General features: G+C 38.1%; 2 protein-coding genes across 3 annotated transcripts; both read right to left on the bottom strand.

Moving 5' to 3' along the window:
• Positions 1 to 4271: 4271 nt before the first annotated feature.
• LOC143856570 (uncharacterized) lies at positions 4272 to 20819 on the bottom strand. Its single transcript, XM_077366834.1, has 4 exons — positions 19489 to 20819; positions 17494 to 17895; positions 16694 to 16896; positions 4272 to 4718 (listed from the first exon to the last, which is right to left on the bottom strand). The coding sequence occupies exons 1-4, from the start codon at positions 19877 to 19879 to the stop codon at positions 4473 to 4475; spliced, it is 1242 nt and encodes a 413-aa protein (XP_077222949.1). The 5' UTR covers positions 19880 to 20819; the 3' UTR covers positions 4272 to 4472.
• A 6813-nt stretch (positions 20820 to 27632) lies between these two features.
• LOC143856582 (uncharacterized) lies at positions 27633 to 65583 on the bottom strand. Of its 2 annotated transcripts, XM_077366849.1 has the most exons (6): positions 65424 to 65562; positions 62197 to 62617; positions 59372 to 59626; positions 39259 to 39407; positions 28074 to 28210; positions 27633 to 27993 (listed from the first exon to the last, which is right to left on the bottom strand). In XM_077366849.1, the coding sequence occupies exons 3-6, from the start codon at positions 59617 to 59619 to the stop codon at positions 27826 to 27828; spliced, it is 702 nt and encodes a 233-aa protein (XP_077222964.1). In that variant the 5' UTR covers positions 59620 to 59626; positions 62197 to 62617; positions 65424 to 65562; the 3' UTR covers positions 27633 to 27825. The 2 variants fall into 2 exon arrangements, with proteins under 2 accessions (XP_077222964.1, XP_077222963.1); XM_077366848.1 differs by lacking the exon at positions 62197 to 62617 and having other exon boundaries at positions 65424 to 65583.
• Positions 65584 to 72089: the final 6506 nt, after the last annotated feature.

Below are 72089 nucleotides of genomic sequence, written 5' to 3'. Positions count from 1 at the left end.
CTATGGTGCCAGCCATTACCTATTCAGGCATCAAACCCTTAAAAAATAGATTAGCATGACAAAATCACCATACTTTGCATTAGAAAAAAAAAAGCCATCTAACTAGATTAGCATGACAAAATCACCACCCTTAAAAAAGCCAAATGACCCGCGGGTGCCCGCGGGTTGACTCGACCCGACCTGTGTTTTTGCGGGTTGGGTCACCCGCGGGTCAGTTTTGACGGGTCACTAAAACTCAGACCCGTGCGTGCAAATTTGTGGGTGGGTCGGTCAACCAGCGGGCACGGGTCGCGTTTGCCTGGTCTAGGAAGGAGTCATGTCGTAATTTTGTACATAATCAACGTTCTCAATTGCACATATGCATCCCCAACTGGGACCCCAAATATCAGAGAAGCAACATGAATAAGAATGCTAATCGACGAAAGAAAGGGAGAACAACAATAAAATTTCCCTTCTGAAACCAAGGTTCAGCCCTATTAAAAGAATCAATCATCAAGGACTCGAAACCACTGGCCCTGATATTACATTAGTGCTCTCACCGCTTAGCTCGTTGTGAGTATACGTTCACCACTGAATATAAAATGGTATTGTCAATTGAGAAATTATATGATGCCCGACCGTCAAAATAAAGGGCGGAAAGAGACAAACCCTCTCTCATTTGATTTTTAATCCAAGGGAAAGCACAGTTTTTTACTTTTCCTTGGTTCTAAAACCAACGCAGTAGGTTTTGTCTCCTTACGCCCTTTACATTTTGACGGCGGGCATCATATAATTTCTCTTGTCAATTTAGTTTCTCTCCGATGTGGGATTAATCTGGCTGGTCACTCGCATTATCATCGTGAAAAGCAATAAATACGGGCACTGCTAGGAAAATGGGAGTTCGTTTTGTGAAAAAAAAAAAAAAAACGGGCATCATTCAATGGTGCCACGTACACTAAATGACAAAATAAATAGCTCAAATCCCCATAAAAGCGATTCAAATCGACAGCCACTGAATAGACCAGCATGTTGCCTCGTGGACATGACTGGAATCTTTGATGCAGTCCATTGCCCTTAGCTGCCCGCACCTTGATGGGATGATCATAGCCCTTGTTTAAGGTTCCTCCAAGATACTAAAAGCATTGGTTTTAGTCAAGGTTTAAAATTTCGGTTTCGGTACCAGTTTCGGACCCTGAAATTTCGAAATTTCGGTCGAAATCTGGTACAAAACCCAAATTCAATATTTTATTCAATATTAAATTTCGGCCGAAATTTTGGTGAAATATTAAATTAATATTTAAAAAAACAGATTTTTGGGTCAAATTTCAGAAAAACCGAAATTTCGGTCGAAATAAATGACAGTTTCGGTTTTGGGTTATTTCGGTCGAAATTTAAAACCATGGTTTTAGTAAGCCTTAATTAAACGGATGGGATGTTCGTTTGACATGGGATCATGATTATCTACAAGATCAAGGGCTCTGATTAAACCCACATGTCCTTCAAACCATACGGGTTTAATTTAATCCCGAGCATTTACCCTAAAACCAAGCTCACAACTGATTCTAAACATATGTTCAGATGACCAAATTCATACTAGTGTTCTTTTTAGTTATCTGGCAGTCAGATATGGAAATTAACTTCAATATTAAGTAGATTTAGGTAATATTTCCTCTTTCCTTTAGGCCCTGCTTGTATTGCAACAAAAACATTTCTGATGAAAAAAAAAATTCTTAGGAAGTTTTTTTCTTTCCACAATTTAGAGGGAATTGATATAATAAAGATTAATTTAGAGTAATTTCATCACAAATTGAAGGTCTTTGTAAATAGAAATTGAATAGGGTTGGTTCAAGTTTATCTTTTTCTTGTTTAAAAAGTAAAAAATTTTATAAATATTTTTCCTTTCCAAACTTTTCTAGAAAATTCCAGCAATCCAAACAGTGCCTTATTGTGCAGCAACAAAAATAGACCAACCTTAAGCAACTTGGATTTTCATATCTCTCTAAAAATCAAATGTACATCATACTCTTCATAGCTAAACTAAATAAATTTCTGAATTAAGGTGGGTGAAATAGAGAAGAGGGTGGCTCAGACCTGAGAGAGAGAGAGAGTTAAAAAATAAAAATGTAGAACATCCTAGGGGAACCCACACAATCTTTGTCCGGGGTGCCAACCCTAAGATATAAGACTACAAAATCAACAGTTTATCTTTCTTGGTAAAACCCTAAACGAGGCTAGAATGATCCGATTAAGAAGATCATGATCGTTGGCAGCCCAATGGGTACAGGTCAGATGCCGAACAGAGATCTCAGTCGTAGATTGAAGTATTCAGAAATCAACGGTCTAAAAACAACTTCAAGATGGCATGATCAAATGATGTAAGCTCTTTGATCAAGGGTCATTTAGATTTCTGCCAAGAATGACCCCTGCTATTTGCACTACCACATTTTGATAATTTCACCAACACACCTTGTCTTTAACTATATAACTAACTGGAAAAGGTCCTCAGAATTTTCAAAAACTTTTACTTTGAAAAAGAAAATACAAAGTGAGTTAGTGCAATTATTAAAACATGATAGTGCAAATCTCAGTAGCCACATCTAAATTGTTGATTTTTGTAATACTTTATCTTAGACAGGAGTCATCTGATAATTTTGTCCAAAATCAACGTTCTCAGTTGCACCTATCGATCCCCAAGTGGGACCCAAAATGTGAGAGGAGTAACATGAATAAGACAAAATCTGCTGGCAGAAAAGGACAAAAAGATCCTACTGAATCCAAGGCTGAGGAGGGAGGGGAAGCTGAGATTTTCGCCCTAGTCAGAGGAGTCGACTCGTGACTTGGAACGGGCGGTTCAGTTAGCAAGACTCGGCCCAACCCTGGTGTTACACAGTAGTGCTCGTGCCACTGAGCTCGTTATCAGGAATCGTTCAACACTGAATATAAAATAGTATTTTGCATTTAGTTTCTCTCCGATGTGGGACCAATCTGCTAGAGACAAAATATTGGTTTTCATTGGCATTATCGTCTTGAAAAGCAATAAATAAGGGCACTGCTACGAAAACGGGAATTCGTTTTGTAAAAGTCAAATCAACGGTCACAACAGTCCCGTTTTTATTTTCTACACGGAATCCCGTTTTGAAAGTGTTTTCAGTTATCTTTTTCGGAGAATTTATATGATGGGTGGCCGTGAAAACACGTGAAGTTTAAAAAAAGTGGGTATGATCCAAACCGTCATCTGTTTGAGCACAACGTAAATAGGTTGTGCCCCAAAAATCATTTCCATAGGCTTAGCCGATCGCTAACAGACTTAACTGACTAAAAAGTGAAGGACGCAAGGTAGTAAACGACTGAAATGACTTCAAAGAAAGAGAAAGAAATGTTGCTTTTTTTTTGCATAACTGGGGTCTGGAATAAGTTTAGTATAGAGAAGGTGTTTCTCTCTTCCGTCTTCGATCCCTTAATCCCGCTAGATTGATCTGCATCTTGCCGATCTTTAGAAGATTCCGTAAATGATTTTTCGGGCACTACATATTCAGATCAGTTCAGATCAGAGGGTTAGAATCAACCCATTTACATTGTGCCCAAACAGTTGAACTGTTTGGATCATATAAAAAAAAGTGGGCCGTACCTACTTTTTTGGACTTCACATGTTTTCACGGCCACCCATCATATAAATTCTCTCTTTTTAGAACCGTGTAGAAAGTAGACCAGCATTTTGCCACGTGGAAATGACTGGAATCTTTGATGCAGCCCATTGCCTTTAGCTGCCCCCACCTTGATGGGTTGATCATAGCCCTTGTTTAGGGTCCTTCCAAGATACTAAAAGCATTGGTTTTACTAGTATGCCTTAATTAAACGGATGGGATGTTCGTTTAACATGGGATCATGATCGTCTACAAGATCAATGGCTCTGATTAAACCCCACATGTCCCTCAAACTGTATATATGGGTTTAATTTGATCCTTATTAATTTGGATTGCAAGAAAAGCATTTCAGATGAGAAACTTTTTTCTTTCCACAATTTAGAGTGAATTGATTAAGATTAATTTAGAGTAATATCATCACAAACTGAAGGTCCTTGTAAATAAAAATTGAATAGGGTTGGTTCAAGTTACCTTTTTTCTTGTTTAAAAGGTTAGAAATTTTATAAATATGTTTCCTTTCCAAACTTTTCTAGAAAATTCCTGCAATCCAAAACAGTGCCTTCTATAGTACAGCAACTAAAATAGACCAAACTTAAGCAAGTTATCCTCTCTCTCTCTCTCTCTCTCTCTCTCAAAATCAAATGTACATACTCTTCAAAGCTACACTAAATAAATGTCTGAATTAAGGTGGGTGAAATAGCAGACATCCACAAAATTGTCCCACTATCTGCCATTAACATGGATTGGTGTGAACAATATGTATATGTATCTATCTAAAAACATCTACCTATATAATGATTACTCTATTTTAAGAGGAAGATATCCTTACTAAAAGGCAGTGATTACCATTCAACATGGGAACAGGACTGGGGACCCATCTCTCTGCAGCTTTTTCTCAGATATATTGAGCTTGCTCATCTTCTCTTCACACCAGAGTAACTGCTCTTTATTAATCCTCGCCATTCTCAGAACCCTCATCACCACTTTAATGTCAATGAGGCCAAATAGCAGCTCAATTTCCTCTGGAGTTGAAGGCCACGATTTCTTCTTCCACCCTTTCTTCTTTCTACACAGTTCCTTCAGTTTGATCTCTTTCTGTTGTTCAAAACACAGGAGATTCCCAATTTCCCATCAATGATAATTAAACATAAAACTGATACATATATAGACCTGCTCATGAAAACATGGACATATGCTGACATGCATGTATTTGTTAAGTGCTAAGTGCATATATACCTTCCTTTTTTCTATTATTTTATGGGTAAGCTTGACGTTGAAAGGGATGCCGACGTGATTTAGAAACTAACAAAACATAAGGTTTTACACTCGTATATATTTTGCCATCCTCAATAATTTCAATAATAGGAGATTAGCTTCCAATAAGATGGCATCCCTATTGGAAGTCCCCCCCTGAAGCCTCAAGCATTTCAAAGACACCAAAGGGCAGTTCCAGTTTAGATAGAGCACATTCTTCTTTGCCAAATTCCCCCAATGAGAATCCCTGGCAAATTGTTTCAAAAAAAAGAAAGGAAAAACCCACCCATCCACAAACTCAACTCCTGGAATAAGACCCCCCCCCCTTTTAAGGGTCTCATTCCAGGATAGTCTTGGGCGGTGTTGGGTTGGGATATTCCCCCTTGTTTTGGTTGGGTCAGTTTGGTGCTTGATTCCTCTGTTGCTATGTTGCCGCCCTTCTTCTTTTTTGTTCTCTCCCTTGTTGAAGACTCTTTGGGAGCTGTTTTTTCTTTGCTTCTTATTTGCTTTGTGTTTTTGAGCTATCTTGCTCTTGATTTGCCCTCTGTTTTGGATCAGGGGCTGGTCCTTCGCTCTTAATGTTGTATCCTTATCTTATTTTAATATATCTGGTAGGGGTCTGCCTAACCCCAGCTTACCCATAAAAAAAAAATAAGATGGCATCCCTAACATCTTTACCCTGAATGGACATGTGCAATGTAGTGCGGCCATCAGTACGTAAGTGATGACAGTACCAATGCAGGCATGTATCTCTAGCCGAATAAAATGGTGAATGATAAACCCTTTGCTATTTTCTTGAAGACATTCTATTGAAGCAAACCTATTACCAAATATTTTCCTTGTGCTTAAACCAGGGAAAACAAAAGAGGGGTGCAACCTGAGGAATTCTTAAGAGGTCACCCATTTAAGTACTATTCTAGATAAATATATGCAACTATCGATATATGAACAAATCTACATAAATATATAAAATTAAAAGTTTAGAACTACATAAATAACAAGTGGAGAGTTTTACATTGGACATGTAACTATGTGCGTTTAACATACAAGTTCCCAATGAACATCCTGACACAAAAATATTTTATGGCATAAAATGTCCTAATAACATACAATTGATAAATCATATACTTCGTATATTATAAGGAATTAAAGCTGCCCCTAAAAAAAGCCAAATTGTTTTCATATGCCTCAAAGAACCTCTGCGGACTAAATTATTCACTACCGTCCTTTTTTCTTTTTTGTATGATGATGAATATAATAGAGAGAACAACATAATCAACGAGGTTATTAAGAAAAAAATAACGTAAAAAAGGGTGCTTAATAGCGGGCATAGTCAGGCATCTCCAAAGGCAAGGAATCTGAAATGATCAAAGCCACTCTAGTCACCAAAACAACCCTAGATTGAAATGGTGGAATAGATCCCATTGTCAAATCCACCTGTGATATCCAGTAGACCCGGACACCATTTCAACATATCACTACCCAAGAAGCATCTACCAGCGAAATCGAGATCAACACCTACTTGTTTTCGACTGGCCACATCTTTATCCTTTGCTCCAGGTTCCAGCCCCTTTGTAACCATCCTTCAAGAACCTACACCGGATTTGAAACTCATTGAGGTATGTATGGTATTTTATTGGCTGAGTAATTAAAGGAATTGAAGTACTACCCCAAGTGGAGGAGTCTGGGACGATGCCCCGGCTGAGGGTCATCGAGGGTAGCAGCCCCGGTTTGGAGTTTGAATGCAGAGCCCTCAACCAATAGGTTTACCCTGTTATAGGTGGTACTTCCGAAATGTACGGGACGTTTAGTTTTTCTGAGGAGCTTGATTATTTGAAACAGTTACAATTTTGGATTCTGACTGATGAGGCGGAGAAAAGCATGCAACCTTAAATCTCAAAGGTAGTGGAAATATTCCCACCTCGGTAGAGTTTGGCACACGGGCGAACCACATGGATCTTATTTTGTTATGTATTTCTGCTTTATTTTTTATGTTGCATTTGTGGTTTGATCTAGGTTTGCATCCATAATCTGGAATCACCATAGGTATCCCCCATCTCTCTCACCTAGACCAAGAAAGAAACTACCTCTGGCATCCTCTCGCATAGGACAGGCGAGGATGCCTCCCGACCTCAATCCGCAACTCACCCCGGGCTACACATTTGAAGGCCTTATAAAAAAGATCAAACAACAGTATAGAACTTCCCAGGCTCAGATCTATGGCCAGTTGAAGATGCCACTCATTCACAATCCCCTACTGACCTGCATTTCCCACAAGATCTGCAAATAGATTGATATTTGAAGTGATGTGATTCAAATGAAGTAAAAGTGATGACTCTTTTATGGTTTCAAAAAGAGAACTCTCTTCCTAGACTGAGCTTCCGGTAAGTTCTCCGGCGTGTTCTTTCTCTGGCGAAATCTAGTTGGGGCTTCGTGTTAAGATTTAATCCGAGGAAGAATCAGTGGATAAATCTATAAATGCCATGGGATTTGGTGGCCGCGGTGATCTTCTTCTCTGGCGATTGATGGGTGGCTGGTAAGCGCTTCGGAGAGATTCGGAGTTGGGTGGATTTGGAGTGGGAGTCCTTCTCAGGCTAGCCGTAGTAGCTTGGTCACCTTCCCTAGTTCTCTCCATTTCAGTCTCGAACTCTTCCCTCTCCGATCCTGTTACTGAAGTTTCTGATGTAGAGGTTTCTACGTTGTACACGTAGGGCTCATCGTATTCTTCATCTGTTTTTTCTGCTTCTTCTACTTCCGTATCTTCAGTTTCGGTGTCATTTTCCATTTCTGTGTCATCGTGGGTATCGGAATCGGAGTCTGGTGGATTAATCCTGTCTAGTGACCTGCACATTTTTCTGAAATGAGGAGGTTTTTGTGAGGCTTGTTCTCTATGAGTGGAGCCAATAGAGTCCCTCTGGGGGCCTCAATCGGTGTAAGTGGAGCAGTGGGTGTTCGACCTCGATGGGCTAGTGGGGCAAACTTGACTCCTCTAGGGGATTGAAGGAGTTTTGCAGAAGGAGGAAACTCTGTAGCTTCAGGAGCCAATATGATACCGCTTGGCCCTGTATCTGATACTGGGATGGGAAATAGGTCCCAACAAGATGAGGGGGCAGATTGGTTTCCAGTGAAAAGCAAATCTGGGAGAAGAGTTGAAAGTGTTTCCAAAAGAAGAAAGGATGGGGCTCTGGGAGACTGGAGGTGTTGTAAATGTGCTTTCAGAAACTTCAGAAAGAGGGTCAGATGCTGGAAATGTAACTAGTTTTGGTCGAGTTTGGATTTCAATTTCCCAGTGCAATCAGAAGTGATGATGAGAAGGGTGCCTGTTTCTATTCCAATAGAGGTTGATGTAGGGAGATCTAGAGTGGAGAAAATCCTTCCTGCTACTTCGGAAGGTATAGCATTCAGTATCGAAGTGGTTCCTTTGAAGTCTATTAGCAATGCAGATCTAGGTTTATGGGGGAAGATGAGGGAGGGATGGGACGGCAATTTGGAGGCGATGGAGGCCTGGCTTTCTCGAAATAGTAGTTTTGGGTAGAGGTAGTGGTTTATAAAATTGCAACGCTGGAAATTCAAATCTCCATTTCCTCGGGCATTAACAGGTTTCAATTAATTAGGGATTGGAACCTTGCAGTTAATTCTCCTCTTGAGGAACTTTTGTTGTGGGATGCAAAATTTCCTAAGGCAGGGAATCCATACTGGTGGAAGATAGAAGGAGTTCCGCCCGAAGCTTGGTGCGCAGACAACTTTCGTCGAATAGAGGGAAAAATAGGTAAGGTGATGGAGGTTGACTCGTCTTGCTTCGCAGGAAATGGTTATGAGGCGGGGCGAATGCTGATTTTGTCCGAAGGCATTCCTGGTAAAGAGCTCTCCATTCACAGTTCTATTGATGGGGCTCTCAGGTGGATTCTAGCTTCAAGAGAAAGAGATGAAGAAGAAGAGTGCTATAAAAGTCTCTGAAATTTCTGCGGCTGAAAGATTGGCTAGGAATGACGAGAGGTGGGTCTCCTTTAAATCTGATATTGAAGGGGTTTATGCAGATGAAGCAGGTGAAAATCCTTTTAATATGGATAACGAAGTATTCAATGCCAGTCAAGAAGAATCTCCCTCGACGGTTGAGCCGGAGATCACCGATAGGGAGGAAGGGGAGGTGGAACCGGCGGACATTACGAATCAAGACTACCGTGCGCTGCATGGGGCGCAGGATAGTGGTGCTACAGTTGGCGGAAGTTTTGAAATTCAAAAATCCGGATCCCCAGAAGGCTACAGATGGAGGAGTATGTGTGGTCCTGTCAGTGACGTCTCATCAGGAGAGGGGCCCACTTTTCTGGTAAACAGCTTTTATGATATTATCTCTGCCTTATCCGCAACGACTAGTCGGGATGCATCTCGAGGCTCGGTTTTTGAGGTGTCATTAGTGGGCCCTCTAGATATTCCTGGAAGAGAAGATATTTCACCAGTAGGCCCTCTAGATATTTCATCTGTGGGCCCTAAAAGTCCAGAGGAGCCTAAGGCCTCTTTTTCTTCAGTCGATTTTGATAGGCCTTGCGCATGGTCTCATCCGGAGTGTGCAAGTGGGCCTAATATTCTCTCATTTTACCTTAGAAAAAGGTTCGAGCCCTTCCCAGTCTATTATTCTCGATAGAATCCGGGATCGAACCTATGGATCTCCAGCAGAACATTTGCAGCTAGCCGTCTGTGGGGAGGATTTCTCATATGGTTCTCCTTCTTCCTTGAAGGGATCCATGGCTCAGAGGTGTTTTCATGAATTAACTCTAGCGGGTGTTTTTCGAACTAGATTGAACTTCGAGATAGAAGAGGCGCTTGAGGGGGAAGGACTGAGGCGGAGTAGTCTGGTGGAGAATCGATGCGAGCTCAGGGTTTCAAATTTTATTCTTCCTGTTGGCAGTACATTCCTTCTTTGCTTTTTGGGTTACAAAAAGGTGTTGATTGATTACAGTGGTCTTGGAGGGCTGGTGAATTGTTTCTCTGGCTGCGCTAGGGAGCATCCTCTTCGATTCCTCGTAAGGGTATCGCTCGGAAGATTCTCTCATCTCTCTTCTACGAGGTGGTGTAGCAAGGCGGTGTCCTTTTTACTGCTATCGTTTCAGAGCTTTCTCCTGTTTTGTCTGAGAACGTTTTTGGGTCTGGCTCTCATAAGGATGTTGTTGATCTGATGGTTGATCACACTTTGCAAATTAGTAATAATCTGGGCTTAGTTTTTACGGGACTTGAAGAGGAATACAGATCTAGTATCAAGGAGGCTAAGCTCAGGGAGGTTGGGGGTGTTACAAGTTCAAATACCCATTCTGAAGCAAATTTGAAAAGGAAGGAAAGAGAGCTGGTAAGATTAAAATCTAATATCAATTATGATTCAGGGTCGCTCAGTAAAGGCCCTAACACAAAGAAAAAAGGGAGAGCCTTCGGTGTGAGGGCGGGGAAGATTACCTCTGTTTAAGGTTTTTAATGAAGATCTTATCTTGGAATATTAATGGTTTGGGTTCCCAGAAGAAAAGAATCCAAATTAAAGAATTACTTAAAATTTGGAGGCCTGAAGTTGTGTGCCTTCAGGAAACCAAGTTGGCGCACATTAGCAGAATAGACATGAGAAGCATGGGGTTCAAAAATGAGTGGCACTTTGCTTTCTTAGCTTCTAAAGGAGCTTCGGGGGGCATTCTGGTGGCTTGGGACAAGGTTAAATGGGTCATTAAGGATGTATGGTGTGGAGTTTTTTCTCTCAGTAGCTCTCCGAAAGACGAATGACAATTCTGATTGGTTATTCTCTGGAGTCTACGGTCCTACATTATCAGCTGACAAGTCTTTTTTGGGAGGTATTGGCAAAGATGAGAAATCTCTGCTCTTACCCATGGTGCATCGGGGGAGATTTCAATGAAATTTTAGAAATAGGGGATCGGTTAGGGTGCCAGCGAGTCAATACAGGCTATGAAGCACGGGTGCGGGTACGGGGTGCGGGTACGACACGACACGGGTACGTAGGTACGTGATTTGCCAAAAAAACCGGGTGCGGGTACGTTCGGGTACGCCGAATATAATAATATATTTTAATATTTTATTATATATTTATAAAAATTAAAATAATAATAATTGTAGAGCAATCAAATAACAATAACATCACCAAAATGGAAAATTCTAATATTACTCTTCATTTCATAAGTGATTAAGTTCCATATTTCATAACATGAGGCATCAATACATCATTCATTAGAAAAAAAAGTCTGTGACCAATGTGTTGACCAGTGCCTGACAAGATGAATAATTTTTAGAGACCAAATTATGAGATTTTTTTTACCGGACTTTTGGGATTTAATAATGTTTGGACAAAATAGATTTTATGAATTTTTAAAATTTGAAAAATACCCCACCATTTGGAAGTTAAGAAAGTTAAAATTTTGACCCGACCATTTTTCTTTGAATTTTGTACTAAAACTAGAGAGTTGACTTTTTTTCCTTTTAGATTTGGGTGTTGAAACTATTTTTAATAAATCCAAAAGGGGGGTATTCCGTTATTTACATGTAAATCTTAAGTAAATGGACAATAAAATAGTAAAGACATTTACTTAACAGGAGAGGAAAGAGAAGCAGCAGGAAGAAGCAGGACGTGTCGAGTACGCGTGGTGCGCACTCGACACGCACCCAACCACCAAAACTGGGTTTTTTTTTAAAAAAAAGATGGGGTACGTACCCGGGGCGTACCCGGACGTACCCGCACCCCATACGTGTCAGGTGCGGGTGCAGGAGCCCCGGGAGAGTACCCATGCTTCCTAGAATACAGGTATGAGAGATTTTTCTGACTTTATCACGATCAATGAGCTGGTGGATCTGCCGTTGGGCGGTGCATCTTTCACTTGGGCCAGAGGATCGATCAGGAGCAAGCTCGACAGATTCTTACTTTCGGGAGAATGGTTGGCAATAATTCCGGAGGTCTATCAGAAAGTTCTAGCTCATTAGCTCATTCAGTTTCTGATCATTGCCCTATTCTCTTAGATCCTAAAATGGAGTCATGGGGTCCGGCTCCTTTTAGATTTGAGTTAGCATGGTTGGAAGATTCCCTTATGGAGGCACGATTAGTAAGATGGTGGTCTGATTGTGTCTTTGAAGGTCCAGCTGATGTAATCATTGGCAAAAAATTAAGATTCCTTAAGACAAAATTGAAACAGTGGGCTAAGGAGAAGAAAGAGCTTGACCATGGCAGGAAGCGGATCCTGGAGCTAAATGCCCTAGAAGAGTGTGGACTGGCGTCGGAAGAAGACTATGAGGAACGAGGAAGGTTAAGCCAAGAACATAAAGGGCTGCTGCTGCTCGAAGAAATTTCTTGGCGTCAAAAATCTCGAGTCAAGTGGTTGTGTGAGGGCAACAAAAACACAGCCTACTTCCATGCCATGGCTAGCGCCCGCAGGAGAAGAAACAGGATTGAATCTTTAGTGGTGGAGGGGGTCTGTGTGTCGGACAAGGAAAAGATTAGTGTGGAAATTATTGATTTTTACAGGTCTTTGTACTCAGCCGATGGGATGCTTTGTCCAATTCCTCAAGAGATTCCATTTGATAGTTTAAGCTTGGAGGAATCTACTAGGCTGGAAATTCCTTTCTCTGAGGAGGAAATTATGAAAGCATTATTCTCTTTAGCGAAAGATAAAGCTCCTGGACCAGATGGGTTCTGTTGGGCCTTTTTTCAACTATGTTGGGAAGCTGTAAAATCTGACTTACTAAAATTTTTTCATGAATTTTTTGCGGGAGCAGTTCTCGACAAAGGGACAGGTGCTACTTTTATTTTCCTAATTCCAAAGATCGAAGGGGCGTCAAAAGTTTCGGATTTTCGTCCGATTAGTTTGGTGTGTAGCCTGTACAAAGTTCTTGCCAAGGTTTTGGCGGATCACCTCAAAGTGGTTTTACCATCAATAAGCGCTTTCATAAGTAACAGACAAATTATTGATTGCTCATTGATTGCTAATGAAGCTATCGATTATTATAAAAGGAATGGGGAAGGAGGGATTCTATGCAAGCTTGATATGGAGAAGGCCTATGACAGGGTGGACTGGGGAGCTTTAGATTACCTGCTGGATCGAATGGGCTTTGGTGGCCGATGGAGATGGTAGATCAGAAATTGTTTAGTGTCCGCTTGGTTCTCTGTTTTGATTAACAGCTCTGCTAAAGGTTTTTTCAAATCGACTAGAGGTTTGAGGCAGGGGGACCCATTGTCTCCTTTTCGTTTTGTGATTGTAGCAGAATCCCTTTGCAGATTGATGAAGAAAGGAAGTGAGTTGGGTCTCTTTGAAGGGTTTCTAATAGGGCATCAATAGGGTAGAAGTATCGATTCTTCAATTTGCGGACGATACTCTCCTGTTTTGCCCTCCGGTTGTCTCCCAGATTCTAAATCTTAAAGCAATCTTAAGGTGTTATGAGATAGTCTCGGGCCAAAGATCTAATTTTGCGAAATCCAGGCTGTATGCGATCAACGTTCCCGAGTGTGACGCTTCCTCCTTTGCAGGTATCCTGGGTTGTGCCTTAGATTTTCTACCAGCCTCTTATCTTGGCCTTCCGCTAGGAGTGGGAAGACCAAACAAAAATTTATGGATCCCCATTATTCACAGAATTGAGCGGAGATTGGACACCTGGAAGCATAACTTGGTATCCAAAGGTGGTAGGCTGGTTCTAATAAAGGCAGTTTTATCAAATATTCCGATATATTTTCTTTCTCTTTTTAAATGTCCTGTAAGTGTAGCTCAGAGAATTGAGCAAATCCAGAGAAGATTTTTGTGGGGAGGATCGAGTTCTTCAAAAGGGATTCCTTTGGTTAAATGGAGTGCGGTTTGTCTCCCTATAAAAAATGGAGGATTGGGTCTTAGGAGGGTTCAAGGTTTTTTTTTTTTTGAAATGATAATATATTAAAAGGTGGGCCGAGATGGACCACCCGAGATAACAACAGAAATACATAATAATAATAAAACAAAACAACAGAAATACATCAAAATATCGCACACTTCTCACGGAGGAAGGAAATCGAACCACTTCAACCCTTCTTTTAGAACTCCAGATCTAGCGAGGGAGTCCGCTTCCCCATTTGCTTCGCGACGAACATGCTTACATACCATGGATGATTCTGCAATAATATCATGAATTTCCTCAAAGTAATTTAAGAATCTCCACGGAGGAACCACTTTCCCCGATAACCAACCGATGACATTTGAAGAGTCTCCTTCCACAATTGTCCTATCATAAGAATCAAAACTGAGACGCTTAATCCCCTGATATGCTGCCCTTACTTCCGCTTCAGCCGAATCAGAAATTCCAAATGGACCAGCAAAAGGAGGGATCAAGGTTTTAACAATGCTCTATTGGGAAAGTGGCTTTGGAGGTTTGGCGAAGAACAGTCTTCTTTGTGGGTTAGAGTTATTGGAAGTATGGGTTTACGAAAGGAAACTGGTGCTCTACTGACAATTATAAATTCAAAGGTGTATCGGTGTGAAGGGATATTTTGAAGGTGGAGGTTTTTTTTACGAAAGGCATTCGTTTCAAGGTCTATGTGGGGGATAGGATTCGTTTTTGGCTGGATCCTTGGTGCTCGGCTGTGCCTCTCAAGGAGCTTTTTCCAGAGTAATTTATAGTGTCGTCTCAGAAAGGGGCATGGGTCAAGGACTGCTTAGAAAGAGTGAATGCGAAAGTGGTTTGGACTCCCAAGTTTAGAAGAGCCTTTTTTGATAGAGAATTAAATTATCTTCAAGGATTCCTGTCTCTAATAGAAGCTTGTTACTTCAAGAAATCGGGAGCAGATAGTCGAGTATGGATTTGGAGCCCTTCGGCTTATTTTCAGTTAAATCTTTTTACCATCACATGATTTTTAGTATAGCTGAGCCTCTGTCTTCCTCAATATGGAAGTTCTTTTGTTCGCCGAGAGTTGCTTTCTTTAGGTGGTCTGTTTGCAGTGGTCGTATTCAGACCACAGTTACCGGATTCACCATCCGCCCTCCGATCTGCGATCTGGGGTCGCACAATCCGAAACATGGTTCCCTAACGATCCGGATCACCAAAAATAATGAATCGCGGCGACCCGCGGGAGAGAAAGAGAGAGAGATGCATATAGACTAGAAGAGAGATGGAGAGAGCTACAAATTTTATATATTTTGGGTTGAATTGGAACTAGATCTTTATTTTGAAAAAAATATGTAGGGTATACATGAGGTTTTTTTTATTTTTTTATTAAATGGATGTAGTATGGACTATGGAAGGATATTCATATATTCCAACGGGAACTTTCTTTTTGAAAAAATAAGTATGACATACACGAGGTTTTTATATTTTGTGTATTAAATGTGTGGTGTGTACTATGGAATGACATTCTTGTAGAAATATATGAAATTATATATATATATATATATACCCTCATCGTACCGCGTACCGGACTACCATCGTACCCCGTACCCGTACCCGTACCGCATACCGGAACGAACCGCGTTCCAGGTAACCTTGATTCAGCAATGGATATTTTGAGGAAGCGTGGAATGTGGCTGGTGGATCACTGTCCTCTCTGCTTATCTGATGGCGAAACAATAGATCACCTTTTCATCCATTGCAAGGTAGCTAGAGACATTTGGGGTCTCATTTTCGTTCGCTTTGGGTTTGTTGGGTTCCAAAACTATGGCTGACTTCATTAGGAGTTGGGAGTGGAATCCTTGGAGAAAGAAAGGCAGGACTCTCTGGAAGATGTGCCTTGTGGCTACTTGGTGGTTCTTGTGGAAAGAGAGGAATGCGCGAGTTTTTGAAGGAGAGGCTAGGTCACCCTATTGGATTTATGTAAAGCTGATAGCTGCTGTTATATCGTGGGCTAGGAGCCTCCCTTTGTTTCGTTTTGTTTCAGCTTTTGACCTTTGAGAAGGATGGGCAATCATCTGTAAGGAAGGGGTCAGCAAAGTGAAAATCATCCAATCTTGGCATCCTCCTTCAGATGGGCTAATGAAGCTTAACTTCGGTGGTTCGTCTCTTGGTAATCCTGGAGAAGCAGGAATTGGGGGTTTATGTAGAAATGACAAGGGGGAAGTTCTTTGGGCTTACTCGGGACCTATCGGAGTACCGGACTCAAATGAAGCAGAGGTCAGAGCTGTTCATAGCGGGATCAAGTATTTGGATAGATCGGCTTTTGACAAAATCATAGTGGAAGGGGATTCCTTAAATGTAATTCGCTGGCTTTCGGGTGAGGCGATCCCTCATTGGAGATTTTTGCCTTTTTTCGAGGAGATTGAGGACCTGGTTCAGGGTTCTTCTATTGTGTTTGATCATGTAAGGATAACAGCCAATATTGAAGCAGATTCTCTAGCTAGGGGAGGAGTTTTTAGGGCAGATTTAGAGTGGTTTGATTATCTTCCTCCTTGACTTATTGTAATTTTTTCTCTTCTCTTTGTTCAGGACCATCTCGGTTCTGTTTTTTATATAAATCTGCCTTATTCAAAAAAAAAGATTGTTATTTGAAGTACTTAAACTTGCATCTGGAACAGAACTAGTCACCCAACTTGTTCCTTGCTCAATAGACAGACACTCTCTCAACCCTTTGGTCTCCTTTCAAGTGCATCTCCTTCCATACATCTTTAGCTCGCTCTTCAATTCGTCTAGATCAATTTCATCCCCTGAGGAACCGAGAATCTTCTTCCAACGACGAAGATTAGTTTAAGAGTAATGTTGTTTCCATGGTTTGAAAATACTCATTAGCATATTTATCCTCATTTCTAAATTAAAGAGTGACTTAGCAAATTGACAGCTGAAATTAAGAGGAGAGGTTTATGCTAGTGCGATAACTTGGTTGAATGTACCTTGTCAAGGGAGGTCTGAACCTGCTGAAGATAGCTTGAAGCCTGGTTGCCTCCAAATAAATGCAGAATGCTACCTGTTTTCTTCTTGTCAATCTTAAGAAAAAGGTGGAACGTCAATATTGAGCTCTCAATTATCCGGATTAGGTCGGCTGCAAGGACTGGATTGTCCGAATCTTCTTCTTCCTTTTCCTTCTGGTCCAGACCTGACAGAGTTCATAATGACGAAATAAAATACGGAATCTGACATGCTTCTTCAGAAAATATTTCTCTGATCGCCCAACTGACATAAAAAGTGTGGCGACTTTAATAAGTAGCGAAGTGATATTGAACAAACAGCGAAAGGACAAACATTTTCAAAATGTATTTTAAATCGGTATTAAAAACTATCCATTGCTCTGGATGGGGATTCAAATACATGGATGATTGAGAAACACAACTCCATAACAGTAGGCCTAGGCACCCAATTCGGAAAATATTCCTATTTACCAATATATATCATACAGCACCAAGCATATAAGTAGATAGGGTAAAATATGAATGGAGGACTTGATCTTATTGCAGCATTTCAAATAACGGATAGAAGTGTTCAAAACCAGCTAAATAACCCAAAATGCAGATCCGCATGACGTTCTTATGTCGAGTGCAAATATCTAGAAGATTTTCGGTTCAGCTACTTAAGGCCAAAATTAGCCCCCGACTGTTAGTCTGTCACTGGAGCATTTAAATGTTCAGAAATTAGAAAAAAAATATTCACAAATCACAAAGAAGTTACATGATCTCTTGGGCGTTATTGCATTTACCTTGAATACTCGGAACCTGAAGTAACTTGGGCAAGGAATTTCTAGTTCGAGCATAAATCTCCCCCCTATTTCCAAGCTCAAAGGGCTCACTTTCGATGAACCTCTGCAGTAAAACCTGGAACTGCTGAAACTGCTCAGCAGCATGGCTGTAGCAAGTGGGGTTTTCAGGTTGGGCGGAGATTTTTTGGCTCAACTGTGTATACTGGCAGTGGAGTGCTTCCCAAGTTAAGGAAATCTGTGCCACATAGGCGGTTTCAAGATCATGGTAGGGTTCATCCTGCGGGTGGAGAGGCTCATGAACATCCTGTGGTTCTTCTCGCTTCTTAAAAGAGAGGCTGCGGAGGGTTGATGCAAGTTTCTTGGATGCAGATTTTGGTGATGGGGTTGAAGGATTCCATGAGCCTATAAATAAGAGAAAATCTTAAGTTACCAAGAGATACAAACATGGACAAAAATCTTCAGTTACCAAGAGATACAAACATGGACCTGTTGAGTGGGGAAAATGGCAAACTTTGGTCAGAATTACATGATTACAGGAACCGGGAAATTTAAAAAAAAAAAAAAACAATTCACTCAAGCCCTGTTTAGATTGCTGGAATTTTGTGGAAAAGTATGGAAAGAAAATATTTGTAAAATCCCCTTACCTTTTTACCCATGATGAAAAGTTACTTGAACAGACTCTATTCAATTCTTATTTAGAGGGACCTTCAGTTAATAATGATATTCCTCCAAATTAACCATAATGATATTATTTCCCACTAAAATATGGGAAGAAAAAAATCAGAAATGTTTTTTTTTTGCAATCTAAACAGGGCCTCAAGGAAAGAAAAAGTATATGAATGATGGAAAATTGTCCAACCTCATTATTATTATTATTGGCTCAAACAATTCAGAGATGTTTTTTCAAGCAAACTTTGGTAAGCATTACATGATTGCACAAACCAGGAAATCAGAAACCAAATTCACTCAAGGAAAGAACAACCTTCTGAAGGAATGGCTGAAATATATGAACGACGAAAATTTTCCAACCTCATTACTATTCTCGGTTCAAAGTTCAAACAATTCAGAGAAGTTTTTTCAACAAAACTGTGGCCAAGAAAATGAGCAATTCAAAACAAGTGGCAGTTCCTATAATGGCCCGTTTGGATGCCGAGAAGATTTTGATTTGGATTTCTCACATTTGGCAGCCCTTTTTGCATTGTAATTTGGATGGGATCAAATTCTTGGATTTCTAATTCAGCAGCTGACAGTGAAAAAAATCAGATTTCTAAATTTGCCGTGGAAATAAGAAATTGGAAATCCACAGATGTGGCAGTTTCCTTCACCCTCTTTGCTCCTCAACCTCTCCCCTCCACTAGGAAGTACCCCCTTCCCTCTCTGTCTCCCTCTACATGAGCTGCCGGGTCTATTCTATTTGTATTCAAAACTCAATTCCAAAGCCAAATACAAAATGGGAGGTATCCAAACGGGCCATAAAGGTATTGCCGACTACATTCTAATGAAAACTAACATAATACCGACTACATTCTAATGAAAATTAACATAATACCATTTGCGTCTAATGAAAATTAACATAATACCATCTGGGAAGAACAGCAAATTATCCTTTCTGACGAGGTGAAACCAGCAAATTAACAATTGATGACAAATCATACAGATAAAATTTGAAAAATGGAAAAATGTCACTGATTGCTGACTACATTATGATAAAAAATAGCAAAACATCATTTGCGGAGAACTGAAAGTTATCATTTCTGATGAGGCAAAACCAATAAATTAACAATTGATGACAAATCCTACAGAAACAACTTGAAAAATGGAAAAATGCCATGATTGCCGAGTACGCTATGATGAAAATCAACACAATATCATTTAGGGAGAACTGCAAACTATCATTTCTGATGAGGTGAAACCAGCAAATTAACAATTGATGACAAATCCTACAGATACGATTTGAAAAATGGAAAAATGCCACGTAAACTAAACATATTTTACCAGATTCTTCCAACAACTGAGCACTCATCTTGTCAAAGAACAACATCCTTTCAATGTACTTATCATACACACTTTCAAATCCACACCCCAAATACCCATCTTCCACTTCTGATTCCCTCCACTCACTCGAACTCGTTTCCTCCTCGGGATACGATTCTTCAGGAATCAACACCATGAAACTTTTGTTCCTCAGCTCTTTAAATCTCCTCTTTACCTCCTTGGTTATGAAATCATCATCATCTTCCTCAAATTCCCCCACAGAATCAGTAGTAATTATTTTTGGCAAAGCATCTCTGTTCTCATTTTTGGGTTCCTCGGCCGGGTTAGATTCTACCTCTTTTTCCCCATTCAAATTATGACCAGGGTTCCTGAACATTCTCAAGAACTCCATCTGAAATTCTGATCAGCAAATAATTTTTTATCCAGAAAAATCAATCACAGCTCTAATATTCAAAAAGTATCTAGAGCAAGTCAATCAATTGCTTTTTACCAATAAGAACAAGCACCATTTTTCAGAAATAAATCCATGAGATCTTAATAGAGTTATAGGTACAAAAACAACTCCCTTGAATATCATAAACCACAAAGAAACCTCAGATTTTTGCCTATCTAGGGAGATCAAAACAAAGCTCTTTAAAATCCCAGTGAGCTAAAATTTCTTATATGACAATACTCCTCCAAACAATGCATGTTTTCTACAGAAATATCAGATCTCTAAAACCCTAGAAACCCTACCACTCCAATAAGTATATATTCATCCTTCAAGTACACATCCTGCCTAACAAATTGAGATTTCTGAAACCAAAGAAAGTTTTCAATCAATGTTCATTAAAAAAAACCCTAAAAAAGCACAAACCAAGAAAACCCTCTTCGGTATAGTAAAAAAAAATGCCAATAAAAACCTTAAAAACTCAATTCATTATCTTTCTTCCAAAAAACAGAAGAAAAAGCTCTGAAACCCTTTTCAAAATATACCAAAACTCTGCAAAAACTTTTCTGTATCTCAAACCAAAAAACCAGAGATTTCTCAAAACTTAGAAATCCAAGAAATCGAGAGAGCACAAAATCCGAGGACAACTTAGTCTACAAGAAATAGAAAAAAATGGGTTTATAAAACCCTAGAAATCTAAAATGTGAATCTTTCAGTAAAGGCCGAATACTCTGCAAAACCCACCACCTAAACAGAGGATTCGGAAGCTAAAAAGTGAGAGACAATAAATTCAAAATGCTAAAAATAAGAACATGGAATCTGCGACTATTAATTCCCAATTTCCCATTCTCAGAAAAAGTAATCCATTTATTCGTTTGTTTTTATTTTCTCTCTCCTCTTTCTGTTCAAAAGCACGAAACTCTAGGAAATAGGCGGGACGTACTGTCATCTTAAACAGAAAATATGTCAGACACATTTGAAACAGGGAAATTGTCAGAGAGTGAATTTACGAAAATATCTTTTTAAGAAGCGACTCAGAGAATGATATTTCCAAGCTTTTTCTGTCGGTCAGGGTGCAACTTGGGTCGAGTTGGATCGAGATCGGGTTGAGGCCCACCATAACCCAACTTCAGATAGCATTCCCTCAATCCCAACCCAACCCGCCTCTAAATTTCTCAATCCTAACCTAAGCCAACCCATCTACCAGAAATCGGGTTGTGTTGGGTTGGTTTGGGTTCAGATTGGGCCAAACAGAAAAATACAATAACACGAAGAAAATCAAGATAAAATTAAAGGACGGAAGGAGAAAATCAAGATAAAATTAGAGGACGGAGGTTGGGTTCATGTTGGGTCGGGTTGTCAACGCCTCAACCCTAAACCAATCTGAAATTAAATCGGGTTGGCTTTTCCCTACTTGACCCGACCAAAAATCGGGTGATCGGATTCGGGTTGGGCCCGGCCCAAGTTGCACTCCTATCTCTCGGCATTTCAAAGTGAGTCACTTTTTTGTTTTTGTTTCTCTATTGAAGGAGTTGAAATGGCACCCATTTTCTGGAAAATACCAAAAAAGGGGTGGGAGTGCTGCAAGAGGAGGTGGGAAATGACCTACACACTCCCTTGTTTTGATAATGGGACTCCATCTTTCACTCTCGTATCAAGGGTAATTGTTGGTGAAAAAAATCCGTTGTGGATGAATCTTGGCTGAGATGTAAAAGGAAATTGATGTTTCAAGGCGCGTAATCGCTTTCCTTAAGATGCGAATTAGTGTGCAAGGGAACCATGAATTCGCCTCCAAGATACAATGAAGCCTGATGTTTTCTACACCAATTGTTTGTTGACGCTTTGCACTAAGTGGAAAGAAACCCTGAATCACCTTTTAGATTTGACAAGTATTTGAGATACTAGTGTATGTTTGTCTAGAACAAACAAACACTTTGATAAGTTGGGAGGAAGTGTGCCTTTGGTAAGTTGGCAGGATGTATGCAAACCAATTAAGGCGGGCCTTGGTATTAGGCGCATTAAGGAGACAAACCAAGTGCTCCTAGGAAAGTGGTTATGGAGATGGAGTGGATGGTCATGACCTGTGGGCAAAAGTTATTGCAAGTAAATATGGGTCTTGTAACGGTCATTGGGATACGAAAGATAAATTCAGAAAACCAGGGAGAAATATTTGGAGGGATGTGACGTGTTTTAAAGCAAAGTTCATCGAAGGTGTTAAATTCTGAGTTTATGCGGGGGATAGGGTCAAATTTTGGTGGGATAAATGGTGCACATAAGATTCATTGAAAGAGTTATTTCCACAGTTGTTTGTTACATTGGACAAGGAAGTTATGGTCAATGATTATTTCAGTAGGATAGACTCCATAGTGATTTGGTCTCCAGCTTTCAAAATAAGCTTTTTTGATAGGGAAATGGAATCAGTGGAGAGATTTCTGCAGACTTTGGAAAGGTGTTACATCAAGCGTGATGGGAAAGATAAAAAAATTTGGGTCTGGAACTTAGGTGGGGAATTCTCGGTAAAATCGTTCTATCACCATCTTCTACCTTGCCTTGGTACCTCTAAAGTAGCTAAGGTGTGGGACATTCAAGCACCGCCAAGGGTATGTCTATTTGGATGGACGGCGATCCTTCAGAGAATTCAGACCATTGACTTCCTTAGACAAAGGAGGATGTGGTCATCGATTACCGTGCCCTAAGTACAGAGGCAGGGGAAAGTGTCGATCATCTCTTAATTCATTGCAAGCTCGCAACAAAGGTATGGGGTAGATTATTGAGTAGATTTGGGATGACTTGGGTATTCCTGGCTTCGCTCGTGGAGCTAATAGAAGGCTGGAATATGGCACCATGGAAGCGGGAAGGAAAGATTCTTTGGCATGTATCATTTTTAGCTACTATTTGGGCCCTATGGAAGGAACGCAACGTGAGGATACTCAAGGATTACTCTAAGGAGCCCAATACCTGTTTAATAAGGTGATTGCAATATCTATCTCATGGGTCAAAACTTTAGAACCGTTCAGATTTGTATCGGCATCCGATTTATGGCATGTGTAGAAAGAGATTTGTACCGCCTCTACCAATAGGCCTAAAGCAGTACAAGCATGGTCCCCCCATCTCAAGGGACCCCTTAAATTGAATTTTGATGGCTCCAATTTGGGAATCCGGGACCTGCAGGTATTGGTGGGCTTTTAAGGAACCAGAGTGGCATATTCAAACGAGGCGGAAGTTTGAGCCATCCACAAAGGAATTTGTTTTTTGCAAAGCGTAGACATGAATAGGGTGGTGGTAGAGGGGGACTCTCTCAATGTCATAAGGTGGCTAAGAGAATTACATATGGTGCCTTGGAGATGTGCAGCATTCTTTGATGAGATTCAGGACTGGGTGGGATCCTCTTCAATATCTTTCAATCATATAAGGTGGATAGCAAACGGAGAGGCGGACAAGTTTGCTAGAGAAGGGGTACATAGGGAGAGAGTGGAGTTTTTCGACTTTCTCCCTCCATAGTTGCAAGCGTTGTTTTTTTCTTTTATTTATTTCATCTATATTGTTTCGGCTCTATTGGCCCTTTCTTTGTATCTTTTCGAGACCCCCTCAGTCTTCGTTTCTTCAATGAATTTATCTTTACCATTAAAAAAAAGTGTGTTTTTGTCTAGATTAACAGTACAATAGAAGGAACTTTGAAGAAAAAATGTAAAGAATAATTTCCAAAGGTTTTCAAGAGAGTGAATCTTGCTTTTGGAATCTCACATATTTGAATTTCCCAAGTGGAAATCCATACACCTCTTTTAAATGGGTGGTTTCTAATCTATTTATAGAGTATTATGCGTCTTTTCCCTTTGAAAGACACCTCTTCAAGGTACCTTTTTAGTTTAGTGTCTTTTGCCTTTGAGAAATATCCTTTCAAGGCACTTTTTAAGATTGGAATGAAAGCTTACCATTAGATTGCGCCCATTCGCAATTCTACTGTCCATATTATTCCTAGAGTGACTATTCCTACGAAGCACTTTTCACCTCTTTTAAATACAACCCACTTTACAAACAAAATGCACTTTTCTTTTGGTAAAACCTTTTTTTTTTGAAAAGGGCTCAAATGTAGTTTTGGTAAAACCTTTTTAAAAATACTCAAAACAGTAATGTACTTCTAAAGGCACATATTCTAAGCAATATAATAGTACATGGTGGAAAGCAACATTTTACAATATGAAAGGCCTACAAAAATCACTTTAACTTTTCTTATCAGAACCCTAACAATGCGGGTGAATCAAGCGGCTGCGATCACCCGATCAAAGTGTGGTCAATTGTGATCCAAGGGACCTGATCACATCCATGTCACTTTTAAACTTAGCACACGTGACCCCAAAAAGTGACTTTGAAAGGAGCATACGTGACCCCAAAAGTGACTTTGAAAAGAGGGGTTCTTAGCATTTTGGAAGTATTAGGACTTTAGGAGGCATGGCATGATAGATCATAGATGGGACTGATATTACAACTATGGTTCGAGTAATTTTAGTCCTATGTGTGATACATATGTCATTAGAGGTGCATAAGAAGCTTCATATGGTCCAACCAACATGAGGTTGATAAAAACCCCTACTCTTTCCTCAATATTTGTTTTCTTCTTTCCTTTTTCTTTTCGGTTTTCATTTCTTTTACTTCTCAATCTTGTCATTTATGATTCATTAAGGGGCCATTTGGATACGCGGATTTTAGAATCTAGGTTTTAGTTTGACAAAAGTGTAAAAGAGGGTTCATGATCAAGTTGTTGTATGTTGTCCTGATAGCGTTTCTTGGATTTTAAGTAAGAAACCTAGGTTTTAGAAATCTCTCCCCCATCCTGAGATTTTTAAAACCTGGACACATGGGACGATCTTTTGCTCTCTTGCTGTCGAAAATAAGGGCGAGAAATCATAAAACGACTGCTGGTTTCTTTCTTCTCTTGTCTTCCATCTACAATTTTGAGGAAATTCAAGATTCTAAAATACGCATATCCAAACGGCTACTAAGATTGATGGAATCTGAGATGTATCTAGACAAGGGTTCTAGCACTTAATATTTTAAAATTAGGGTGTGTTCGACAACCGTTCTCCTCATAGCCCTTTTCAGTTTTTGTGTGGGGAGAATGAGAAGAGCAGAAAAAATCAAGGGTTTTGCTAACGATGACAGTTGTTAAACCCAAAAATAAAATAGATTGAGTTTGGCAAACCTGACCCACAAAGCTCATTTCTCCAAATCACTACATAAGATGAGTGAGAAGGAGATTTCTAGGGGTGTTCGTTCGGTTAAAACCGAACCGAATAGACCGAAATTTGATAACCGAAATAATTTCGGTTATCAAATTTCGATAACCGAAACCAAACCGAAATTTCTAAAAACCGAACCGATTAAAAATTCAGTTATTCAGGTATAGCCGAATAACCGAATAGTGGGAGAAAAACAGAGAAAAGACAAAATCTCAGTTTGGATCGGAGGGCTAGGATCATCCTCTCGAAATGATTTTTTGAGCACAACCTAATTAAGTTGTGATCAATCACATGGACGGTTTTGATCATCCTACGGAGTGCCCATATAGCACTTTTGTTTTTGAAAAAATAATGATTTTTATCATATTTTCGGTTAATCTGTTAACCGAATTTTTTTTGAGATAATCAAATCCGAAACCGAATTTCCAAAAAAAAAAAAAGTAGAAACTGAACCAAAACGGAGAAAAACGGAACCGTTATAACCGAATAATGAACACCCCTAGATATTCCCATCCGTTTTTTGGGAGTCATGCAATGCTTCGGGTGATTCTCATTCTCCCAATAATTTTTGCACCACTCATCTATTTACGTGGAAAGCATTTAGTTCACTTTAATGATAATTCCATCTGGCCATGGGAACTACAAAAGTAGAATTCTTTCTCAAAAAGAAGAGATTTGCAACTTGCAACCGACCATCCAGAAGGCATATGGCAGACCGGCTGTTGCATGACAGAGCAGCCACACAGGCTCACTTTTCAACAAACTTTGTCATAGGCTCATTTTTCAACAGATTTTGTCTTATTGATTTAATTCATCTGAGGTGGATGCTCTCATACAACGGACTGTCCGCGAAATGCCTTCTGCGAGGGTCCCTAGCAAACCCCCAAAAAGAATCAACGTCGGTGCCAAACATCTTGCAATGTGGACCCTTCATAGCATTTTTTTGTATAATAAGTCTCATATTATGGGTAGCCCAACATGTCCAATCTGTTCAATGTTAAATTGTAAAACAAGTAAACAACTACTGTTTTTTTTTTTTTTTCGAAATGTGATGAATAGAAGAGTCTAGTGATAATAATAATCTACATAAAAGGATTCAAACCCAAAAAAAGGTAAAATAATGATTCAATTTAGCATAGGGCAAAAGACAAAGTAATTACATTTTGAATTCAATGAGTACTTACTCCATAGGAAGACAATGGCTCCAAGTGATAAAAAACAAGTAAAAATTTGCCACAGCAGTTATGTGTTTTGTCTTTAAATTCCTGCTACCGGATGACTGCTATATGCATTTGAAGTTTTCCTTTTAAAAATATATAGGGCGCGGATATTTTCAACTCTCCTGCAGTACGCATTCACCCCCCTTTTAAAGCGATTTGACGTCAAAAAGAGTTGAAGTTGCCCGCTGTTCACGTTATAAGGGGGCGAATGCGTACTGCAGGGGTGAAAATATCATCTCCCAAAATATATTATTCAAAAATGGAAAAAGTTTTGAATATGAAAAGATTTTCGTCTTCGTCTAATTTAATATGGCAAATGGAAAAAAGGTTCATCTCCCTGTAATCTAATCTGGCAAAAGTTTCTCAAACTGACTTTGAGTCTGTTTGGTTGCACGGCATAGACTAGTGGCTCAGAGAATAGTGGTATAAGTAGTCAATATGGAGGAGAAAAGCATATTAGATTTGCCTAGAACTTACCTTTTGGAGAATATTGGCAAGTAGTATTTGGTTGTTAACCTCGTAGAGTAGTGGTAGGGGTGTCATCAGCAATGGCGAGAGAGCATCATTCCCAATAAATCCAAGAAAAATTCCACCTTTTTTGTGGTTTTGAGCTTGGATATTAGAGGAAGGGGACAAGGATCATACATCACCAGACATGCAATGATTAACTAGACACACCCCTGGAGTCTCCAGGAATTTCAATACACTATATTCGCAATCAAACATGAAGTTTTGCTAATGTGACACCCAAATGACAAGACAAACCCCTAAGCCAAGCCATCTCTCTCACCACTTGAGAAAGTAACTTCTGATGGAACAATAATTAATGGTTTTCAAACATGACCTAAAGTATCAATTTTTGTGAGATGATGACCAGAGAAAATATCAATTGAAAGTTTTTGATTTGTCAGTCATTATAGACGGCACTGACAAAGATCAATGGCAGAGGCAGAAGGGAGAAAAAAAAACTCAAGAAAAGCTTGCCAAATTCAGGGCTGCAAAACTAAGTAGAATCTCTTGTTTTGTAAAGAAGGCAGATCACAGCATGATCAGCCATTGCCATATAAACATCACTCTAAAAGCATGCACTTTTGCTAGGAATCGGTGGTAAGAAGCCCGGTTCACCCTCAAAAATAATATAAATTCCTTTCTTTCCGAATAACCAAGCCCACACCAAAAGGAACAATAGACCAAAAGTTAATCGCTAAAATGCAAGAAAGTACATCTCAATCATGATATCTAGGCTAAGAAAATGACTAAATTAGAAGAGAAATATGTACTTAGAAATCGCAATTATCTACAATCTTATATACAGTTAACCTCTGCAACTGTAAGCTGCAGAATTCTGAAACCATTATACCGCCCGATCAAGAAGTTTTAGAGACAGGCACATGGTTTATCCAAATATACATATAATCAAATAATCAAATACAACAAGATATGTTACAGGCTAGTAACCTAACCAAGTGGATGGTATTACTTGAAACTTGTGTTTTGCATATGCCAACACATCATAGTAATCAGCGAGATCGAAACAATCACGGAAGTCTGTGAAGAGCTTCTCAAATATCCGCCATTGGACTGCGTATGATCTTGAGTATGGGTATGGAAGGAAAACCTAAGAGAAATGAAATATTGAATATTGTACTTTTGTAATAAGACGACACTACAAATACAGTGTAAGATGATAATGCTTACATCTCTCTCTTGCGCGAGATGTTTGAGCAATAGAAAAGTGTGTTCATTTTCTTCTAAATTGTTGATAACAGCTAGCCAGATCTGTGTAGCAAGCTCATGAGCTATATCTCTTGATTTTCCACATGCAATGAACTGATCTGTTTGAAGAAGACAAGGGTCTCAAATTAATCCATGTAATTACATGAATAACATTTTACAGAAAAAGAAAATCCCACCATATTTAACAGAAGAGAACCATAATAAACATTCCAATCCATAATAAGCAAAGCGAGCAAATTAAAACGAGATTAGAGCCTAAGACCTTCAAAAGTTTTTTCCATTCTATTCCAAAAAGAGATTACTTCATTATAACTGTACCAATCCTTCGGTTTCCACATGAATTAAGGCCTCACATGTTTGGAAGAACCCTAGTTAACATTATTTGGTGCCCCAATAATGATGGGAAGTTTTCTATTAAATCTGCTTGGAATTTGTTAGGGAACAATCACTGTACTCATACCTAGTTTAAGAGTTTATGGAACAAAAACAAAGATTGGCATTTTCATATGGAAACTTAATAAAGTTGTGCCTGTCGATGACCGCATTAAGGACAAAAATATTCAGATTGCTTCCAAATATAAATTTTGTAATAAAGGTGATTATGAAAATCTGAAACACCTCTTTATAGAAAGTGATTTGGCTAGCAATCTTAGGAATTTCTTTTCTTGAATTTTTAACATCAATTTGATCCCTAGCCAATCTATTAATAACCCAATACAATCATGGCATGAAAAAATTAAGATAGGCAATTCAACATTTAATAATATTGTTAAACTTGCTCCATCCATCATTATTTGGGAAATCTTGCTTGAAAGAAATAAAAGAAGGATGGGAAACCAAATGATCCAAGCTAACCAGATCAAAAATAAAATCATATTATAGCTTAGTAAACTAAGTGATAATGATAAAACAACCTCCAAATGCAACTTCATGGAAAGGTTATCGCTGGAGCAGATAAAAATTAAAATAAATGACTCCATCCAGAAAATCTTCTTTGGTTTACTGGAGAAGACCTGGTGGCAACATCCTGGAGCAAATGTAGATGGTGTGGTAAGAGGCAACCCTGGTAATGATGGAGGTGTCATCAAAGATCATAAGAGCAAGTTAATATTTGCTTTCTCTCACTTGCAACGAGCATACTAATATGTTGATTGAAGCAAGAGCTATGAGAGATGGGCTCTGCTAGAGTGTGACTCTTGGTATTAAAAGAATATGGAATGAATCTGATATCCTGGTCCTAGTAAATATCATTAAGGTAATAACAGATCCCCATGGCGTATTAATTATATATTAAAAGAAATAAGGAAAAAAATTATCTGCTATGGAATTTGTTATCACTGTATCTGCAGGGAAGGTAACTTGTTGCAGACAATTTGACAAAGTATGCTTGCGACACCAGCACAAATTCAGTCTTTTGGGATCTGGCTAGCCTAGCCTAACAAAGGATTCTAGAGGAGCTCATAGATGCAACCAACTGTGTATTCCTTATATTTGCAATAAGCAATGTTGTTTCTTTTTGGGTGAAAGCAGATTCACTGTAATATTTTTCTGGTATTATGATGGGTTAGAGGTAAGGTTTGATGTCCTCCCCTTGTATCTTTCATCCTTATTAATAAAATTTAAGGTACTGCCACGGGTTCCAACTTCCATGATAAACTCTAGGTTAAAAAAAACTTGTGGATATTAAATACCATCAAAGTGAAGACATAACCTTTCTTTCTATCAACCACCAAATACTTTCCATTAGAATCCGAAAATTTTCATAACCATATTAACTAGTGAAAAAGATAAACGAGAAAAAGCACGCACGCACACACACTCTAGTATGTCCCGCTTGACAGACATATCAGCATCCTATCCAACTTTTTAGCCAAAAATACTCTAATTCATTATGCTTTTGTAAACTAAGAGATATGGGCAAAATCATCATTTCCTATCCATTTCTCATCTTCGTCATCACATTCCCGAGCAGCCATTATCTTCCTCATTTTCTCCTCCCCACAACAATATCTTTGTTCTCTTTTCCCCTCAGTGACTATGTTGTATATGATCGTTCACGGCTATGAGAGACATTGAAATTTAAGTGGGTTTTCTCATTAATGAAGAGACATAAATGGGCTTGAGGGAGAGAACTTTCTGAAATTTAAGGGATTTTCGTCTTAAATAAAGAGATGGAGAACTTTATGAAATTTTAATTGTTTATCTTTAATGGAGGCAAAGACATAGTGTGGGAAATCGTAAATGGGATTTTCTTTGGAAGAGAGAGATGTTTATGTGCACGGATGTTTATTTAGTGGCAGAGGATCTCAAGAAAATTGATTTGCTCTCATCTCCATTCCCACGCCGAAACTCCTTTCCATTGTTCACATTCTAAACCCTAGCATCTCTCATCCATCCCTCCAATCATAACTATCGCCAATCACATTGTTGCTGGAATCTTGAGTGGCAATTGTTGACAAAGAATCTCCTCTTCCCTCCCATCACTGGAAACAGCTTCCCCGTGTGTGGCTAGAGTTCGACGACCCATGTACTGAACCTTGCCTCCTCCCTTCCACACCCAAAATAACAGGATCTGAGCAGCAAAACTACCATGTCAGACATCCTTTCTACATTCTTCAAGGTATCAATGTCTCATGCATGCAAGTTATCTTCTCACATCCAAACGTCATGGGAGTTTATCCCTAATCTTTAGTGGAAGTTCTCCACATTGGTTAAAGGGTTCCCTGATCTCCAAAGTTGCGAGTTAACCATTGCCTCAGCATCCCTCACCAGTGGTAAGTCACAAGAGCTTCATGGGGGACGATCACCATCACCTGAGCTAGACCACTCACTCCACCCAAATGGTCGATGCATATCCAGAACACTCTTTGAGTTTAAGGATCTTTCCTTGCACCTAAAAGGCTCCTCCAAAGGGATTTTCCCTAGAACTCATTGCTGTCTAAGGCACAATAATCTCCAGTTGTGTTTGCAATCATGGAATTGATAATGATGGCTCAAAACAAACCCTCTTCGGAGGAAGAAAATAATGATGAAATTCTACCAAAAAGGAAGAATAAGGTCATGCCAGGCTTATCATGGATGAAAACTAAAGCCATCAATCTCAGCGTTGAAGTTCAACTTAAAGGAGTTCGAATCCGAAAAGCCTCATTCTCAAAGGAACGTGAGGAAATGATAAACCAGCTAAGGGATTTCTAAGATGTTATTCCAAACACTAGGGGTATGGTTAGAGGAAATTGAGACAAGAAAGATTTGGACACCAAATTTACCAAATAACTCAGCAAAAAAGATATTTTGCCAAGTAGAACTAATGGGACCAATTACTTTGAGCTAAGACTGCGAGTCTTCTCGGTTCAACAGGAACAGATTCGTACATATTTAGGGAAACGCCATAACGTTTGGCTTCAAAATCGGTAATCAAGTTCAACAGGAACAATGTCACGAGCTCCAGTTCAGAAGAGAGAATGGTCACATTGTGCATGGATGTCTGGATCAAATACCTCATGAAAATGATGAAGAAATCATCAGAGTTATCAAGAGTCTTTTCCAATCAAATCATACCTATATGTTGAAGAATGAGCCATCAAATGTACAAGATGTCAATCGAGATTTCCGCTAGTACCATATGTGCGGGATAAAAGCAGTCTTGATTGATAAAATCTTAAAATCCAGATATTTTCAAAACTTGATTGAAGGCACATCAAGTTTTACAAGGATCTTATACCATGAAAGGATTGATATGAGAGGAATGCCAAGCAGGTGTCTCAATACAAGGGATTACTCAAAATCAACCTGATGGAGCAAGTCATGCTTGGAAAAGCCGTCAGACTCCAAGGATAAAAAAAGAGAGAAAAACACAAAGCCAATGAAGTTTGATCAATTCAAAGAAACTCTATACCAGAATACTGGAAGGCCATCTTCGGCCGAAAGAAACCTCATAAAAATAAAAACCTGAATTGAAAAATCCATTGCAAACCCAATTTGAGCGTGACAGTTTGAAGATAGCAAAGTTGGTCCTCGATGAATTCCTCTCCTTCACTAAGCTATTACATGAATCGGTCCTGGGATGTGGAAATCCTCGCCGATAAATTTTGAAAACATGTTACTCTGCTTGGGGAAAATCATCAAGGTAAACTAACCTTGAGAAAAATGAAAGCTTTTAACCATGATGGTGCTTTTCTAACCATTCACTTATATTTTGAAAAGCTTTAAAAGGTCCAACAGATAGGTGGGTCACATGAGACTTCTCACCACACTATCCGTCGGAGAAAAGAGACTAGAACCCCAAGCTTGGAATTTCTCACTGGTCATCTCACAAGAAATGATTGGATAATCAATTTTCAGAGATAGGTCGAACTCCTGGATTGGGAGTTTCTCACTGACCATCCCTCAAGACATGATTGAATAAAATTGAGATGGGTCTGACTCCCAAGTTGGAAGTTTCTCACCGACCGTTTCTCAGAAAGGAATGATCTCATCAGTGGAAAAGATTTGACCGTTAGAAGGATCCCTGGTGGGGATTTCTCACTACACTAACCATCTAGAAGAGGTAGGATTTAACTGAATTTGATTAAATAATTGGAATTCACGGGACTCTTTCACCCCAATTGCTTTAAGAATGGTTTGAATTGACAGTTAGACGTACCTGTGACAATGTATCACTGTCGGAGAGGAATCAATAGTTAGATGGAATTGTGGCAAGGCAGCTATCTATTGGGAAGAGGAACCAGACCCACCGGCTATCCCTCAAAAGAAATAATAGTTAGATGGGCATGTGGCAAGGCATCTCACCATACTAACAATTAGAAAGGAATCAATAGTTAGACGGAACTGCGGCAATGTATCTAACTATTGAGAACAACACAATTGGACTTTACAGGACACCCCTCCAATTGTATTCGAGATTGAATTGATAGCTAAATTGACTCAAGTTGACCTAGAGCTTGAAAGATCATGTTTCATAGGATTTGGAATTGAATTTTAACTTCGATCGTTTTGTCAAAGCTGGGAGCTGCCTGATCGGCTGAAGATGAGCTTTTCTAATCAAACAACTTATCTACTGTAAATTCTGGTTTTTGGTTACCTTTGAATTGGTCTCGGGTATGCCCGTGCCAATTCGCCTTAATATTTTGTATTGCAAGCTAGGACTCCTGGTCCCGATTGCTATCTGAATATTAATGAAATGTGTCACTTTTCAAAAAATATATACATATTTTAGGTTGAGATCGATGATTTTGTGCTGCTTTTTAGACTCCTTGTGCCAGTATTCCTATTTTAGGATGTAAGTCATTTGATTTCCATTGTTCCTTTTCCACACTCGGGATCTGTACTCAAGCATACGAAAAGGATAGCAAATTGAGGCTGGGTCTTCCTTGGTTCAAGATATGAGACAGCACTCTACTTGTTTAGGAATTTGGACGACAAATAGGGCTATATAGCCATGGAAACTGGATGGGCGATGTCCCTGTCTAGAATTTGGATAAGCTGAGATTTAAAGAAGATGATTGTTGAGAGATGATTTGTAACCCTTTTCTTCTGCCATGGTGAAGTCTTGAAGATTTTCTCTGAATCTTCATTTAAGCTTGCAATGCATCACATACGCATGCCCCTGGTCGAAGAACCTTTTAGGCAGATGTCAAAAATGAGCTGTCTTTAACACATCGGATCCCTTGATCTGAGGAAAGTTTCTCATTCATTTTCTTGAATAGCCCTGACTTTTGCCTAGACCACCCTTTCGAAATCTAGCGGGCTGATGACCCTAATTTTTGCCTAAACCGCCCTTTCGGGTTTTCAGTTTAGCGGGTCTTTTTTTTCTTCTCTTTTTTCTTCAGATACTACAAGCCATCAGATTTGACCGATAATGTGGGTGATTCCCTTTCCGCAAGAGTCCTTGACACATTCTCCCTGACCTGGGAAAGTGAACCCTTGCCTCCCTGCGAGAGACCAAGTCAGCTATAGGAGATATTATTGGAAGACACTTGACGAGAGAATGTCTCTGATTTTGAACTTGGAAGACTTGTAGACAAAACTTGAGAAACTAGATAGGCCATGAAGGATTGACCTTTACTTGAGAATTGAGTGCAGGTACTTTTTAAAGGAGACTTCTGAAAGTTGGAATTGAGTGCAAGAACTCTATAAAGGAGACTTCTGAAAGTTGGAGAGATTTTACACTTTAAAACAACTATGAAATGATAATGGTAGCTCATTATTAATGTGTTGAATGTGGTTGTTTAGCTTTCATGGATTCAACTTAACCATAGTTTCAACACTTCCATTCTTCTCTTGGGAGTGACGAAAAAGATACACCATCCGCATCATTGGATTGCTCAGTCCTAATGCCCCTAGTCTAAGGGTTTCATCGATGCATCATCCGACAAATAGAGTTGTATCAGAGTAGCCGCCCTTTCTCTCAAAACATCTTTGATGTCACTTGAAGTTGTAGAAGATTGCCTTAGCTTTTATCCAAATTTCTTGGGATTGACCTTAGCTTTTACCCAAGTTGCTCTCTTTTCTGAGCATGAATTAACCTTAGCCATTTTTGCTTAACAGGTCTATCATTTTCCTTCTCATTTTCTTCCTCATGAATTTAGGTATACAAGCCAATAGTCTTCTCTTTATCCTAGCACATCACGCAGGTATTCCCCAAAGAGCATGGATCAATACTGAATCAACTGCCCTTGTGTACGCCAAAATGTCGATGTATCTCCTTTGAGATCAAGAGTAGACCAAACATAATCCAAGGGGAAGATGCCCCTAGTCTTCAGGATGTCAGAAGAAGTTGCCTTAGACTACTATGATTCAAGGGCTTCGGGATGCCCGGAGGTTTCTTGTCAACTTGAATGTTTTGCCTTGAATGTTTCACCAAACGTGTCTTTGTGGATCGTCAATTCCAATTGACCAAATCGCCCTTTTGGGTCTTAGATTTGGCGGACCGCTTGCCCTAACTTTTGCCTAGGTCACTTTTCCATATTTCCAACCTAGCAGGTTAGCACCCTAACTTTTGCCTGAGCTGCCTTTACGGGCTTTTAGCTCAGCGGGTGAATGACCCTAATTTTTGCCTAGGTTGCCCTTACAGGTTTTCGACCTAGCGAGTCTTCAGACTTCAAAGTTTTTTTTCTGCTATGAACCTTAGCCTTGTATACCGGAAGTACTTTTCTGGTAGGTTAGGGTTCCAAAAGAAAGGACCTAGGTTTGCTTTGCAAAATTCCGACCATACCCAGACAACCAAGCTCCCTACGTACCCCCGTAAAGTTGGGATCAGGTCGAACGTAGTTCAGGGAAATGCTTCTTGTTTGTGGGTTTTGAAAAGAATGATTTATGTTATAAAATTTTCAAAACTAGCTTTCTTTTCTATTCCCCAAAACGGTGAAAATGTTTTTGAAATTGTTCGGTGAGGATTTCCACATCCCAAGGCCCGATTCATTTTATCAGTGAGGATTTCCACATCCTAAGACCTAATTCATTCAGCAGCTTAACGAAGAGGAGGAATTCCTCAAGGACCCGCTCTGCTGTCTTCATGCTTTGAATCAAAATTTTCAAAATCCAGTGGTCAGTGAGGAATTTCCGACTCGGGGATCTAACCCGTCTAATTCTCCTAGCAGTACGAGGGCAAGGAGGGAGTTCTCAAGGATCTGCTTGGCTGCTTGTTTTCAAAATCAATGATTGGAGAGAGATTTCCGTTGTAGGACCCAATCTCTCTACTTCTTCCTCAGCAACTAGTTTGGAGAGAAGTCTTTTAAGGACCCATCTAGTTGTTGTTTGATTTTTAATATTTTAAGGTTGTTTTAACTTTTAAGTGTCAACGAGAGATTTCCGCTTGATGACCTGACAACAAGAGTTCTTGAAGAGGTACCAATCCCTAGGATTCGAGAAACTTGCACCCTATTGTCAGTCCTCCTTGTCAAAATGTTGTTGTCTCTTTTGCTTTGCCATTCATATGCTTCGCATCCTCTGTCAAAGAGGGGCATCTGTAGACACCCCATTTTTGCTAAGATCTGATGGTAGTTTGGCACGATGATAGTCCCGATGATGAATCCATGTCTGGGGGGATAATACGTATCCTTGTGATATTGTATCTCCATAGAACAGGGAAGTTTCAGCACTCTCTGGCTAGCAGAATTATGGTCTATTGTAGGCACTAAAAGTGGAAAATTCCTAGCTCATACGTTTTTTATCCAGAAAATACCCCCAAACTCGGTACAAATTTGACCAAACCAAGATTGCAATTATAGACCTGAGCTTTCATACCTGTGATCCTTGAGATTGAGCTAAGAAACCAGTGTAAACTGCTAATTTCGAAGCCTTGAAAAAGAAGTACCAAAATTTGTTTCAAAATTTACAAAAATCCAATTCATACGAAAAAACCCAGTTTGTACGAAATCAACATGTACGGAAATTTAGTTCGTACGAAACCAAAACTTACCCAAACCCCCAAACTGGATTTTCGTTTTGTTTGCAGTTTGGGTGCATACCCGGTACGCACCCAAAGAGTACCCACACCCGATACGCACCTGATACAGGTGTGTGGGCCTCCGGAGAGTACCCGTACTTCTTAGGCGGGAATTTTCCCTCTCATTTGTGCCTATGAATAGGCCCTAGTTCTGTATATTTAGGGAGGAGAAATCCACTTTCAAAATTCTCCAAATCTTGGGATATTCCTTCCCTTGTGAGAAAGAGAGAGGAAGATCTCACCGGAGCCAACCGAAATTCTTGCCGGAGGAATTCCAGAGGAAGATCAAGGTTCTAAATGCCTTTTCCGATCTCCTCTGTCGAATTCTCAGCCAAGATCACCGGAGATGATAGTTGACGGACTGGAGCGCCGCCACTTAGATCACCGTAATTCGCTAAGATTGCCGGAATTTCTCCAACACAGGTTTTCATACATTGTTTTCTTTTGAATTCTTAGCATAGTTTAGCCTAGATTAGGGGAAAACAAAGTAGATCTAGTTTTTCAGTTTTCAAGCATGAGATCTACTGTTTTCTTTGCATTACAGAGAATTCTCATATAAGATCATGAGAATTAAGGAGATTCTTCCATAATTCCCATAGATCTATAAGAGAATTCAATGTAATTCAAAATTTTAAGAGATCCGTTAGGTAATTCAGTAGCGATTAGGTTCTAAAGAACCCCTGAAATCACTGCTAGGGATCTCAGAAATTCCAGAGAATTGTGCAAAATTCTGGAAATCTGGAATTTTGTATGAATTAATTTGGAATTTGCGTACGTTTAATTTCGTACGAATTTGAATTTCCTGTGAATTTTCGAAATCCAAATCTGAATTTCAAAATGTACTAAAAAACGTACGAAAATATAAAAACGTACAAAAATTCAAGAAACGTACGAAATCCAGAAAATAGTCTTCTGATCTGAGATTTTCAGAAATTTTGAATCTGAGACTCCTCTAATTAGCAGATCTGATGTACAAGACAAGGATTTCCTGGGCGTAGATGTTGCCTAACATCTTCCATCCACGTAACTTGTCAAGACTTAGAGATTTGGTTAGATCTTAGCCTATAATCATAGTCAATCAAAGGTCCTAGGCTTATTCTTAGGTGGCGTCTTGACCCTACACCCACGAACATAGACCCCCTTCCTCAACTTTCTTAATAAAATCCGAATGCCTCGACACTCCACGCTCAAATTTTTCATGAATATATATATATGAGAATAGAGTTCCTGAGGTTAACCTCATATAAGCTTATATGAGGTGGCGCTCACAAAACATATGGCGCCCATTTTGGTTGGATGATCCAAAGCATTCATTTGCAAGGCCCTATCATAGATAGGGTGTGTACCAAAAATCAGCTCCATTAGATCATCCTAACCCCTCCAAAAGTGGAGGAAAAATGGGCAGATTTGTGGGCAAAAAGTGTCTATCCATTTTGCCCTCCACTTTTGGATGGGTTAGGATGATCCAATGGAGCTAATTTTTGTTACGCACCCTATCTATGCTGGGGCATTTCAAATGAATGCTTTGGATCATCCTAACAAAGTGCCCCCTTACGTTTTGTGAGCGCCACCTCATATAAGCTATATGAGGTCAACCTCAGGAACCCTTCTCTCTCTCTCTCTCTCTCTCTATATATATATATATATATATATATATATATATATATATATAAATTATTAACTTTTTATTTTTTATTTTATTTAATAAAAATTACCGAATCCAGGAATCCTACTTTTGGGGGTTTGCCGAATCCGACACCTTGAATCCGTATCGGATCCCAACACGCGAATCTGAATTCTGACACAGATTAGTAGATTAACACAAGTAAACCCAAAAAACTCAAAATGCCACATGCCCAATATACATTGGGTTCACCATGATCTTTTCTTTCTCTGTTTTCTTTCCCATGATCTCAGTAAGCTTAGATTGAGGGGCTAAAAGCTTTATGTGCAAAATACCGAAGAGGCAAATGGGGTTCATTAACTATGCAACTTTGCACAAAAATCACATAAAAAATCCCATTTGCTCAATCAGAAAGTCCAAAACACTAGATGGCTGTTCAGTAATGAGTTTTGTGACACAAGTTCATTAACTATGCTACTTTGCATAAAAATCACCAAAAAAAAAAGTGCATTCCCTCAATCAGAAAGTCCAAAATCACATTCCCTCAATCAGAGATGTCTGTTCAGTAACGAGTTTTGTGACTCAAACATATCTTCTTCAAGGCTTTTTGGTAGTTATGCAAAGAACTGTAATAAACTTTCTTATTTTATTTTGGACTGCTCTAAAGTAGAAGTTAGGCTTATTTAGGTTGATCTAAAGGCTAAAATTGATCTTATACCCATGTTTAGGATTAAATTATGATTTTAAGGTGTCTTGGGACTATAAATATGAAGTTTTGAATTTTGATGTACTTTTGAGGAGGTTAATGGAAAGTTACGTGTTTTCCCTACTGGATCTTGGGTTTTACCCTATGATGATAATGTTTTTGATCAAATCAATTGCCGTTCTCTCTCTCTCTCTCTCTCTCTCTCTCTAGCATTGTCTGTGAAGATCTATTTGATTATCTGAGTGGATGTTCAATTCTTAAGCAAGTTTTCTACTTTTGGTGGATTTCTAACAGTTCACTTGCATCATAATTACATGCATAGTAAAATTAATATAAAGAAAAATGGTTGATATGAAGCACGAAAGCAAACCAATAATGGTTCCACGAAGAATCCCAAAAGGAGGCATAGTTGAAAGCTCAAGTTGCTCTTTTAGAAATAAATAAGTGTGACCAACAAGCTCATCAATCTCTCCATCACATGCCAAGATGTGTTTACTGACATATAATGCTGCATATCTCCTGAAATACAATATGACACATTAGAATGATACATAACTGAACCAGATAAAGCTAACTTCATGAACAACAAAATTTCAGAAAAGTTCTGATATTGCATTAGCATATAAAAGCTCTATTCATCTACATTAAAAAGTAAAAACAAAAAGATCTCTAGATTAAATAGTGCGTTGGATCATTCAAAAGAAACAGTTGCGTATAAGCTATCAAAGAATAGTAAGTGGGGACTGGGGAGTCCCTTGATCAGCTATTCGAGAACTAGATGGAGGCCTGTGGATTGATCAGCTATTGGAGAACTAGATGGGCACATGTGGGCCATACTGTTTTTTTTTTTTTTTGGGTAGGTCCTGTGGAAGATTCTCCTCACTTAATACTCAAGGTCCCAGGTCAAGAGGATTAATATTTGGTTATGTATGTTCTGCTGATTGGTTGTGCTAATACAATTAAAGATGAGATTTTGGCTTTATCCAATGGCATCAAGCTTCCTGTAGATGTAGCACCAAGGAATATCTAGTTCGCCAATATTTACCTTGGTGTCATTGGACGGCAAAGTGACTCAACCCATGTCAGTGATACCTGTCTAGATTTCAAAAGACTGATAGGATCCTCGTACCCATCACAATCATTTAACTACCTAATATTCATAAAGAAGGCCATTCAAAAGGCCAAGAAGATAGCAACTCAATGTGTATTACTGTAATGGTTATTATCAAGAGATTGGAACCATAGAATGATTGTACACTAGTTAATAAAGAAGGGTGTACGAGACTCAATAATCTTTTCCCTATGCTCCATAATTGCACCACACATGAAGTAAATAGTTACTTTTACTAATGTCATGCAAAAAATTACCGTCAACATTAATAATGCCGAACTTAAAAAATTAGACCAAGCTTTTTTCGAAACAATGAAGAAACCATAAAAAGAGAATAATATAGATATGAACATAAACGTATTTATAATGGAGGCAGAGATTGCTCCACGAAGAGCCCCTCTCTCCTCACACCACCCTTAGCCAAGTAAACCATGCAGACTTAAATAATAAGCAGGAATAGAATAAATTTTCACATCAAGTTCCCCAAGTATATATTGAATCATGTCATATAGAAGGTTTAAATATTGACCTCATTGGCATATGGTTCACTGCTCAAATCAATACACGGTTTCCATCGCAGTTCCCTGTTTACTTTTATTTTTAATGATTTTTGACATATTTATTTACAAATATCTATTCAGACAATATGGAGACGAAGAGAAACACAAGAACTTTCGAAGGCAAAGCACATTTTCTAGAATTGATTGATTCTAGATATTTCAGATGCTTATTGCAATTGGGCCCTTACTAAAAAGGAGTTTCGGGGCCATCTCACTCTGTCTTCCTAAGAAAGTGGAAGGAGCTTCTTTGGAGTAAGATCCCAAAGGAAGAGATTTGTTCCAGATGGATTCCCCTACTAGCTGACACCATCAAGTACAACTTAGACGGGTGTTCGACGGGAAACCAAAGTCATGTGGGTATTGGTGGGATCTCTAGGGTTGAAAAGGGTGTGATTTTACATACATATTCAGGCCCAATTAGCAAGGCAAACTCAAAATAGCCCGAGGCCGGGGCTCTACTTACTGGATTCTTTATCTTCAAGTACAAACTTGAAAGCAAGGTTTTAAATGTTGGTTTCGGCTCGGTGGAAATTTTGGACGAAATCATGGAAAACTTTGACAAAAATTTGGTGGAAATTTCGGTAATATCAGTGGAAATCTTTAATTTCAGTGAAATTTTTTAAATTCAGTGGAAATCTTTAATATTTCGGTAAAAGATGTGTAAATAAGTGTGAAAAATTAAATTTAAGGGTGAAAAACGAAATTTTGGTTGAAATTGGCGAAATTTCGGTTGAAATTGGCAAAATTTCGGGGAAATCTTGTAAAATCTGATTCAATGTACTTTCGGTTTCAGTTTATCATTGCTATCACTTGGGAAAAATAAGGAGTGTTGCCCTTGGAGGTTAGTGTCTGTCATTGGTAAGATTGTGGACAGATGTAGAGGACACAATATCTCTTGCTTTCATATTTCTAGGGGTGAAAATGATCTAGCTGATAGGTTTTTTAAAAAATGGAGTGTTTATGACTGACGTGTGTATAGGGCAACCTCTGGCCCCTGGTGTTGTTATGTAATCTTTTGCTTCTCTTTTAATAAACTTGTTATCTTAGTAAAAAAAGATAATATAGAAATATCAATGTTTGATAGCTTTCATGTGATTTATAATGATTCTGATGCCGAGCCTGTAATGTCTACTTGTCTATCAAGTTCCATGATCTACTACTAGAACTAGAAGTCCATAAGCAAGTGAACACCTTGTGAAACTACCAGTTACTCCAAAAGTTTAAGCTGTTGGAGAAGGCGTTATTTAATCTTTTATACTTTAACACTCCCCCTCAAGTGTGGCCCCGCTTTCTAGGGTTGGCCTACACGTGACACATGTTGCCCCTCTTTTGGGTTTGGACATTGCATGTGGATTTTTGCTATCAAGGAGGTTTGAACTGAGGACCTTCACTGATACCATGTGAAACTACCAGTTACTCCAAAAGCTTAAGCTGTTGGAGAAGGCGTTATTTTTTATTTTTTTTGAAGATTCAGAAAGTAAAACTGATCTATTATTTAATCTTTTATACTTTAACACACCTAAAGCAATGGACAATATAAGCATGTAAATAAGTAATATACTAATATAATTTTCAAAAAAGTAATATACTAATATAAGTTGCACAACACCAGATAAACTTAAATAAAAGTAGCATAGAACCAACATAGTAGAATGAGAAGATGGATAATCAAAATTTCAAATAGTACACTGACACAATTCTACGCACATAAATCTAAACCAAAGAATGTCATAAATCAAACATTGGAAATCTTGCATGTATTAAAACACACCAAAATCCGATATGTATCAAACAAAATGGTTTGATGTGCGTTGTGTGTTGGATGAACAGTGCTAATATCGGACTGTAGATACACATTTTAATAAAATCATCTAACTAAAAACCAATGATTTATCAATCTGGCATGTCTCGTATCAAACGATATGTGTAGATCCAGCTCAACGAAAGTTAAGCATATATAATGAGTCTTGCCCCTCCTGTGGCCCCTCTTTTTTTTAGGGGTGCAACTCGGGTTGGGTTCAACCCGAAAAAAAAAAGTCAGGTCGGGTTTGGGTTTGGGTTGAGTTTTGCCAACCCGGGTTGAAATTGGGTCAGGTCGGGTAAGGTTGAGGGTTTCGGCAACCCGACCCGAGTAAAATCCGACATTTTTTATGAAATTTGTTTTTTGTAAGCTTTAAAACTCAGGTCGGGTCGGGTGGAACTCGGGTCGGGTCAGGTCGGGTTGAAAAAAGGGTTCCTCGGATCGGGTTGGGTTGAACCTTGTCGGGTTGGAAATCAAGTCGGGTTGGAAAAAGGGGTTCCTCAGGTTGGCCTCAACCCGACCCAACCCGACCCGAGTTGTACCCCTACTTTTTTTGGGTTGGCATACACATGGCACATGTGGCCCCCACTTTTGGGTTGGCCATTGCATGTCGATTTTTACTAACAGGGAGGTTTGAACTTAGGACCTTTGCTCTGATACCATGTGAATCAACCAATTACTCCAAAAGCTTAAGCTCTTGGAGAAGGCGTTATTTAATCTTTTATACTCCAACAATGAGAATGCCAAATAAACATTAAAATATACAATAATGGAAATAAAAGTAAATAAAAAGAAGATGAAGAAAAATACTAGAGATACAATAAAAATGAAATCCAAAAACCAAAGAAATGATACTAAGAGAATGACAAATTAAAAAATAATCAAATATAATAACAAACATCAATGAAATTTTATTGCTAACCCCAAACAAGAAAAAAGGGAGGAAATCATATCATTTACTTAAAACAAAGGAAATCCCAAAATCATCTGATTAACACTTCGTTTTGCATGTTTGACATTTGATTTGAACTAACAATAGTAGGATATGGTAATACGAGGATACGGTCTTACGAAAAGGTAAAATAAGAGTTTCCGCATTGCTAGTCATTGTTGACTTTGCAAGACATACAATGAATCTCATGACTATTGCTTCATTATCCTTATGCGTACAAGCTTTTTTGGGGTGCAATTGTGGGGGGGGGGGTGGGGGGGGTGGGGGGGGCTTCGGCAAATCTTCATCCTTCACATTATCTATTGAGTCTGTCATCTGACATCTGGGAGCCGGTCCTTTAGGCAGTAATGGGAAATCATTATGGTCTCTTGAAACTATGGAATATTTACAGATCCTACACCAAAGCAACCCCATAGACCTCTTCTTACATAATTGAAAATCCATGGCATTATGGCAACAAGCAAAATCTAGTGCTGCTCCTAAATTGTCTCCTTAGCTATTGATCAAGCTGGATTTTGATGGCAGCTTATGGGGACCATCCTAGGGCACATATTCAATGTCTTTTAGGTGTTTTTAAGTCCATTAAGTTATAGGAGGGGTGCCACGGTCTTTTTCCATCAAAATCACTTAAGTTTTTTAAGTTATGAAGTATTTTAAATAGGCCCCCACATGAATTACGAAAATTATAAGTCATTTAGTTATTGGAGGGTATTTTAGTCCAAAAGTGAGTTTTTTGTTTAAGGTTTTAGAAGTTTCTAGTTCTCTTTCTTTTCTTATATATATGTAGCCTCAGGGAATGATGGAATGAATAAAGATTTGACCTTCATATCATGTTAGTTTTCAATTCATAAACTCTTCTTTTATCTTCTCTTCTCTCTTTCTCCAGTTTCTCTTACTCTTTTCCCTTATTTCCCTCTTTCCTTCTTCACCATTCTTCGGTTGGGTTCATAAACCGATCCCTTTCTATTCCTATTATCCTTCTTTCTTGATCTTGATCTTGATTATCTATTCTCTGTCTTTTGCTCTTAACTGTCATGGATTGACATCAATTTGGTGTCAAAGCCTATGTTCGAGTGACTAATTGGGATAGCAAGAATAAGATGGGAGTATCCAACTCATGGATCACAATCAATACAGTATGAAGATTAGAGACATGCCAAAATTTTATAGAGTTAATGAACGAAAATGTCTTGATTGGGTAGAAGCGTTAGAGACATATTTATGGCAACCAAATCCAGGCGATGACAAAATGATTTACATTGCCAGAAGAACTTTGTTCGAGCATGCCTTAGAGTGGTGGCTATTGGCTAACATTGAAGCAAAAACGATGTGTAATTGGAAAACTGGCTATCATTCATTGGTGTTGGATGTGGGATCTATTTTTAAAAAGTTCACACCGAAGATTTTTTGGGAATGCAAAATGCTACAAGCTAGAATGATTCGAGAAGAGAAAACTAAGAAAGCCAAAGCTTGTGCAATTGAATTATTTGATTGTTTGAGGATTAAGAAAGTATGGCGAATGTATTGGGTCCAGCAAGTATACAAGAGACAAGTCACTTGACTCACTTTAGCCATCCAGATCCTTGCTTGTTTGCAAGGATTGATAACGTGAAAAGTGTTTGACGTCAAGTGACAGACAGACAAGAGATGCACTCCTTATCCAATGATAATTCCGGCAGAACGACGTCAAGTGACAGACAGACGAGAACTGCACTCGTTATCCAACGATAATTCCGGAAGTAAGTGGCTCGCTCACTTTACTTACGGATTCAAAAAGTGGCAATCATCCTTCAAAGTTGGTTCCGTCAAAAGTTAGTCCGTGAACACTATCTGATGATTAAAAGAACACCAACCGTCATCCAACATGCATGGGCGAGGAAAGTCGCTCGATTTGGTCAATAGGAGATTCAGATCATGCACACAAAGTCACAGATCGTAGTGTTTGGATCCCTACTTAATATTTACTACTGAATTGGAAGCACTCGACTGAGTGTCTACAAATCTAAGGAAACGAATGAATCAAAGTTCCTTTTGCCTAAGCTGTCACGATACGAGGAGAACATCGAAGGCAAACCTTGGGATCACATTACTTCCAAATTCCAATCGACAACACAATTGCCCAAAACATCTTATGCATTGGAAATATTTAGTCTGCTGGAAAGGACAAGCGTTTGCAGATTGTGCGAGGATTGAAGCCGATAAACTCTCACTCGCCATGCAAATCATTATAGTCAACCGGGTTAAATCTTTTCAAGCGAGAGAATACAATGGGGACCATCCTAGGACCCATATTCTAATTTTTAAGTGTCTTTTTGGTGTTTTTAAGTCCATTAAGTCATAAGAGGGATAACATGGTCTTTTCCCACCAAAATCACTTAAGTTCTTTGAGTTACGAGTGTTATTATAAATAGGCCCCACACATGTATTACGAAAATTATGTCATCGAGTTATTAGAGGGTATTTTAGATTTTAGTCCAAATTTGAGTTTTTTTGTTTAGGGTTTTAGAAGTTTCTAGTTCTCTTTCTTTTCTTATATATGTAGACTGAGGGCACTTTTCTTGGATGCTATGCAATGATGGATGAATAAAGATTTGACGTTCATATTAGGTCAATTTTCTAGCCCTAAACTCGTCTTCCAATTTCTTCTTTTCTCTGCTCTTCTCTCCTTCATTGGTCTCTCTTTCTATTTTCCCTTCTTTTCCCTCTTTCCTCATTCACCCTTTTCGGTTGGGTTCATAAACCGCATCGCTTTCTACCTCTATGATCCTTCTTTCTTGATCTCAACCTTGATTATCTAATCTTTCTGTCTCTTTTTCTCTTGGATGTCATCGATTCACATCAGTAGCTCGATTGGAAATCCAGCCTGAGCCCGAGGGGGGTAGGATGTGTATTTAGGAACCATGTGGTGGCTGCTATCAAGGCCTTCTCCAGCCCTATTGGCAAGACAGACTCTAGTGTGCCTGAGATTCAGGCTCTTCTTAGCAATTTGCCAATTTTCACAAGTTCTTTATATGGTGCTTTAGAGGTTGAAGGCGTTTCGACTTGTGCCACAACGTGGTCTCTAAGGACGTCGATGGGTATGTGGAGATTAGCAAAACTTCAATCTTGAAGTTCTGGACTGGTGCACGTTGATCAACCCTACGATTTCTCAACAGTAGTGATTGAGCAATCAAGTAGGAAAAAGCTGCTGAAGAGGGTTCTAGCCGTGACGAGAATCTGATTTGTGACTCTCATACGAGTTGCATGGGTTTTGCTGTCTTTATGTTATTTCTTTATTGAAGTGTCCGCTTGTCCAACTCCATTTTATTTTTCTTCTCTTGTGCAATGAATTGCAGTTATCTCACTAAAAAAAGGATATGAAAATATCAAAAAACAATTAAGAGCTACGAATTGTGGTTTTATCAAACCAAGAAATCATATGTTTTAGACTGATATGGTGTAATATGGCAAATATAGGCCAATACAACTGATCTAGCAATCGGACCAAAATTCACCAAATATGGGTGGGATTTTTGTAGATGCCAATATAGGGGGTCAAATCATATTGAAACTCCTGAAACCCAATACAGGTCATATTGATTGGGAATTTTGAACCATGGTCTTGCATTAAAAGAAGAAATTTTTTGTGTGGCTTCACGGATTTGTTAATTTTTTTTTTCTTTTTCTTATTAAGGTAAAAAATATATTTAGTTTTTAGTGCCAACTACTTTATCACTCAAAAAAGGCTCAGGGGATCGAGGTGGTCAAAATACAAGCCAAAAAACAAAACAAAAAACCCAAGTAGGAGGAAAATCAAAGATCTCCAAGCGGGGCATGTCAACTCTAGCTCGGGCCAAATGGTCGATTTCATGTTTAGCCGAAAGCCAAATACGTTGGAACATGATGGGTTGTCCCTCAATCCAGTCCAGAATATCTTTAGTCGCATCTATGAATCCCTAATGGAAAAGGCTCCTCTATCCATCTATCCGATCACATTACCCGAGTCACCTTCCTCTATTAGATTGTCCAAATCCCTCTCATCCTCGTTCAGAATAGATAGCACTTCTGCCTCGTTCGAATCTTTAATCCTAATAGCGCTAGAAAAGAACCACGTAGTAACCCTAGGGGTGTAAATGGATATTCGAAAATTCGAGTGCCGTCCGCATCCAAATCCGTTTAAAGCGAATATTATCCGAATCTGTTTCAAGCGGATATTAGCCGAATCCGTTTATGAGAGATCCAACGCTTAGCAGATGCAAATCTGGTAAATGGTACATCGAATACGTTTAACATCTCAATCCGAGAAGTACATCCGTTTATCCCTAATATCCACATCCGTATATCTGAATTCGTATTCGAATTTGATATCCGGATTCATTTTATTATTTTTAAAATAATTTTTAATATTTCTTATTAATAATATCATCAAATAAGTGAACTAAGTAACAACAAATAAATCCTCAAGGATTAAAAGGGAAGACTGAGATTGAAAGCCCATTAGGGTTTCTTTCCTTTGGCTATAAAAGGAGCTACAAAAGAAAACACAAAAGGGGGGTCTCTCGTTTCTCTGGGTTTTTAGGGTTTGAGAGAGTAAAAAAGAGAGTAAATGAGAAGAGAAGCCGGCCATTGCCACCACCACCATCTGGCCGTAGCCACACCCAGATCCACCACCTCTACAACCAATGGCCACCACCTCCCCGGGGCCACTTCCACCTTCCATCACCATTCACCACCATCGTCGCTACCCAACCACCACTCAATCCAATCAGACCTCTCTGTAATCTCCCTCGACCCTAACTCTCGCATTTTTTTTGGGTTTTTCAAGTTAAAATCTTAGGGTTTAAAAGAAAAAAAACAAAGGGTTTGGGGTTTTTGTTCACGGGTGTTAGAAAGGGAAGCTCCACCTCTTGCCGATTGCAATTTTTCAGCAAGAACGGAAGGAATCAGTCTCTGTGGTTTCATTTTTGGAGAAGAAGGGCGCAAACAGAGAGGTGTAACCCACTTTTTCATCTCGCTCTAACTTTTATCCGAGCTTGTTTATAAGCATTTCCTTTAATTCAAATTTTGCTTTGCATTACCCCTTATTACCCATTTGCTCGTAGATTTCTTTGATTTGGGTTTTTGGATTTTGTTTGTTCCCTTTGATTTCTGTTTTTTTTTTTCTTGGATTTTTGTTTGGCTTCTTTGATTTTTGTTCTTGGATCTCTGTTTGATTTCTGCTTCATCATACCAATGATTGATTTCTCCTCGATCGTTATTTTAGGTTTCTCTTTTATCTGTGTTTTCAAAAACAAAAAAATTGACAACAAGAAGAAGGCCATTGATGCTGACTATAACATGTTCTATAATTGTATTAAATCTCCCTGTCTTCAATCAAACAAGTGAATCAGTGTGATTGTTAGAACATGGCAGTTTCAACATCACTAGACTAAATGTGAGGTCACCTTTGGAATCCCTTTTTTTGGTGATTGTATCAACACAACCATGGCTTGTTATGTGCACGGTTCTTATCGATTTGGTAGAAAATTGTATCAGCCCAACCATGTTTTAATTATTGTGGTGACCCCAACTTGTCTTTTGAGCCTTTTGTAAAATGTATTGACATTTTCATAGTCCCGTAAGGCTAAAAGACAAGACGTGTTAGTGTAGATATTAAAACATGGTAGAGTTGATACAATGGTTTTTGTTAGTGGCTGTGTTAAGCATAAAGCTCTTAAAACAATTGATATCCCACTAGAAAAGTGCACAACAATGTCAGTGTGCCATTAGTAAGATGTTGGAGTGCGGATACTGGTCTCCATTTTTTACGTCAGCACTACCTTTATTCTTTATTTGGCACTTGATGTGCTAGGTTACAACAATGTCCAAACCTCAGAATTTGGCTAATCCCACGTCGAGTAGCGCTAATGCTACGACACCTAGTTTAGCGGGTATCAATACCATACCTTCTAATCATGGTACAACATGCTCTTAGTGGGAGTGTTCTTCCACCTGCCACTGACAATTCCGATCCCAATCCTAAAAATGAACCAAAGCGATGAAAGATTAAATCAGTTGTATGGATAGAAATGATTACGGATGTAAAGGGTGGTGGAGTTATTGATGCCACTTGCACACATTGTAAGAAAAAATTTGGTGGGTCAAGTTTAAAAGGAACAACTCATTTGAAGAATCATCTCAAAGTGTAACCTAAAAGGAAGCCAACGAACGACCTTACCCAATATTATCTTGGAAAGACTAGTAATAGTGATGATCCACCTCCCAAATTAGCAATACATAAATTTGACCCAGCAATTAAGAGGGCCTTGTATGCTAAGATGATTGCAAAATATGACTTTCATTTTCTTATGGCTGAGTATGAGAACTTTCGGCTTTAGATTTTATATGCATGCCTACTTATAAATTTCGTTTAAGAAACACTTAAAACTGATTTGGTGGGCGTTTATAATCATGAGAAGGCAAGGATTTATAAAGAAATTGAAAAAATATACTATAGAGTTAGTCTCACTACTGATGGGTGGACGCCTGAACATCAAAATCGTGGGAATTTTTGTGTTACTTGTCACTATACTGATGAAGAATGGAAGTTGCACAAATAATTAATTTCTTTTCATGTTGTTGAATATCCGCATCGCAGTAAGCGATTGCGTGATTGGCTGAATAATCGAATTTTGGAATGGAACATTGATAAGAAATTATTTAGCATTGTAGTGGATAATGCTAGTGCGAAAGCAGGGATGTTGGATGGTATTAGATCATGGTTTATTGGTAAGGGGTTACTTGTCCAAAATGGTGACATATTTCAGATTCGGTGTTCAGCTCATATTGTAAATTTAATTGTGATGGGTATGGAGGTCATTCATGGGTTAATTGAGGGAATTCGAAAAAGTGTCAAGTATATGAATCATTCTCCATACAGAGATGAAATTTTTTCTCTTGCATTGAGTCAAATTCGATTAACTACAAAAAATCGCATGGGTTTGGATGTTGACACAAGCTGAAATTCTACATATGAGATGCTACGAGATGCTTAGGAGCTCAAAGAGGCATTTGAGCGTCTGATTGACTTAGATAATTAGTATAAGCTCCAACCTACTAGGGATGAATGGGAAATGAGAAAGAAAATCTGTGAATGTTTGAAACTCTTTTATGAAGTGACTAAAAGACTTTCCGGAACCAAGTATCCAACTGCCAAGTTTTATTTCATTGAGGTGTGCAAAATTCGTTTGACATTGAAGGAGTGGTAATCGAGTGACGTTGACTACATTTACAGGATGACACTTTTGACACAAGATAAGTTTGATAAATATTGGGAGGAATGTAGTTTGGTGCTAATAATTGCAATCATTCTTGATCCTCGATATAAGATGCATATCGTTGAATATTTTTATGAGAAATGATAGTTATTTTGAAATATACAAAAATAAAGTCTGTAATGTTTAACTTGAACTTTATTCAGAATATGCGGACTCTTCACTTGGAGCTTCTTTTGGTAGTGGGGTTGGGATCAAGTTACTTGAAGCTTCTTTTGGCAGTGGGGTTGGGATCAAGTTGAACGTTCATCTGGTTTGGATTCTTCAGTTGAAGCTTCTACTCATTCAAGCTTGGATTTTGGAGATTTCAAGGTTTGTTAGAGAGCGTTCTACTTTGTTATCATTTGTTAAAAAAAGAAGAAATGGAGCAATAACTAGAAGAATATTTGTTTTCATTCAATGAGGACGAAACTCTTTCATTTGATATATTGCAATGGTGGAGACACTAGGAAAATATTTCCAACACTTTCAAAGCTGGCTCGGGATATTTTGCAATCCCAGCTTCCACAATTGCAACGGAGTCGACTTATAGTAAAGCATGTAGAGTTATTGAGGTACACGTGCCTCATTAAATTCTGAAACATTGAAAAGTTTACTTTGTACGAAAGATTGGTTGCCACCACTAGACGGACAAGTAAGTACAATTTCATTTTTTATCTTTATTTTATAAGATAATTTTAACTATAAGTGATTTTTTCCTATTTTATAAACCAATTTCAGGCTCTCAATCTTGATTGATGTTTTGATACATGCTTTTGCAAGTGAATTTGGACAGGCATATTCTACCTTTACTTGTCATTATATGTATTTACGTGTGTCATTAAGCTGAAAGCTGGGATTGCCAAAATATCCCGAGCAAGCTTTGAAAGTGTTGGAAATTTTTTTTCATAGTGCCTCCACCATTGCAATATATCAAATTAAAGAGCTTCATCTTCATTGAATGGAAACAAAGATTCTTCTAGGCATTGCTCCAATTCTGTTTTTTAGCAAATGATGACAAAGTAGAACGCTCTCTAACAACCCTCTTGAAATCTCTAAAATCCAAGCTTGAATGAGTAGAAGCTTCAACTGAAGAATCTAAACCACATGAACATTCAACTTGATCCCCAACCAGCTTCAAGTGAAGAGTACGCATATTCTGAATAAAGTTAAAGTAAGACATTACGAACTATTTTTGTACATTTCAAAATAACCACCATAGATTTTCTCATAAAAATATTCAACAATGTGCATCTTATATCGAGAATCAAGAATGATTGCAATTGTTAGCACCAAACCGCATTCGTTCAAATATTTATCAAACTTATCTTGCACAAAAAGTGTCATCCTGTGAATGCAGTCAACATCACTCGATTGCCACTCCTTCAATGTCAAACGAATTTTGTGCACCTCAAAGAAGTAAAAGTTGGCTATTGAATACTTGATATCAGAAAGTCTTTTAGTCACTTCATAAAAGAGTTTCAAACATTCACTAATTTTCTTTCCCATTTTTCATTCATCCTTAGTAGGTTGGAGCTTATACTCATTATCTAAGTCAGCCAGACACTCAAAGGCCTCTTTGAGCTCTAAAGCATCTCGTAGCATCTCATATTGTAGAGTTCCATCTCGTGTCGACATCCAAACTCACGCGTTGTATGGTAGTTAGTCGAGTTTGACTGAATGCAACAGAAAAACTTCATCTCTGTACGGAGAGTGATTTATATACTTGACACTTTTTCGAATTACCTCAATTAACCCATGAATAACCTCAATCCCCTTCTTCACAATTAAAATAACGATATGGGCCGAACACCGAATATGGAACATGTCACCATTATGGACAAGTAACCCCCTTACCAATAAAACATGATCTAATACCATCCAACAACCATGCATTCGCTCTAGCATTATCTACTACAATGTTAAACAATTTCTTATCAATGTTCCATTCCAAAATTCGTTTCAACCAATCACACAATCGCTCACCACGGTGTAGATATTCAACAACATAAAAAGAAATTAATTTTTCGTGTAACTTCCATTCTTCATCAATATAGTGACAAGTGACACAAAAATACCCATGATTTTGATATTCAGGTGTCCACCGATCAGTAGTGAGACTAACTCTGGAGGATATTTGTTCAATTTCTTTATAAATCATTGCCTTCTCATCATTATAAACACCCACCAAATTAGTTTTAACAGTGTTTCTTGAATGAAATTTATAAGTAGCAATGCAATATGAAATCCAAAGCCGAAAGTACTCATACTCCACAATAGTAAAAGGAAAGTCATGTTTTGCAATCATCTTAGCATACAAGGCCCTCTCAACTGCTGGGTCAAATTTATGTATTACTAATTTGGAAGGTGGGTCATCACTATTGCTAGTATTTCCAAGATAATATTAGATAAGGTCGTTCGTCAGCTTTCTTTAGGAAACACTTTAAGATGCTTCTTCAAATGAGTTGTTCCTTTCAAACTTGACCCATCAAATTTTTTCTTTCAATGTGTGTTGCATCAATAATTCCACCACCCTTTACATCCATAATCATTTCTATCCTTACAGCTGATTTAATCTTCCAAAGCTTTGGTTCATTTCTAGGATTGGGATCGGAATCATTAGAGGCAGGTCGAGGAACACTCCCACTAGGGGCATCAGTAGTTGTACCATGATTAGAAAGTATGGTATTGGTACCCACTGAACTTGGTGTCGTAACATCAGCACTACTAGACGCAGGATTAGCCAAATTCAGAGGTTCAAACATTGTTGTAACCTAACACATCAAGTGTCAAATAAAGAAGCAAAACTACAATTATTTAAAATGATTCGCAGAAACTCCTTAGTTGATAATGGCATGGTGTACATATGAAACAAGTAACAAATGTCACCTGCACCACCGTGTATTGATAATGGCATGGTGGACATATGAAATAGCTATCAAATAAAATAGAAAGGACAAGGTAGGTCGGTGTAATTATTAAATATGGTTGTAATGGCATCATTTCCTTGTTCAATTCATGATGATGCCTCTGTCATTTCCCTTGTTAAAACATGATTGCAGTTCTTAAAAAAAGAAAACTTCTAAGGAATTAATTGAAACAGAAAAGAGAAAGTGGTCTATGCAATTATCAAGATATGGTGGTGCTGACGTAAAACATGGAGACTAATATCCGCACTCCAACATCTTACCAATAGCACACAGACATTGTTGTGCACTTTTCTAATGGGATATCGATTGTTATAGGGGCTTTATGCTTGAGACAACCACTAACAGAAACCATTATAAGAGTGTAAAAACAATGTGGTGCTGCAACCAGTACAAATATCAATCCCTAATACCCATCTTATGATGTCATCACAAACACATTTTTATAATTGCACTCACACACTCTGTTTTTTTATTTTCAAAGGGGCTGTGAAATGGTATCAACTCTAACCATGTTTTACTATCTACACTAACACGCCTTGTCTTTTAGCATTAAGGGACTGTGAAAATGTCAATACATTTCACAAAAGGCTCTTACAAACCAATTGAAAAGAAAAGACAAGTTGGGTTCACACAATTATTAAAACATGGTTGGGTTGATACAATTTCCTGCCAAATCGATAAGAACCGTGCACATAACAAGCCATTGCTGTGCTGATACAATCACCCAAAAGAGGTACCAAATGGTTGTGCTGATACAATCACCCTTACATCTAGGCTAGTGATATTGACACTGCCATGCCCTAATAATCACACCGATTCACCTTGTTTGATGGAAGACAAGGAGATTTAATACAATTATAGAATATGTTAGAGTCAGCATCAATGGCCTTTCTCTTGTTATCAAATTTTTTTGTTTTTTGAAAACGCAAATAAAAGAGAAACCTAAAATGACAATCAAGGAGAAATCAATCAGTGATATGATGAAGCAGAAATCCAATAGAGATCCAAGAACATATATTAAAGAGGCCAAACAAAAATCCATAAAAACATAAATCAAAGGGAACAAACAAAATCCAAAAACCCAAATCAAAGAAATCAGTGAGCAAATGGGTAATAAGGGGAATGCAAAGCCAAAGTAGAATTAAAGGATATGCCTATGAACAAGCTCGGATAAATGTTAAAGCAAGATGAAGAAAGTGGGTTATACCTCTCTGTTTGTGTCCTTCTCAAAAAATGAAACCACAGAGACCGACTACTTCCCTTCTTATAAAAAAATTGCGATCAGCAAGAGGTTGAGCTTCCCTTTCTGACACCCGTGAACAAAAACCCCAAACCCTTTGATTTTTTTTTCTTTCAAACCCTAAGATCATAACCCGAAAAACCCAAAAAATCCTAGAGAGAGTTAGGGTCGAGGGAGATTGCAAAGAGGTCAGATGGGATTGAGTGGTGGTTGGGTGGCGGGGATGGTGGTGAATGATGATGGAAGGTGGAAGTGGCCGTGGGGGGTGGTGGCCATTGGTTGCAGAGGTGGTGGATTTGGGTGCGGCTACGGCCAGGTGGTGGTGGTAATGGCCGTGGAGGGGATGGCGGGCTTCTCTTCTCATCTGCTCTCTTTTCTACTCTTTTAAACCCTAAAATCCCAGAGAAACGTGTGATCCCCCTTTTGTGTTTTCTTTTGTAGCCCCTTTTACCCAAAGGAAAGAAACCATAATGGGCTTTCAATCTCAGCCCTCCCTTTTAATCCTTGAGGATTCATTTGTTATTACTTAGTTCACTTATTTGATGATATTATTAATAATAAATATTAAAATTATTTTAAAAATAATAAAATGAATCTGGATATCGAATTCGAATATGAATTTGGATATATGGATATGGAAGCAGAAATTTGGAATAAAAGGATGCACTTCTCGGATTCGGATGTTAAACGGATCAGATGTACCATTTACTAGATTCGCATCCGCTAAGAGCAGGATATTTCATAAACGGATTCGGATAATATCCGCTTGAAACGGATTCGGATAACATTCTCTTTAACGGATTAGGATGGGGATGGTAATCGAATTTTTGAATATCCATTTACACCCCTAAGTGCTTGAATAGTGAATGCGATAGCTTATTTGTTTTAATAGTCGTTTCTTGTTATATATGATTGCAGGAGTCCCAAGACACCTTTTTTTTTTTTTTTTTTTTTTGTGGGGGGGGGGGGGGGGGGGGGGGTCAGTTGTATCATAAAGGCAGTAGATTTAACTCATTGTAGATCCAGTTGATCTTATCAAGGAGATTGTGGGGATCGTGAACTTTGCGGTAGCATTATTACAAAACAATCTAATTGGATCAAGTGCAACCATAGAGTGAAAGGAAAAAGGTGCTATTCCACTCTGCAAAAACACTACTACGTGGCAAAACCAGTGCTGATTATATTGATGGTTGAAATGCTCAGGTATAGAGGTAAACCTTTTACCTACTTTTTTTTGTTAGATTGCAAGTTCACACACAAATTGAACCCGGAATCCAATTAGATTGCATATCCAAATTAGGTCAAGAAGTTTGATTTCATAGAGGACTAAAATGCAAGGCATATTGTACTGAAGAAAGTGATGGCTGTCTGTAATCTCTTCTTTACAACTGCAGTTGGAATAGAAACAGAAAAGTCTCTTTATTAAGAGTGGTTGAATGTTTGTAATCTCTTCTTTATAATTGGTGTTGGAATAGAAACAGAAAAGTCTCTTTTATTAGTAGTGGTTGGACAAGTTTTCCTGTACAAGGCCTGAGTGGGAGCTGGTGTGTTTGAGAGTAATCTTTCTAGAAGGAAGAAAAAGAAGAAGAAAAGAAACCATGTATTGGATGGGCTTTCTTAATTTCAGTTTAGCTTTACCACATATATGATGTTTTTTTCCTTTTAACTTCCGACCATGCTTTTTTCTAGGCACATTAAAAATCTTTACAGATGTAACTTTATATGGTCTATGGCTCTCATTAGTGAAAGTGAAGGGACCAACCTCGTTTCATGGGCTCCCATCGCTGCCACAAATGGGATGTTGAAGACTTGGGCTCTGTTTGTTTTGGATTTTGAGTCCAAAACTGTAAATTCTTAAGCAGGAGCAGGATATGGCTGGGTGATTTTTCAAGTTTATCTGAGCTACAAAAAATAGTAATCACAAACGAATTCAGTTACTGAATTCGGGTTCAAATATGAATTCGGATATTCGGATATGAATTCGAATATTCTTTACCGGATAAACGGATACGGATAATATCGAATTCGAACAATATCCGCCGGAATCGAATTCGGGAATAGGTATTAAATATCTGTTGAATTCGAATCCGAATTCGAATAGTGTATATTGTAATTGAATTCGAATCAGATATAGCCATATCCGCTTCGAATTCGATCCGTTTACACCACTAGTAACCCCTTTCTCATCTTTAGGGAACAAACCAAATCCAGCTAGGCCGGGTTCTAGGTGCTAGATTCATCAAAGTTCAAGTTAAAAAGCCCATTGAGAGAGAGAGAGAGAGAGAGAGAGAGAGAGAGAGAGAGAGAGTGATGGGGATCATCATAGGGCCATATTTTGATTTAAGTGTGTTTTAGGTGTCTTTTAAGTCCATTAAGTTATAATAGGGGTATTAAAGTTTTTTTCCATCAAAAGAGCTAAAGTTCTTTGAGTTATGTATGTTTTAAAGAGGCCCCACATGAGTATTAAGGGATTTTTGAGTAGGAAGCAAGAAGGTATTTTGGTCTAAAAGTATTGGTTTTTTCTTTAGGGTTTTAGAACTTGCTAGTTCTCTTCTTTTTCATATATATAGTAAGCCTTAGGGCACTTTTAGAGGATGATATGTTATGCTATGATGAATGAATGAAAAGATTTGAAGTTTTTTTCCTCTTGTGCGGATGTGATGTCTACTCTTGCAAAGGTGCGATGCCTTGATCTTCCCTAAGGTGCGATGCCCAGAAACCCTTGGTGTGATGCCTTAGATTTTTGGTTGGTGAGATTCCGACCTTGCTATTTATCTCTTTCATGTTTCTTTTTTCTAGTTTTTCCCACAAATCACTTTCCTGGGAACCCGAAAACCTCTCTTGCATTATTTTTCGCTCATCTTCTACACAAAACCCCAAAATACATACTAAAAAAAAAAATTCTCAATAGTAGAAACATCATTTATCTCTTTCATGTTTCATTTTTTCCCAAAAAAAACTTTCCAGGGAACCCGAAAACGTCTATAGCATTATTTTTCGCTATCTTCTACACAAAACCCCAAAAATACATATTAAAAAAAAATTTCAACAGTAAAAAAATCATTCAAATCCATCCTTATCCAGTGTCTCTCTAGTTTTATCCCAAAACTAATTGTACAACCTCCCGGCATATGTCCACACCATCCCAAACCTATCCTAAACCTAGTAGAATTATTATTTTTTCAATCTCTTAATATATTTTAGGAACCCAAACCCTAATTTTTACCCATCGTTTTCACCCTAAGGTCCTTTTCAAAGAATTGGCATGCATCAGCTTTGGTATAAGAGCGAAATATTATTTCAACATTGCATCGTCCTGAGAGAGAGAGAGAGAGAGAGAGAGAGAGAGAGAGAGAGAGAGAGAGAGAGAGAGAGAGAGAGAGAGAACTCAAGGAAGGGGCACTGGTGACCATCTTATTGGCACAAACTTCAATCCATGGTCATCTCATGGTAGATCCAAAGATTCCCCTAATGCTTGGGATAACTCTCACCCTCGAACAATCATCGATAAAGCCCACTGACAGATAGTTTAAGGATATTTGGCCATACCTTTGAAAATTTGTCTATTCATTTCTTTTCAAATTGCCCAGATCACATCAAGAAGGGACAATTCCGTAAAAGCCCTACGCCTCAAGGGCCAAGGGGCAAAGTGTCATCTACAAACAACTCAACGAGTTCTTCGGAAAAGCCCAAGTTGTACCAAATATATTTAGGATAAAATTCAAATCTCTCTGGTGAAGGAAAGTCATACAAGGATTTGAAAATGTGTTTAAAAAAAGCATATTCCATATTATTAGTTTACATGTTATCTCTATTCAAGGTTGCAAGATGGAGCACCGCCAATTTGAGCAATGGATAGTTGTTAGTTGGAAAGATTCACCATTATTTGAAAGCCAAGATTTCCTTATCCAATCAAGAAACTCTCTGGTACCGAGAAACCTCATGAAAGTTATTTATCTTCACACCATCACACATGGTTCTATTACGTTAATATCTAATCCCACTGATTAGATGGACTTATTGATAACATTTTATGAAATTTTATAAAAAATGAAACTATATAAATGAAAATAATTAAATTGTACCCATCAATACTGGTCAAGAACCAATCACACTGTCAAATACATGCTACATTTTATGAGACATGAAGCAAGAGCGTTGTGTTGTGCACAATGCATAAAATTAAATACTTGAAAGGTAGGGATCGATGAGAAGGAAAATTTGATCACTGTTTCGCTACCTTATGCATTTGATCTAAATTCATCAAGATTTATGACTTTCAACAGATGGCAGATAAGTGAAACTAGTTTCAACCAAGTTTTTAAATTTCGGCTTTTGGTTTCGGCCAAAATCCCAAAATTTTGGCTGAAATTCGGGGAAAAAATGAATAACAGTTTTATTACAAAATTTTGGCCGAAATTTCAGAAAATTAGTAAAATGGTGAAAAAAAATCATTTTTCCGAAATTAGGCCGAAATTTCAAAATTTTGGGTTCTTGGGATTTCGGTCTCGGTCCCAACCAAAATCCGAAATTTCGGCCGAAATTTAAAACCTTGGTTTCAACTAACATTGCTTTGAATGAAAACCTAAGATAAGTGGCAGCTAATAATTTTCCACACCTCCTGCTCAAACCTCGAGGAATAGGGCCTGGCCATCGTTTCCTCTGGCCAGCCAAAGGCCACGTCCTGACAAGAGCTGTCTGCCACAAGCATTCTCCTTGAAATAAAGTAGCCCACTGCTTGTTAACACAAGATATCTGAGCCCATTCAGAGATAGGTACCCTGATGAAAATCTCTATCAGAAGGTGATCTGGTAGCTTTCCAAACGCATGATCAGAAGAAAATACAACTTCTTCATCCTCCACCATTAGGCTTCTACAAAATTATACACCAAAATTTTATTAAATCTATAGTATTTCTGATTTTAAAAAAAGGTTGCCTCAGGCATAATTCAAAATGCAAGATCACATGCTTTTTTTTACAGACATTGGATACACGTGATCATACATATGTTCATCAAAACTTTATACAATTTGGAGAAAAATAAGAAGGATTCTTTTCTGCAACAGAGGACAATGGGATGTTTGATAGAAATGAATGGTAAATTCAAATTCAAATAGGATAACAAGTACAACATCAAATTCAGTTATTCACTAAATCTTTAGCTGATACTTTCATTGTATAAATGGTGATGTCATTGATAATGTGTTTGAATTGTCCACAAGTACAGCTTAGAAAATTATATAAAACCTAAAATCAAAATCAAAATCTAAGTAACTGATCGCTTTTGGAATCTCAAAAATTTGTGGATCACACAATGAAGAAAGGGAAGAAGCAAGAGAAATGAGTACTTGTTTTTGTGATTCACAGCGCAATGGTGAGCGACCAGTCTTTTTCCATGAGGAAAGGCTTCGTGCGTGCATTATGAATCATTATTCTTTCTTATTTGATAATAGATCTTTACAACTTCTCAATACGAATCCTTCCTCTTTCATTTGCTAATTTTGAAAATATTTAAAATTGAGATGGTCTTTTAGATGTTCAAAATAATGCCTATTTTCGATCTTTTTCCTGGTCGTAATACCTCAGAAGAGACCCGAAATTCCAGTTTTTGGCTAATGAAGTCATCTTTCTTTCTGGCCGCCGTATGGTTCGCTTGAAAACAGTTAGGGGAGAACATATCAGAACATTTCGGAATACAGTATAGAATTCATCTTTTTAGGCCCAATATTTTGAATTGATACAGATGGATCATCTCTCCTAAATGATCTCCCTATTGTCATTTTTCATTCGATCTTTCTTCTTATCTTATCGTTTCTTCTAGTCTGCTTGGTTCCTATGTTACCTGGATACCGATGAGAGTGTAGGACACGAATACGGCAAGGATCTGATATGGGGGCCCTTTAAATTCTAAAATTTTAGGATACAGATACAACAAGGATCATTTATGTGAGTGTGGGATATTGGAAATGATCTTCTAAGAAAATGTTAAAATAATTTAAACCAGAAGTGGTTTGAATTTTGAAAAGCACAACTAATTAGCATACAATAAAGAACTTTAACATATCCATATTGATAAGCTTTTCGAGGAGTGGTCCTATGCTCCTTGGCAGACTAGATGATGTAGCACATGTGGTTGCATGCATGCATGCATGCCTAGAATGTTGGACCTTGATTTTGGTGATATAATTGTGGTCAAAGTATTGGGAAGCTTTGGAACTAAAGTTTTGCATGTAGTTATGGTATTTTGGAAGTTGTTGCATTATAACCTAGGAGATTAGAGTTACAAGGTGTTTTGAAAGTTGTTTTGTTATAGTTTCCAAGTAGGGTCAAAGTTATAATGGGAGTAAATGGTTTAGGTGGTGGACCATTGAAGAATATGTAAAAGGGGGCTGATCTAAGTATGTTGGACCATTGAAGAAAATATTTAGAATGAAGTAAAGAAACTCTTTTGTGGTTGAGCATGACTCCCATTGTTTGATCCTCCTTCCTCAAGTTCTCTTGTGTGTGTTTTTCCCTCTTGTTCTTCTCTCCATTATGAGATCAGAAGCTTTGAGGCCTTCCTCTCTTAACCATTGTTTGGACTCTTTCGAAGGAAGGGAACAGTCGTATCTTCAAAGAAAAAGTAAAAGTTTTCCGGATTATGTGACAGCAAATTTTTTTTTTTTTTTTTTGCTCTGGGCTAAACAGCCTGACCGAGTTTAGAGGACTCGAGATCAACTCCCTCAGAAGGTCTTGGGACATTAATTGGCTTAGCAGGATCCCATCAGTTGAGGTGACCAGTGACCACTCTACCGGTTGGTTGCGTTAAACTCAACTTTAACAGATCCAGCATAGTGAATAAGGAGTGTTGGGGATCGAAGGCCTCTTGCGAGAGGCAGCAAGTGTGAAAAGATGGGCTTACTCTGGTCCATTAGGTATATCAGACGCTATAATGTAGAAGTTTAGACTCTGCTAGTCATGGTTTTAAATTTCTACCGAAACCAACACAAAACAACTAAAATGTTTTCACTTCCATCCCACCAAAATGATACCGAAAATGAAACACATATTGAAATTAAAAATGTAAGTGTATTAGGGGTGTATTATATTAGTGTGTGTTATAAAATTATATTTATATGAATTACATGTGAAATGTGGTGTGTGTACTATGTATACCTACTTATATGAATTACATGTGAAATGATGTGTGTACTAAATTAATAGACATGCGGGACCGCGCAAGTCACTAGGTGTTTGAAGTTATTAAATCATTATGGATAGTTGTTTTGCTTATGTGATGGTTTCTAAGTGTGTATTTGTGTTTATTCTAGCATTTTCAAAAGTTTCATCGAAAAATTCTATCATTTGCATATTTTTGCATAGTTTTACAGGATTTCCACCAAAATTTCCAACCAAAATCGAAACATTTCCATTTCCATGATGACCGAAATTTAAAACCTTACTCCTAGTGGGCATCCGCTTTGTAGATGAGGAAGACTTGTAGTAGGGGGTCCACTAAATGTGATCCTTTGGATTAGTTCAGGAGGATCATACCCTTGGAGATGCTCAGGCGCGGTAGAAGAGATCTTGTTTGCAGGGCACTCATTCATTTTTCACCATGTTTGGAGATAGGCTAATAGCGAGGCTGATAGGCTTGCTAGAGCAAGAGTGGGCAGGCCAGCTTTGGAAATATTTTACTTCTTATGTCCTTTATCTTTTGTTATTGTTGTATTGTTTTCTCTTTTGCCTTCCTTTTCTTCCTCTCATTGTATTGCCTTTTTCACCACCTCGGCTTTTTTTAATAAACTTGGTGCCATGAAAAAAATACAATAAAGCAAGACATCCTTTCTCAGACCTCTCTCTCCAGATTAGGATTCCCATTTCCTATATGATGAGAAAGAATATAAAACGAATGGTAAGCATTTACAGTTTATAATTCTTGGGATTCTCATTTCCTTCATAATGAAGAACATGAAAAGAATAAAGGAATTTTATGCTCAAAAGGTTATCTTTGTTTGTCTATATAGGAAAAGCCAATCGCATAACCAATAGCAGCAACAAAAAGAAAGCCAATAGTGAGGATATAGATCATCCATATCCGACACCCTTATCATATCATATTGAGTCGGTACTCCAATTTTAAAGGATTTTGGTTCCATATCTTTTCTCTAAGCAAAGTAAATCCAACAGAAGAAATAGTATGATCATAAGACAAAACTGTAAAACTATTTAATGAACCAAGGACGCTTTCAAGTAGGCCTTCGAAAATTGCTTCCAAAAACTTATTAGAATAATCAGAAATTTTTTTGCAATGTGAATAATGTGCTGCAAAAGTTTATGTAAGTTCAATATTTTTAATACTGATTGATACCAAAAATAAATAAATAAAGGAAAGACAATTCCATGCGTCCACCATACACACCCCACATATCTTGAAACAAGTTTCAAAACACATTATAAAATACGATAAAATAAGAACCACAGTAAAAAGATTCTTACAAACTTATGCAATTCACAAGATCTATATCACATAGGAAAAGAAAAGAAACAACTCAGAGAAATTCTTTTTTTTTAACACATGCAGTCAAGGAGAAGTTGAAACTTGAAAACGCAAAACCAAAACAAAACAACTGATTCAATTTCAAATTTCTAAATAGCAAATATCTATAAATAAGGATTGAAAAAAAAAAAAAAAAAAAAAAACCCATGGATCGAACTGTGTAGAACTAGAAACCACTTCAATCAATCACATGACTCTTTTACTAAGAAATAAATGACTAGCGAATCTATAATTTTCAACACAAATGGACACACTCTGTATAACAAGAAATGAGTACCAAATCCTCGATCATAAAGCAAGAAAAACCAACCCATTTCATGTTAATAAATATTACCAACTATGTAATTAATTCAGCTTAACAAAGTTCCACTTCAGAAAAAAAGAACAAAAGAAAAACCAAAGCATTGGTAATTGAAATTTACAAGTTATTCAGTTTCAAAATATGTACGAATTCCCCGATAGGTAACAAAAATGTTCTAAGTGGAGAAAAAGTATGTCCAAGAAAGCAAACAAAGAAATATAAGCATCCATTATTTCTACTGAACAAAACTATAAAAAAAAACATTAGTCAATTCCAATTTTCATTTGCGACCATTAAATGTTTCCAATAAAACAAGTTTCAGTGTGTGTACCCAGAAACAAGTATGGAATCTCATGGTTTTAAATGTCAGCCAAAATTGACACAAAATGACCAACCGGTAAAACAAAATCCTTCAGCCAGCATGTATAGATTTCAGTAACGTTTTGATCATGTCGATCAAAGCTCTACCAATTTAGAAACCCTAGAAGATACCACACCTTATTGCAACTTAAGCACCCCTAGAGTATACGATAACCCAAGGTTTATGATTTTTACAGCCAAAGTTTTAGAAACCCTAGAAGATCCCACACTCCATTGCAACTTAAGCACCCCTAGAGTATAAGATAACCCAAGGAATATGATTTTTACAAGTTTGAAAGGCCGTCTTCTATAGAAAAATCATCAAGCTTCCCATAGAGAAGTAGAGGAGCAAGTTGCAAGGTTGAATCCCAAGAGACAGGACAGTTGAACAGCAAGTGAGGTAATCCTTTCTCCCACTTTTTATTTTTGTAAAATATCCATAAAAATCATATGAATAAGATCATATAATAAGTTTTTAAAATTCTTAAATTTGGATAAAATTGCTGAGTTCGGTGCCTTGAAACCAACCCGATTGGGTCTGAAGAAATGTGTGCGACCAGGAAGTGGCCCATTCCAATTGGCCCGGCTTGTTATTTAAGTGATTTCGGACTGATTAGAATAAGCTTGTTTCGAACCGCTTTGGTGAGAGATATTGTTTTCCTCTTGTAATCTCCAGTTCTTATAGTGGATTTTCTCATCGCCTCTGCCATGGATGCAGGCTTTACGCCGAACGACGTAAATCTTTGCGTCTTTGTGTGTTTGCTTGTGTTTGCCTCTTTCGTTTTGCTTTGCTATTGAAATTGCAGGTTGCTATTAAGGGGGTTTTCACAACAAAAAAAAATCCTTTAGAAGAAACACATCATCATTCAAATAAAAAACAAAGAACCAATTAATCTTACTTCATAGAATTAAAACCCGTCGATCAATTCCAATATTCTTCAACTACAATTTAGAAAAAAATCAGAGAGAGAGAGAGAGAGAAGCAGAACTGAAGAAACACATCATAATTCAAATAAAAAAATAAAGAATAGTTAATCCTACTACATAGAATTAACACCCCCATCAATCAATCCCAATATTCGTCATCTTCCTGGTCAAATTCGACCTGGAAACTCCGAATATATAAAAATAAGAACTGAATAAAAATAAATAAATAAACATATGGACAAAACTTAACTATTCATGTACCTATATTCACACTAAATGCACCCAATAAAACTCAGAAAGCAAGCAGAAACGAAAATAACAAGTCTAAAACGAAAATCAAAGAAAACCCAACTCTTTTTTTTGAAATGGTAAGAAAACCCAACTCTTCATGCCAGAAAAACACCCTTTTGATCATAAAACGAAAAACCCAATTCATCATAACAAAAAAATCTCAAAACTGTTAAATAGAACTTATACAAATAATTCAATCAATTGGATTCAAGGAGAAGAAAGGAAAATGAATAATACATAAAATAAAATACCTGATGAATTTTGTCATATTTCAGTTTGCAAGAGTGAGAGAAGAAGCCGAAAGTCTGTGGAGCTGAGATGGAAGGTGGAGATAAAATACCCATAATTTATATTTCCACCCCCTTTCCAATCATTTTAAGTTTTTGAACCCCTGTTAGAAAAGGTTTAGTAAAAGACCCATAAAGAAGGGTGAAAATATTGCAGAATGAGATAGAAATATAACGAGGCCATTTCACCACACCATCAATCAATATGAGATGTTACATGGTAGGCCCCACCCTATCATATCATGAGGTGAAAAATAGTGGGCCCATCAGAGCAAGTGTAAAATGGTGGCCCTCACCCATGCTATACCTGGGCCTAAAGTGTTTGGCCCCATCCTATCCAAACAAAAAATGAGGTATAAAGAAAAGGTTTTCTAATAAAAAATCCTTGGAAAGAAAGCGAATGTCAGTGATAAAAAAACATGCTTAAATATAATATAGGATAAATTATATGGTATAAGGCCTTACAACCAAGGTTTTAAATTTCAGTTTCCGGGGTAATTTCGGTCCTCACCGAAACCGAAATTTCAGCCAAAATCCTGAAATTTTGGTAATTTCAGCTAAAATTTTGTAAAGAATTAAAATGTTAATATTTTATCCAAAATTTAGCCGAAATTTCTGATTTCAGATCGAAATTTAGCAATTTTGGTTTCGGAACGTTTCAGTTTCGGTCTTGACCGAAATCCGAAATTTTAAACCTTACTTACAACTATCAGGCCTTGGTACGTTGGAGGTACCATCCTTGATATTTGATCCAATAGCAGCTTCTCAAAAAGTGAGCTGCTGATGGATCAAATATCAAGGGTGGTACTTCCACCATATATTTGTAAGGCTTACACCATATAAAAACTCATATTATAGATAGAAGATTATAGATAGATAGATTTCATCTTATAGTGAAGTAAATACAAGAGGGTAACCTATTTTTGCAAATGGCTATGTGCTATTTAGTGCCCCTCTCTTTTGAGACCTTTTTATACCATGGGCCCACCATGGGGGAAGTATGTTGATTGAGCTGTTTGTATATCTATTTTATTTTCTTGGTGTTATCCAGAGCTTCGCACTACAAGAAATACAGTCATTGGCGCCAAATGACTCTAAGTTTTGATTGCAAGAAAAACATTTCTCTTCATTAGAGAGAAATGGAATGATTCTGGTTAATTTAGAGGGATATTCTCAGAAATTGAAGGCCCCCCCCTAAGTTAAGATCGAATAGGATTGGTTCAACTTATCTTTTTTCCTGTGTAAAAAGGCAGGAATTTTTAGAAATATTTTTCCTTTCCCAACTTGTCCAGAAAATTCTTGCATTAAAAACAGGGCCTAAAACCATACTATATGTCTTTCGCGGTGGATAATCTTCCCGAATTACTGATATTCTTGTAGTGTTGATCGAAAGTAGCACTCTAATTAGGTAGTTAGGTCTCCGGTCAGATTTTGGAAAAGTTTGACCTATACACAATATCCTTTTGGTTGATAGATATCCCTGCATTTGCATAAACATCCAAAAGGTCGCAACAAGAAAATTTTCATTTATTTGGTCCCTTTACAAAAAAATCATACCCCCTTCCAAGCTAGACTTTCAAATCTTAACCTCTTAGAAGCCGAAAAAATTTCATTTATTTGTAGATCCGCCTCTGATTTTGATCCACGCTCTCTATTGCAGCCTGATCGAGAAGCTCGTATGATTTTGATTGAAATTTTTCATTGATGACCAAGACTTACGATCATTTCAACTTATATAAATTCAATATTTTTCCTATAATGATTGACTTTCAAATGTCACCAATTACTTGTAAGAAAAATGGTATGATAATCTGTAATTTTGGGATCCAAAATATACTGCTAATTAGAGTTCCACAAAAGATGAACCAATATCAACATATGCATCAGAACAGCAAGAATAGATTTGTAAACAAAAATAAGGAAAGAGATGACTTATGGAGCTGAGGTGCGAAATAAATCGTTGTCCTCAAGGCAAATCTCGCCCCCACTATGACGAATCAAAGGTACAGATGGGCTTCACGGCGTATGCCTCCAAGATACATCAACTCTTGCTCTAGGGGTGTGTACTCACACAGCCCGGATGCCTTGCGAACTTGCTTATACGTGCCAAAGAGCCTTGATCAGAAAAAAGGATTGGGGAAAACAGAAATAGCAGAAAACAGAAGAAAAACCAGAGAGAGCTTTCCTTTCGTATGCCTCTGCCTAATCTCAAAATTGACTATATAGAAAGAAGAGAGAAGGCTAATCGACGGACCCTTTAATACGTAAAAGCCATTTTCTAAACGGGCCCACTAAACACGTGGAAACTGCATCTCAAACGGTAACAAAAAAATAATTAAGGATAACGTTAAAGAAAGATCCACTAAAAGAAAATAGAGAAAATAGAAAAATAAAGGAATACTTGAGCCCACATGTGAGGGGCCAGGTCGACCCAGGCCGGGCGTGTATGGTATGTCCAAAAACCCACCGAGCCTAACGGGTGGTCCGTGTGCATAGGACCCCTTTTCTCCTCTTCTCATTCACAAGTCAAGGAGAAGAGGATTTATATATATATATATATATATATATATATATATATATATATATATATATATATATATATATATATATATATATATATATGCCCATTCACCTCTACTCAAACTTCCCATGTAGGACTAAAGGTTTTTCACTCACTTTAGAGATTTTGAGGGAACTTCAAAATTTGGCTATGTAGACCACTAAAGTAAAAAGTACATAAAATGGTTCACAAGGAGACAAAAACCATAAGAGGACAAAATGAATCATCACTTTGTAATTTTGAATTACAGCATGGATTTTTCTCAAAGGAAATTCAACATTACTTGGTATCATTTAGATTGATTATAAATTGGAATTCTTTTACACAATGTTTGTTTTGGATTTTTATAACGGATTGTGAGTCCAAAGCTGATTATTGGACTCAAAATTACGTTTAATTTTGAGTTCAATAACCGATTTTGGATTCACAATCAGTTCTCAAAATCCAGAACAAGCGGGGCTTTAGTTCTACATCATCTCTCCATCAAATTTTAAATCTGTAAGCCCAATGGTTCCCACCTTGGCAATCTTCTATATTTTAATGATTCTAAACACAAGTTGATTTGTGTTGTATTTCTAATTTGTTTGATGTTTAAGTGCATGTGTGGGAGATTCAAGCAATCAAACACAAAGTCAAAGACATTGCATGGATCGTGGCATGATCCAAATGGTGATGACCTTGTAAAGCCAAAAGAATGGAAGAGATGATCCATAGTGACAATAAAGACTTGAAGAGATAAAGATATTGAAGAAATTGAGTGTTTGGCAAGTCTTAGAATGTAAAAGTCCAATCCTTGGCTTAGGACCTATGAGAGGACCAAGGAGCACTTAACAAGGCTTAAACATACTCTATTAGGGTCCTAAAATATGATAAATATCTTGGGACAAGTGTTAGAGAACACGTCCAAAAGATAGACATCATTGACACTTGCTTAGTAGTTCATTTAGTGACCACAAACCTTAATTTGATAATAAAAAATTTAAATATTTTTGAAAATATTTTTAACAGATATATCTCCTTCTTCTAATGTCCATAGAGTAAAGGAACATCGAAATCCTATAAGAAACGAATGAGATATGAATTTTACAAGTTGGTGGGTATAATCTGGAAAACCAGTTACGGAATTCCGTGGAATCTCACGGAGTTCCGAGCTCGGAAGTCCGTGGGATATCACGGAATTCATTGGAGGCTTCTGGACCAAAATAAATAAGCCATAACGGCTAGCTCTTAACTCTGTCTGTAGCTTCCGTACTACCCGTTGGGAGCCCTATAACGGCTAGTTTTGGTCTCCCTTTCCTATATAAAGGCCTCTAACCTTCTTAAACACAATTCTAACACTCCCTAAGCCTCAATTGAACACATATTGAGTTTAAGAACATACGTGAGCCTATCTTGATTCAAAGACAAGGATTGAATTATGAGCTTTCATTGTACATCTTCTACATCAAAATTGTAACCCTTTGAAAGAGATTTTTACTTTCTTTCTTTCTTCATCAAACATTGTAATTGGGTGAGTATTCAGAGATGCGTAGCCTTCTCTCCGCAGTGTGGATCGCCACCAAGGTTAAAGCGGTTGGTTGTATTTTTGGCACCGATCTTCGCCGAAGTTAAGAAGATCAAATAGTGAAGCCATCAACCTATTTTGTTTATTAAAGTGGACAGAAATGCCCTTATTGCTAATGTAAGCCCAAGGGTTCCCATGGGTTAATCATTCACCTTACCTTCTTATTTTGATGCTAGCAAACTAAATTGATTAGCATTTATGGATTGATGTATTGCTTTGAGGTGTTGTGTTGTATATAGGGATTTCATGTCCTAATCGCCATTACACAACTTTTCACAACACATGGCTTGTGGATCAAGAAGCAAAGGAACAAAGAGCTTGCACCTACATTGGAATCATCACCATTTTGGAGATGATCAAGTCAAGAAGCTCAACATGAAGATCCCACAAGTTCCCTAAGCAAGTGTCAAGAAGGAGCTTGGAGTTGAACATGCCATGGTGACACCTCATTTACCTCAACATGCATTGAAGATTGGAGGACAAGTCACAAGAGCAAGATAAGTTGAAGATGTTCACCTCAAGCTAAAGAAGTCCAAGAAAGTGCAAAGGAGTCAAGACATTCCAAGAAGACTCAAGGTTCTTATTTTTAGAATGTATTTGGAGTCCTCTTGATTTTATGTTTAAATGCACTTTCAAAAAGTTTTCAAATGGTTTTTATACTTAACATTTTACATCTTTGAAAACCATCAACACACTCAAAAATGTGTTTGAAAACCTAGGACTTAAGCCCAAGACCATGGCCCAAAAGCCTCTGATCTTTAAAGTTAAAAATGGGCCAGTCGACCGGGCTAGGCCGGGCGACCGCGGGATGGAACCTGGAAGTCCAGGACATCTTGATTTTCTAGAAATCCAGAAAACATCCAGGTTGGGCTTGGCGGACGACCGCAATGGGTCGGTCGACCGCGGATAGGTTTTTGAGCTGAATTTTTGAGCTAACAGGTTAGCCTCGCCGGATGACCGCCATGGGGCCGGTCGACCGTGACGGTAAGAAATTTGGAAATATAAAAGGGTGCCCGATAGGGGCGGGCGACCGCGGTGGCTCGGTCGACTGCGACGGTCGGGCAAACTAGCCGTTGGGGCATTTTCTGCTTGACTTTTTCATGCTAGCTATTTACAGTTTTACCCCAAACGGTCATATTTTCAAATACACTATATATACATGATTAAAACCTATCTCTAGAGGCTTTTGAACGTTTTGAGAAAGATCAAATCCCATTTCTCTTTAAGCTTCTACATTTTATTTCAAAAGCTAAAAACCTCTTTGATCTTCCATTTCTATATCTTATCAAGAGACACTCCATAGGGCTTTACATTTGTATTTTCTTGGAGTGATTGTGAGCTTTCAAAGTTGTAATCTGCCTATCAAGAGGCATGGGAGTTTTTATTTTCTTTGTTCTTCATTGAGGGTCTTCTCTTCGGCCCATTAAGAATCGTGAAGACGAGGGTCTCCTCTTCGGCCCATTAAGAAAGGTGAATATGGCATATGAGGGTGTGTCCCCTTGCCGAAGGCTTCGTGCAGATGGGCTTCGCTTTGGCCATTGAGAATGGAAAAGCTTGGTCATATAATGGCTCATTGATCCGGCCTTGAAGGAGGATCAAGATAGTGTAACTCACACGCGGACGTGAAGAGTGGAGTAGGTCTTGTGATAGACCGAACCGGTATAAATCTTGTGTTCATTGTCTCTCTCTCTCTCTCTTCCTTTCCTTCTCTTACACGTGTGGTGATTGGTAATCTCTAACCTAACTTATATTTGTGATTTTGATTGAACAAGGGTTAGTAAATGCACTTGATTGAAATATTTAAACCCTAGGCATTATAATATTTATTTGAACAAGGGTTAGTTAAATGTGCATGATTAAAAAGTCTAAACTCTAGCATTTATTAACATGCCTATTTGAACTAGGGTTAGACTAATTAGTGCTTAATTAAATGGATTAATTTTTAATCTCCCCTTTATTAAGCCTACAATTTCTAATTGACCAATTCACCCCCCCTCTTGGGTTGTCACACCTGAATTTCAGCTTATTAAAGTCATCTTCAGCAATTATTTCACTTTTGCATTTCACACAGGGAAGTGATATATTTGCCCCCTTTGTTCACTTGGGACAGCCCCCTCTAGTGTATTTATGAATTCTATTCTACACTATATGTGGTTGTCCCAAGTAAAAATAGGGGACGAATATATCATTTCAGGTTTTTCTTTATGTTTTACACTGGGAAGTGATATATTCGCCCCCTTTTTTCTTGGGGCAACCCCTTATAGTGTATTTATGAATTCTCTTTTACACTTTAGGGTAAGGGTGTCAGTTTTAGGGGTGTTCGTTCGGTTATAACCGAACCGAATAGACCGAAATTTGATAACCGAAATAATTTCGGTTATCAAATTTCGATAACCGAAATCGAACCGAAATTTCTAAAAACCGAGTCGAAACTGAACCGATTAAAAATTCGGGAGAAAAAGAGGAAAAAAAGCAAAATCTTGGTTTGGATCGGAGGGCTAGGATC

This window comes from Tasmannia lanceolata, unplaced genomic scaffold (assembly GCF_043159265.1).
Source record: "Tasmannia lanceolata isolate RefF3 unplaced genomic scaffold, GAP_Taslan_0.1 ptg000023l, whole genome shotgun sequence".
Taxonomy (NCBI): Eukaryota; Viridiplantae; Streptophyta; class Magnoliopsida; order Canellales; family Winteraceae; genus Tasmannia; species Tasmannia lanceolata.
This window is presented reverse-complemented; position numbering and strand designations above follow the sequence as displayed.

Coding starts and splice junctions, on each gene's coding strand:
- LOC143856570 (XM_077366834.1), bottom strand. CDS start 19,879: ATGGAGTTCTTGAGAATGTTCAGGAACCCTGGTCATAATTTGAATGGG. Junction 16,897..17,493: donor TCAGGTTCCGAGTATTCAAG/GTAAATGCAATA, acceptor GAACTCTGTCAG/GTCTGGACCAGAAGGAAAAG. Junction 4,719..16,693: donor TTCAGACCTCCCTTGACAAG/GTACATTCAACC, acceptor TTTGAACAACAG/AAAGAGATCAAACTGAAGGA.
- LOC143856582 (XM_077366848.1), bottom strand. Junction 39,408..59,371: donor CCTCGAGGTTTGAGCAGGAG/GTGTGGAAAATT, acceptor ATTGTATTTCAG/GAGATATGCAGCATTATATG. Junction 27,994..28,073: donor ATCTCGCGCAAGAGAGAGAT/GTAAGCATTATC, acceptor CATTTCTCTTAG/GTTTTCCTTCCATACCCATA.